The sequence below is a fragment of the Dermacentor albipictus genome, unplaced genomic scaffold (assembly GCF_038994185.2).
Source record: "Dermacentor albipictus isolate Rhodes 1998 colony unplaced genomic scaffold, USDA_Dalb.pri_finalv2 scaffold_34, whole genome shotgun sequence".
In the NCBI taxonomy this organism is placed as follows: Eukaryota; Metazoa; Arthropoda; class Arachnida; order Ixodida; family Ixodidae; genus Dermacentor; species Dermacentor albipictus.
This window is the reverse complement of record NW_027225588.1, coordinates 1,464,491-1,519,909: the sequence shown is the minus strand read 5'-3', so window position 1 is coordinate 1,519,909 and position 55,419 is coordinate 1,464,491. Positions and strand designations below refer to the sequence as shown.

Here is a 55,419-nt window from a genome sequence, read left to right as displayed (position 1 = left end):
TCTGTCTCATGATCCGGATCCGCAGTCACTACCTGCCCTAAGTAGATGTATTCCCTTACGACTTCCAGTGCCTCGCTGCCTATTGTAAACTGCTGTTCTCTTCCGAGACTGTTAAACATTGCTTTAGTTTTCTGCAGATTAATTTTTAGACCCACTCTTCTGCTTTGCCTTTCCAGGTCAGTGAGCATGCATTGCAGTTGGTCCCCTGAGTTACTAAGCAAGGCAATATCATCAGCGAATCGCAAGTTACTAAGGTATTCTCCATTAACTTTTATCCCCATTTCTTCCCAATCCAGGTCTCCAGGCCCATCCCGAAGGTAGTTAAATGCTGGGCCGACCCGCGGCGGAGGCGAACACGGCGTTGTGGGGTCATCAGGCCTCACAGGTTTACCGACCACCGCGAGTTCGAGCTTAGCGAGCCACAGGGCCGCGTCAGCAGTCAGTCTCTGGCACCGCTGCGCGCGCGTTTAGGCCGCAAGGGGCTACCGAGCGACGCACGCAAGAACACAGAATTACCCTGAGTTGACGGAAACCGTTTGTTGTGTCCGACGGCACCCGACACTGCACGAACGCCCGATCCCGGAGAGGTGGGGAACCGGAGGGGTCCCGCACCAAGTGCGAAGAATACAGTGAGTGGCGCCTGTAGCACGTCGCTGCGAGAGCACGGGCACAAGCTGGGACACGCCGCAAGGAAATGTCCCGGCGGCTATGCTACGTGCTGTCGCGATAACCAATCGGCCAACTTGCGAGAGCTCGGAAAAACTCCCTCTGCTTGGGCCTCCGATAAGCGCGGCTCGGCGTGGTACGACCTCGCGCGAGCACTAGGCACCCGTTCTTCGGCAAGGACACCGCGCGTGAGCTCAGTCCCAGTCACAAAGGTGTCGGCGGTCGAGAGGAAGCATGTACGTAGCCGGCGCAGTCCAACGAAGAAAGACACGCTATCGTCACGACAGTGCCACCAGGGGCCGTTTCGTTACGACGCGGTTTACTGTGTGCGGACGATATTGTACTGTTAGCAGATAGCCAGCAAGATTTGCAAACTCTGGTTAATTATTGTGGAAACGTAGGAGACAGTCTAGGTTTCAGTTTTAGCGCAGATATCTCTGGTGGGATGTTTTTCAACGATACAACTGATCAGGAATTGACAATACAAGGCAATGAAATACCCCAAGTGGCTAAATACAAATATCTTGGGGTATGAATAAACAAAGGGCAGATAGACACGGAAAAGCACGAACAGACTCTCAGAGCAAAAGGGCGAAGAGATGCCGGGGTAATTAAATATAGGGCATTGGGAGGGGGGGTACAAGTAGTATGAAGTACTGAGAGGTATTTAGAAAGGAATAATGGTGCCGGGGCTTACTTTCGGGAATGCAGTCCTGGGCTTAAGGGCAGTAGTTCAGTCGAGACTAGATTAAAATCGGAGAGCTGCTGGAACATTAGCACAGGGTGCCCACGGGAAAACCACAAACGAGGCAGTACAGGGGGATATGGGCTGGGCATCGAGTGAAGCATGGGAAGCTCAGAGTAAAATCCTATGGGGAAAATGCCTGAGGAAATTGAACGATAATAGGTGGGCAGCTAAGGTATATAAATACCTATACAGAAACAGCATTGACTGACAATGGCGGAAAAGAACTAGGATGACCAGTGAGTATGCAGTACTTATGCAGTAAGTAAGCAGTTGTCAGCGCCACCGCTGACAACTGCTTTGGAGAAAGGAGACAGCGAGGCGTAAGGATTGCAGAAACAGGTGAATTGCGCCCGTGCAATAGCGCGCCGAATTTCCCAAATCCCCTCACCGTTAAACATTTCCCATACGTGGGCCGATCCCAAAAATAGTGCAATGGCGGGCCGACTCGCGGTGAAAGTGAAGCAGGCGTTAAGCACTCCCTGGAAGTGGGCCCATCCCGAAGATTGTGCAATGCCGAGCCGACCAGCGGCGGAAGGGAAGCAGCACACACGCACACCCGCACAGGTTTCACTGCCCCCCCCCCCTCCCCCCCGAGGCCAAACGGTCTTCGCAGAACTAGGTCTTGCCCTAAGAAGGCGCCTCTTAATCCCCCAGCTGACTCCCGCAAAGTGGCTGCCGGGGTTCTCCATTGTCTTGCGTCTTGAAAGGCGCGTGGGACGGTGCCGCCGTCGGGAACTCCCCCGCTCCCGACCGTCCAGATCGGTGGTGGCGAGTTCGCTAACAAAGCCTGGTTCGCCGACCTCGTCTCCGCATTCCGGCGACGAAGGGTTGCTGACTCGGCGTATTGTCCTCCTCACACAGTCGGTCGGCGCAGCAGACATCGCGACGCCAAGAGGCTGCGGAACGACGCCTTGTCGTCCTCTCAAAGCAAGTCTCCACAGTAGACCTAGTGGCGCCGTTCGGCTGGAGACCGGCGGTCGGTTCCTAGAAAACGCCAACCCCGCTGCTGCATCTGGCTGAGAAAACTTTGCATGTCGGCACCTCTTTAGGCCTTTCCTAACAGCCCAAACAATTGCGCTCATCAAGCCTGCGACAATAATTTCGGAACATTTAATGCAAAATTGAAGCCATTTAGTGCGCAAATCATAGCCATTCGCTTGCAATCTCGAGCCTTGCGTCCCTTTCGAGAAATGCGCCCTGCAAATATGCGGCGTATTGGAGTGGCGTTCTATTGAACATTTATCGTGATTGCATTTTTTAAGAGTCTCGATAAGCGTTATCTTCTAATGCACCTACGACATATCTAAAGTTCTGACCGTCCAAACAATATGCTAGTTGTGTTTTAAACACCACCTGTTCCGCAGCCTGCACATCATTCCAAAATCTAATTCAAACAATAGTGTAGTTCGAGATGTACTTTTTGATTAGTGTATATGTACTGCATAGAAATATCAACCGCAATACAGTAATCAATGAAAGGCTCACGCGTAAAAAATTGCGGCAGAACCCACCTCACATGTCTGTCGACGGCAATGCTTTAGCATTGAATCTATCTCGACCAGATCTCTAGACCAGCTAAATGAATGGTGCAAAAAATGGCAAATGACGATAAACACAACTAAACTAGTTTGCATGACGGTAACAACAAAAAAACGACCTTACGATTTTCCGTACTTTATTAACGGCACAATGCTAACAAAAGTTCATCAGCATAAATACTTAGGCATCATTCTAACTTCTGACCTGAAATGGGACGCGCACATTGCCAACGTGACCTCGAAGGCATTACGCAAGCTATTTTATCTCCGAAGATGTCTCCACCTGTCAAGCGGGCAAGTTAAGTGCACTTACGGGGAGTGCACTTCGGGACCTTGAGTCACACTTTAGGCAATGCGCTTCTTAACGGGAAAACGGAGTGCACTCGTAGTAAAAAAAAATGGCGACAGACTAAGAGTGCGTTTTTAAAGATGTAAATTAACAAGAGAAAGCTGCTAAAAAGCGATTGTTTTAAGTAGAATTATATATAAAAACAAACTTCATCTATTTATCTCAACAAAAAACGAAGATGTTATTGTTATAGGTGTGTTGCAAGTCAATGCTGGCCAAGACGAATGCCTAGCCAATCCAAAACAACATGGCGGCATGCGGCGAGGCGGCAGTTGATCCTGCTCGTGATCCTGCTAGAACAGAATATGAGCGAGTATATATGAGCCAAGACGGCGAGTTCGATATTTAGCTACACTGCAAAATGCCACGCACACGGCTCAAAGCACGACCGGCGTGGTGAGCGCGCTTTCACACCAAAATAAACACGAACTGAATGAACATGGCGGCGCCGCCGTACCGCATCATTCTGGCGCCGTTAGTTGCGTACATGATGAATTCGTTTCTTTATTGTGCTGTTTCGCTTCTCGCTAAACACAAATTATATTGTTAAAAGCTGCTCAATAACTGAAATGAACTTTTGTGTCCTTTTTCTATGCATTACATTTTGCGTCGTTGAAAGCGTTGAAGGCGAGGTTAGGCACTCCTTCAAACCATTGACGGCAAGGCTACGCACTCGGCCAGCAAAGTGCGTTCCGTGAACGTACTCCGACTTGAGTGCACTCATGTGAGAGTACGCTCCGCCGCGACGTTAAGATTTGGGAAAGTGCACTTAAAAACCGAGTGCACTCGCCGTAAGTGCACTTAACTTGCCCGCCTGACAGGGGTACGCGTATACTACTTTCGTTAGACCGGTTTTGGAGTACGCTAACACAGTTTGGTTTCCCCAGTCAGTACCTCATATAATGAAACTGGAGAAAGTACAGCGAAAAGCGCTGCGGTTTATTCACAAGTACAAGCGCACAGATTAACCCACTAACATTGCGGCTATATCGGGTTTACCGACGCTATCAAGAGCGAAACAAGCGCGGCTAAATTTTTAACTTGATTCACAACTATTATAAGATAGACCTAACAAAATACATATGTTTTTCGCAGTCACGATCATCGAGACATAAACATGTACACGTTTTAATAGACTATTCATGCCATAATGATACATTCATGTACTCTTATTTTCCCCTCGTGATAAGGGAATGGAATCGCATTGATCCTTCAGTCATTTCGGCAGACTGATTATCTCAGTTCACATCACGGTTAGAATCCATATGTATCCAGCTTTTCTGGACACGATGTTTTAGTTCACGTGAGTGCCACCACGTGGCGTACTGACCTTAATCTTTTCAAACTTCCCGCGGTGACGCGTGATGACGTCAACTGAACAAAAATAAAATAATTAAAATCTATCCCTGCGCATTGAACTTTGCCACAATGCTTGTCCACCCCCCCCCCCCCCCCCCCGGCGTTATCAGTGTTCTTAATAAAGCGTAGCCGCTCGTCGCCTGGAAATGACTTATCGTCCTAAGAGCGTTTAGTCGCGACGAGCAATAAGTGGTTCTGGGCTTTTGATACGGTTCTTTTTTTGCTTTTCCTTTCTTATAATAAGGAGTAAACAAGCTAGGGTAATCGTCGGAAGCACCCCGCAGCAGAGTTTCTTCAGCCGGCGCACATTCTTAAAGGAGTACTGACACAAAAAAAATCCACGTGGTTTTTTCTGCTTTAATAAGTAGTTAATGACCCAGTAATCACGGCACGAGACCTCATTTACTTCAGAGCGCGACAGGTAATTATCTGCAGTCTTTTTTGTAGAGACCAGTCCAAGTTTCGGTTTCAGAGAGCAACGAAACGGTCCACCGGGAGTGTATGAATGAATGAATGAATGAAAACTTTATTGTTCCACCGAGCTGGGGTGCCCGCCTCTTAACCTACACGTAGGTAGGGGAGGAGGACGAAGCAGTCCCCGCGCGTTGAGGACGGTGAGTCTTCACGGCCTCAACGGCCAGGCGGATTGCTCGACGCTGGTCGTCTTCAGCCTCGCTCTGGAGCAAGGCCTCCCAGGCTTCTCTACTGACAATGTTTTCCTTGGCCCCTGGGGAGCCAGCACACTCCCATATTATATGGTCGAGCGTACCTTCTTGCTTACAAATTTTGCAGAGGGCGTCGTTATAGTCCCTCGTCTGTGTTAAGTAGATCCAATGTGGTGATGTGTAATTGTTTCCCTGGAGGCGTCGCCAAATGCGAGCGTCCTCCAGAGAGAGAGACCGATGCGGAGGCGGAAAGATTCTTCTTTCGGCTTTGTAGTGATCGACAATTTCCCTGTACATGATCAGGCCATCTTTTATCCCTGGAACTGGCTGCTCTAGAGTTGCCCGGTGGTAGAGTGCTCGGGCGAGCTCATGAGCGGCTTCGTTGCCTGGGACTTCTTCATGGGCTGGTACCCAAATAAAAGTTATGTCCCTCCTGGCAGGGTTTTTGAGTAGAATTTGGAGGGCTTCTTCCGAGATTCTCCCTTTGTTAAAATTTCGGATAGCTAATTTGTTATCGCATAATATTACTCCCGCTTTTGTTCCCGCACAAGCGAGCGCTACTGCAACCTCCTCGGCTGTACAGGCGTCCCTCGTGCACCCGTCGCCATCAACCACCGTCGATACCGCAGCCCCGTCTCTGCCGCAAGCGGCGTCCACGTACGCTACGTTGTAAACAAAGTGGTCACGTGTTCGCAAAAAGCCATGACGTATGCTCTGCCGCGCAGCCAGCGTGCGGCGCGCCGGCACGCGAGCTTCGTGTTGCTAGTCGTCTGCTACGCCTGCACGTGGTTTGCCATGTCCTCGCCATCATCGTCGTCGTCGTCCAGCGGCGACGATTTCCTGCATGTGGGAGTCGCCGCCGTATTAGACGTGGCCAATCACTTTCAATTTGACCCACTGGAGAGCAGCGACGAGCTCGGATATTGCGGCCGGCGACGGCGAGCACGTGTAAAGAGCACGTGTAAAGCCGCATGGCAGCCAACGAAAATTCGTGACGTAGCCACATGACGTAGCGTTTTCTTGGCTATTTACAGATCCGGCAGATGTCAATGTCGCTAGGTGCTCTGTTTTACGGTTGGCTGCGCGCACGTACTTTAAAATTGATTTTAAATATGTTCTAAGCGATATTCGCCGCTGGTATTTTACACACGATGTGTGTGTGACCCACTAAATCTATCTCACAAGTTATCTCGACTTCAAATTTTTGTGTCAGTAGTCCTTTAACGTCCGAACATCGCACGGCGTCTAAGAGAGACGCTGTCGTGGACGACTTTTGATTTTGACTCATCCATTTCGTTAAGGTGTCCTTAATTATTTCCATAGCGACTTTGCTATCCGCACTCATGGGCTACCGCAGCAGCTCCAAACCGAAATGTGCATAACTATTTAGATGGAATGATGGATAAGTTGTTTTTGCACCTTGAGGCAAAAGGCACGACACAAGAATTGTGCCAACTGTCTCTGTGTGGTCGTCCGTTAACATGCTATGGCCGAAGCTGCTCACAATCTTACGTCCCATTTAGTGTTTACCGGGCGAGGTGCACCTTTGGGCATGACATATGCAGCACTTCCAGTTAGTTGTGAAAGTACTGTCCCGTCACGGTTATCCACGTGCGTGAAAGAAGACCATTATTTAAGATTATTCTGCAGTTATATATGCGGGATTTGTCTGTTCTCCATATTGTCTACCATCTTTCCGTTCCACCTACATAAGATAGCCGCAATGTAGACTAGCAGATATCGAACGCCAAAATAGCTACCCACATGCTGAAAGACCTCGCACGCAATTCCTGATATTTGCTTGTATTCAAGGGTTGTGCGGCTCTCAAGGATATCCTTAAGGAATGGTAAATAATAAATCATGAGGTTTTACGTACCAAAACCACTATCTGATTATGAGGCACGCGATAGAGGGGGATTCCGTTATAATTTGAACCAGCTGGGTTTCTTTAACGTGCACCTAAATCTAAGTACACGGGTGTTTTCGCATTTCGCCCCCATCAAAATACGGCCGCCGCGGCTTTTTGATCTCGCGACCTCGTGCTTAGAAGCCCAACACTACATCCACTAACCAAATGCGGTTGGTAATGAATGTTGGCAGTTCGAGGAAGGTGACAGTCCGCACGTGAGACAGTTTGTTTGCATCGTCGTGGCGCGAGAATCGGTACGAGCCGTCGAAGAATAACTGTAGAATGTATTGTACTTATTGTGATGGAGCCCGCGTCCAAAATTTTATACCCGAATCACCCTGTAAAGATTGACGACCAGGCGTCTCGCTTACATGTGCAGTCGACTGACAGTTGTCGGGCGCTGGCGTCGGCCACAGGACCTACTCCACCTCTCTACAACACTTGCCGACATTCTCACCTTATTTCGGACCATCGGGTTTCGGCTGAACTCCTTCAACAGTAAATTTATTTGTCCAGAATTTTGGCTGCCAAATTCACGGTTTCTTATCTTTAGGTCATCTTGTATATTTAAGCTAGTACTGTCCTCAGATTTCCAGCGGGTTCACTTTTCCCAAAATGCCTGCAGTTTTGTCGGCCTCTGTTCATATTTTAGGGGATTTTCAATAGACGCTGAAACCATAGCACGGCCCCCTGACCATGCTGCTCAAACAGTCATTTTATTTTCCTTAGGTCTCGTGCAAGCTTCTATCTTCTTCCCATTCATCAACTTCCTGATTTCCCTGTCACTTATATCCCATTTTGACGACTACAATCCCACGGAAGTTGGAAATGATGTAATGGCCATGGAATCGAAGCCGTTCTACCGTGGACAAGACAGTCGCTTTTGCTCACTGCGAATGAAAATATTGTATTAATGAGCGCCATTCTTAAGTATATAAATTAACAGCTTAAAAAGTTATGCGGATCCCATGCACTGTGGAAATCGATGTAAGCGAAGCTTTTGTGTTGTTTGCTTTGATTGACGATAATTAGCAGTAACGCTGACTGCGAATGTATCATTTCTTTAGCGTTTAGTGCAATATGAGAGTAGCGAGTTGATGGCCCATGTTACCTCGCGCGCACCACTGCTTTTTGTCTGCTTAGTACACAACATACAGCGAGACGTGTTTGCTTGAGGCGTTGTTGTGCGCCATTGTTTATAACTTATGAGAGGGCTGAGCGTTGTCATTGCTTCAGATGGCACATCGCATCACGGCCGACGTGTTGGCAAAACTATGAGGCTCCTACGTGCTAAAACTATAATAAGAATATGAGGCACGCCGTATTGGCGGACTCCCGATTAATTTTCCCACCCTGGTGTTCTTTAACGTGCACCTAAATCTAAGTGCACGACTATTTTTGTATTTCGCTCACTTCGAAATATAGCTCGCACGGTAGGGATCGAAACTACGACGTCGAGCGATGCCATAGCTGCAGATCTACCTCGGCGGGTACAGAAGCTTTGATTTGACGTACAGCCGCTTCCTTAGTGTCGCATAGACCCTAGGGTGATTTATAGTGGCTTTGCATCTGCACGCCCTGCGTCAATAGCCCACTTGACGAATTTGCATGGTGTTTGTTTTTGAGAAATAGCAGAAACGTACATACCGTACCTTCCATTCGGCCCGCAACTGTTGTCGTGTCTATAGTAGTAGCGTTTCCTTATCTTCATTTCCATAACGTAACCTTTTCCCTGTCACGACCTTCCCTCCTGTATGGGAACTACCCGCCGTGGTTGCTCAGTGGCTATGGTGTTGGGCTGCTGAGCACGAGGTCGCGGGATCGAATCCCGGCCACGGCGGCCGCATTTTGATGGAGGCGAAATGCGAAAACACCCGTGTGCTTAGATTTAGGTGCACGTTAAAGAACCCCAGGTGGTCGAAATTTCCGGAGTCCTCCACTACGGCGTGCCTCATAATCAGAAAGTGGTTTTGGCGCGTAAAACCCCATAATTTAATTTTTTTTTGTATGGGAACTGCGAGCGAAGAGTGGCAAGGCTGTTATTCACTCGTTTCTCGATTCTCTGGTTTTGCCCATTGTCTGCCTCATCTCTTGCTCCCTCTCTACTATTCTATTTACCTCTCCTCAGGACTTGCACGTTAGTAGGTTGATAAGCGCTGCAGTTTCTGCAATGCTTTTGCGGGGGGTCGCAGATAATTACAGCTGTAAAGAGGCTAGTGTAACGACGCCCACAGAACTCCAGAGAGCACTGTGCACATGTGACGCGATGAAAGACGCGAATGGTCTATCCAGTTTTGTACACATCTACAAGATTTTTTTCAGTATGCTCATTATTTGCGTCATCCACAGGTATACTGCGGAGGCACTTCCTTTTTACTGCACTGTAATAATAAGTGAACATGAGTTTCGAATTATATTCTCTTATAATGTTGTATTGTAGCTATCATTATCATGCGTAATCTACACAGAGCACTCCGGTACCATCTAATGCTTGCACTTTTTGCTTGATTACGCCCGCCGTTTTAATGCAAATAAACATAGCTTGAACTCATTTTCTCAGAGATAAACGCTGAATACAACGCTGACGTCGTGCTGAACAACATCAACAAGGGCCGTAGTATTCAATTTTCGGATGTCCCTGTTCGCAAGCTCTTTTTTTTTTTCAGGATACGATCTTGTACCGTAGAAACGTCCCTCGGACGTCTCTGATCAGCTCGTTTTTATTCTCAAGCACCCAGTGCAAACTGTCATCGCCGTAACTCCATGATGTCCTGGTGGCAGGCAATCATGGCATGTCGTGCAAGTATGACCCCGCTGATTAATTTGGGTTCGTATGTATTATTTAGCTTGAAAAGGCCGTCCATCTACCCTGATTGTCTTCTTCAATCTCTTCATACACCACACGATTTCTCTCAATAATCTAATTTTCAACTTACCCGACCCTTTGCCGCTTTTCGTTTTCACAAAGTGTGTGTCTATCGCTGTGGTTGCCAAATACACCCAACGGTATACTACCACTCAAGCCTTTCTGGCGACCTGAGCAACTAAAGTTGCAGGCTTTCTCAACACAGCGCTGACGTTCAATGTGGCTATCATCAACTACTTTTCGCGTACTTCGCCTCACCACTTTCTCTTCAGTGTCATCTCTTACATTACTCACTTGTACACAACACAAACACACAACACAAATACACAACACAAACACGCAATGACCTTAATGAAGTATCAATTACACGCTAGTTGACATTCTGTTGATGTACATTCTCTCTAATTACCGGGATAGGAGCGCTACCTTGCCTTTGGTGACATTATCGGTCTACAACCTCGCTCAACAACAGTGCTCGTTATTCATCACATTTTGTTTTTGTGGATAGGAGCATACTGTATTTCCTCTGAATATACTTTCGGCTTTAGATGCGAATTTGCACGCCCGCTTATTCTGTTACGCTGACGGCGACCGTTGTCGTCAGGGCGCCGCCTCATCCTGAGCTTCGTCGTCACCTGAGGGCACAGAAAAATGTTTTCGCAAGCAAGTCACGTGATTTGAGCCCCTGTACCCGCAGCGTTCTATATTTGGGAGCTGGGCACGCTAACCCCTACGCTACCGCCTTCCCCCACCACCTTCGATTTATCGGCTTTCCCACTTCTCGTTTTCGCCACTGACGCAGGCAGAATGGATGCAGAAACTAAAAAAAGTGAAGATTGCTTGAGCCGCTAGGTAACACATGACTAACTTTGGCAAGCTACTTTCATCGGAGCACTTGTGGACTTGCGGCTGCGTGCGGATCATCGCCTTAGCTTTATTGTAAATTTTCTTTCACTGAGTCTTTCCAGTTAAAACTGAAACGCTGGACAAAAATGAAACATACCGTTGTATTAAGCCGTAATTGCCTTTAGTGGCTCATGAGTGTCCGAGCGCAGTGCGTGGTGGATGCAGGAAAGCGGTCATTACGAGCGAGGGGAGCAAGGAGAGGAGGCGTAATGCCAGTGGCACTGTGCGAGTGGGTGCATGCGAGAGCACGGACATGCGCGCGCTTGTGCGCACAATCAGCGACAAACCTTGCAGCCATATAGCTGTGATTGCATCCCATGCTCGCGGCCACGGCGGCGTCCGTTCGCAGAACAATTCAGACTGCAGCAACAGAGGCAGTCGTAGATAGGATTCGCCTATCGTAGTTTAGCTCAGCAATCTCTCCATAGATTTGTTTTTGCTTGTTTTCTAGGTTTAAATAAAAATCGCTCATTCCTAACTTTAAAGAAGCAACACCTTCATCATCAGCGACTTGAAGACTCATTTAAACAAATAGTGATTTTTTAAAGAAATGGCATAAGGATGCTATATCTCGAGGTCATGTCGCTGCCAATACGGGCCGGCACCACGTATCGACGAAAGGGCATCACGCTGCCGATGCACGCGGCAGGTTACTGAATGATGAAAACAGAAAATATTACCGTTTTTCAGTTCTCGTCACTTGTTAAACACAATGCACGCGCCACCATGACATAATTTCTTCTACAACAGCGACGCACAACGGCGTACTGATATTTATTTATTATATACTTCTTAAATACTTCTTAAAGGGGCTTAATTTTTGTTTTGATCGCGGAACCTCAAGTGTAGGGAGCGCCGCACCTACACCGCGGCCACATATATGCTGGAGCCGAACTCTTTCTTCTAGCAATATGGCCGCAGGCCCCTTCACGCACTCCCGTAGGCGGCGGCTGGGACTGGCACTCCAGAAGATTAAGGCCCAAACAATGAAACGTTCCTTTTCTTCGACCGCTACCTAACCTTACGTGAGGCTTCCTTACAGCGAAGGACCAATGGAGGAAGGAAGAATACTCTGAAAGCTCCCTTCGCCCGTCCTTACGTAAGGATCGAACGGTTGCTGCATGCCTGGGTTCGAGATGATCTCTTAAAAGCTTTACGCGAACACCGTTATTCACTAAAAAGATGTTGTATCGTCGCATAATTTTTAAATTGAAGTGCTAATATAGAGACATGTGCATGCTTTTTTTCTAGTTTTGTTTCCTAAACGTAAAAAAGTGCCCCATTACAGCGCAGAACTTGATGGGCTCCAGCAACGCTGGCACCACCGGCGTTGTGCAACGCCTAGCAACGCTCTAGCAACGCCTGGGAACGCTAGTCATGTCGAACGTGCGACTGAAACGGACATGCCTGGCAAGATGTACCGTGCTCGTGCTTCTTCGCATGCGGGCGGCAGTGCGCATGCGCAAGCAAACGTCATGTGGCTAAGCAGCGAGGTGAAGCGCTCGTTCAGGGCCAGGAGCGGTGTAAGGACGCATGAAGGTAGCTTCGGAGCTACCTTGCGCTGAGGAAGCACCAAGGAAGCCTTCGCTGAGGGTCCCTGAGTAAAGAAGCTTTCAGAGTGACAAAAGGCAGCCTCACCACAATGAAGGCTTCCTTACTGAGAAGGTTTTATTGTTTGGCCCGAAGTATATAACCTCCTTGCATAAAAACGACAGCATGGTTGCTAATAGATTGTTGGCTTGGATATGTTTGGCATGAGGCCCAAGACGACACCCTGTCTTCTAACGCGCTCTTGTGTTTGCATTCGCATCTTTGAGCCACTGCGCATGTTGTACCGCGCATGCGCACTGGCGTCTACGCTAGCCCACTGAGCACGCTGGTCTGCTGGCTCGCTGAGCTATAACTCTCTTTTGTATTTAAGGGACACGCATCGTAACATACAGCAAAGGTGCTTGCGTTGAGGGTATGTAAGGCGAAAAACGCTGTTCTAAACTGTCTGTTCTCTAACCTGTGCAGTAAACCGATGTTTATAGTATTCCCGAAAACGTAAGGGTCACGAGTATGGCAACCGTTACCGCAAGAGTCACAGTATGGTCGTAAGTTGCCACGACAGCACCGCTGTAGTTCACGAAGCCTGTCACTAAGGGAAACGCGGCGAGGTATGGCTAATGAATAAGTAATTGCCAAGATTGATATTTGGTAAACGTTAATTACCAAGGACGACGAATGCTTATACTACCGCACAGGACGCATGCTGGGCCATGACTCCAATCATTTACTCGCTACATCACACATCTACACTGAAATTAAACTGGTTTCAGGAATTCCCGCTTAAATTCTCTCGACTCTTAACTGCGACTTCGCCTGCCACCTGGACTTTATTTTTTTTTCTCTTTTTGTACCTCGCTCCTTTCGCTATGTACGGGTACGTGCTTCCACTGACGTTCGGTTCTCCTTTCTTTAATGAATTCATTCACTCATTCACTTAATCCTAAATTGCTGCAAAAGACAGCGTCTCTTCATCTCCATAATCATCCTCGCTGTCACCTGGAATCTGCAATCGCAAAACAATGATGCTATGCTGCATATTGCTGGGCGTCACATATGCAGTTTTCTAGGAATGTCCAGCAGCGCGCATTCAATGTTCGGTGGGTGACGAGACAGTATAGAGCACCTTCTCTGCCACTTCCACACTCAACATTCTGCTCCGTGAGCAACTATTACCCTGTTCGAAAGCAGACCACTACCGAAGGAAAATATCCTGGGAACTTGGTCTAAGCATTATTCGATTCACAAGGCCACAAAAGACCAACCATGCTTCTTCAAAGTGCCTGCACTGTGTGTACTGCAGGGTTCACTCTCGCTAGCTCTTCATTATTTTTCGTTATCTTTCTGTTTTCTGTTTATATTTAATACGTAGCATTAGGATTATTGATGTGGAAAAAAAGTGTAAACGTGTAAAGTTTGGCAACCTGGTCACGCGGGAGAGGTAGAGAGGATATGGGACCGCTTGATATACATGGTGGTATGCTCCAGATTCCACTGTCGGTTACACTTCGCTCCCAGCAGAGAAGACGTGTGTCGAGTGAGGTACTGAAGAACACTGTAATTTAGTAAACGTGGCCTAAATCATGGACCCGGGACCTCACAGAGGTGCGACGTAATGCTTACCCCATTTCTCTCGCATTTACTGCTAAACTACCATTCAATTTTTTTCCTCCCCATGTGCACGGTAGCCAATCAGGCAAGTCCATGGTTAAACTCCTTGGCTTACGCGCTTCCATTATGTGCGCATTTCTTTAGTATGTTACACTTTTTTTTGTCGGTGGCCTGCCTCATCTCACACAGGACGAAAGGACGAAGTATAAAATAAAAGAAACCTATGTGCGCTAGTCGAGGGCAGCTTTTATCGGATTCCCTGATGCGTCGATTTAAAAGATACATTTCCTACCCAAGCCTAAATGACAGCGATTAGGGCGAGGTGAGTTACGGTAGCTCGTGGGTTTGGACCTAACAACGCTACTCACGCAGAACTTTCATCTTTTTCGTGGTTGTGAACTGGAGTGAAAGGCAGGAGGGTAACACGCCTTCCTAAAATGAGAAATTCGGAATGATTCTTTGTTCGAAGGTTGGACGTACGTCAAGGACCCACAATACGAAACACCTTCAAGTGGGTGTCAGCCTACAAAGGGGGAACTCAGATGAAACGTTTTCAAGTGGATAGGCTTTTAATTATCCTAAGGATATAATTACTTGAAATTCTCTTCCTTGCCATGAGGCGAAAGCAGACTAATAAGCATTTAAATTTCCTTTATTCTTGAGACCTTCTGTGAGTGTCCAGGTTGCTGTCATTTACAACTTCTTTAGATTAAAAAGTCAGTTGTGAATAATAAATTATTTGTGTATATGAGTAGACACACACGCAACAAACACCCTAGTCGGTTTCTCAGTATTCACTCAATGAAGATGTAGCACGTCTATACTGTCAAGCTGTATTGATGTGAAGAACAAGGCAGCTCCAAAAGAGTGAGTCACGAATATAACTCCTTAGAAGGAGAGCTTGCGCTGAAAAAAAATATATAACGATCAACGCACACTGGTGGCTGCGCGTAAAATAGTGCTTTCTGTGAATCTGATCGAGGAATCAAGGCATCGGTTCCTCAGATTGGAATGGTCATACAACGCAGCGCAATCGCGGGCGCTGAAATGTGATCGAAAATGTATACGCCAGTATTCGCTACACGCGCGCAATCTGATTACACAACTCTTTCGCTATTGAACCCGTGACGACACTCTGGATACCTGAAATACATGATGGCGCTTCTTGAGCTAAGCGATAACTTTGGAACAGTGGTGAGAGGCTAAAGGAAGCTCACTCGTAAAAAGTAAAATAATAATGTACTGTTGCTTCGAATATTAGCTGAAATATAAGGCGCGTGGTAAGAGGGCCCCAAAGTGTACGGTGGCGCAGACATACCAAAAGTTTCAGAGCTAAACACTTTCAGATTACTAGTAGTTAATAAACCAGTATTTCGCGTGTCAATGTAGCCCTCCAGTCCCGGGGCCAGTTCCTTCATGGACACTGTGTCGGAGCTCATATTTCACATGACTTTACATATGTCAGCAAAAGCTGTCACAAAATCACGCTATAACTTTTTTTAGGTCTTAACATTAGACAGCCAAAATATATGCCGCAAACAATCATCCTAATACATTAGTACTTCTCAATCTAACGTAAATGTCCACGCTGCTCCATCTGTTGCAAGGTACTGAAGAATATATCCAATGCTTTCCCCCAGGCCGCTGTTTTCACGCGGAAGCGTCAAGGGCTTCATGTGTCAGAAAATCTCGTGTCGGCGTCGGCGGCGTTGTCAGTAAGCAAACATTTTCGTACATATTTCGCCATATGTATATGCCATGCCTTGCTAGATCGACAGAGCACACCTTTTATGTTAAATCTTCTAAAACTGAGAAAATTAGCTGTGTTCTCCGACTGAAAACCGGGATTACAGTGTACGCAGTTAGTTCTCCGACGCGGTTGCCATCAACAGCTGACATACGAAATCGTGAAACTTCATCATCACGTCCAACAAAAAGGTCACCAGGTTATCTTTCAATGGGTACCTCTCCATTGTGGAATCAGTGGCAATGATTCCGCCGATAACGCTGCTCGCACATCACATCAAGATGAGCGCAGCGTTCCAATTCCGCTTTCGAGGACAGACGCCGCATGGCAGCTTCGACACCTGGCACGCAGTCTCTCACTGACCGAGTGGAACTCGCCAAACTGAAGACTTACACGACTGCATCGATTAAACCCCTCACTGCAACTCCGCCCTCCATTCGGACTTCCTCGACGTGAAGCTACGCTTCTCTGTCGCCTTTGGTTAGGAGATGCTTTCACAAAGGCATACTGCGTACATTCATTGAAATGACCGACAGTGCAGCATGTCAGGTCTGTGGCACCGAAAAAAGCACCGAGCACTTGCTGCGCCACGGTCCACGATATGCTCCAGAAAGACACTAACTTGCTAACGCTCTCCAAAGACTGGACAATGGGCTGCTTTCCGTGCAGGTGCTGCTGGAACACCGCCCCCATCGCTCGTCGGCCCATAAAGCGGTGAAGGCATGGTTGTGCTTCTTGAGGGCGACGGGCTTGTGTAGTTTGGAGCCTGTCCTCGAGATTCTAGCCGAGTGAAGACATTTTGATTAAACATGCTTCTGTAAGAGCTATGCGAACAAATATTTTCCAGTTAAACGGTCTCGGAAAGCGTAACTGACGCAGAAAAAGAAAGTCTGTAATGTCAACCTGACCGCACGTAGCCTTTTGTGATGTCAATAATATCGCTTCGTAAGCGTCTTCCTGGTGCCAGTCCACCTTCGATTTTTATTAGGAGGAAGCTTTAGCACGGGCCCAACTCCGACGGGGCCTATTCAAATACATGTAAAACGCAAAAACATTTTTCTGAGATAGCCCCCTGAGCAATTTTAATGAAATCTGTTGCACTTGAGAGAGAAAGTTAAATTATAGTGACTGTTCGAAGCGGAATTTCGATTTAGGGCCTGAATTCTGTTAAAGAGATTTGCAAAAATTCGGAAGTTTGAAGAAAATAGAAGCAGAAATTTTATAAACTATTAGCTCTGCATCAAGAACAGATATCGCGGTTCTGTAAACTGCATCCACTAGATCACTGAAAGCGGACAAATTTCCTATGTCATCTCACACCTTACGTGAATTTCTTACGTTATGTACAAGGATTCCGCAAAAGCTGCATTTACATATTACTACATTTTTAGAGATTCATATGTAACGTATCAATTTTGTCCGCTTTAGATATACTATTACATGGTATTCGCATATTTGTTACATCTATATATTTGCTGAGTTACAGCGTTGTAAACTCGATAGTTTCGTTTTCTGAAAATTGCTGATTTTTGCCACTTCTTAATTAAACATTGACAACCTAAATAAAAAATGCGAAGCCAATAGTCACTAGAGTTTAAATCTGTCTTATAACTGCAACAAACCTCGCCAAATTTCGTGCAGTGTTTGCCCAGAAAAACGAATTCTCCTTTTTCAAAGCTTCCTCTTAACGCTGTTTATTCCAAGGCAAGCAGTTCACAGCTTTAATATCAATATACCAGCAATGTTGTGCCGCCGAAAGCTTGCTTGGTCGTAGAAGCAACGCATGACGCAATGATAATGCAGATTTAGCGCGTCGCTGGCTTGAAGACAGTGAGCTGCCGCCATGGGAAGGAAGATAACGACGGTGAAGAGCTAGGTAGCGGCTTACGGAGCCGTGCCGATGGTGCCAGTGCCATCGTGACGAAATCTGAGGCGGCGATATTGACGACTCAGGCGTCTTTTTTTTACCTTGATTGCGCTTCAGAAAGAGATAGTGCTATAAATAGAATAGCGGGGAAGTGCTCACACACACGCACACGCACACGCACACACACACACACACACACACACACACACACACACACACACACACACACACACACACACACACACACGCGCGTGCGTGTTCCAACCTGTTACCTTGGTTATTTAACAAGGGCAGCGGTTGCAGTTCCTGCCAGTTTAACCTTCTGAGCGCATTCGGCACTTTTTTTCTTGGGTATAAGAAATTATTCGCGACAGAAACCTATCCCAGCGTGCTCTCCTAGCCTGCCGTCGCGAGCGCCTTCCGTGTTATTTTGACTGGTCGAATTCAACAAGGTTTTCTGCAGTTGCATATCGGTGCAAAAGGTCCCACGCTTTGCTTTGCTATTACCGAGCTTGTCTTCAGTCATTGTTCCACCAGGGAACTCGTCTTCCACGTGAATGACCTTTCGTTTGAGGGATAAACTTTTCTGCTGCGTCAATAATAAAAGCGTTGAAATATGATACGTAATGATGTATACTAAAACTTCCTATAAGATGTCGCTATATGTAGGTGGATTGCTTAAAATATTTCTAATTAGCCTCGGCTAGTTTCCAGTAAGGGACATGTGGAGGGGAGGCATGTTGTGTTACCAGGTTTAGAATTACTGGGAAGTGCTCACTTCCAAATAGATTTTTGAATACATGTCATTTTAAATCAGGGATAAGAGAGGCAGAGCCAATCGACAGGTCTATTGATGAATATGAATTATAGTAAAGATTGCCATAGGTTGGTTCCTTTTATTGAAGAGGCACGCAGCAGAGTTCAGAAGAAATTTTTCTATAAGTCGACCTCTCGGGTCCCATCGCGCGTCTCCCCACAACGTGTTGTGCGCGTTAAAATCACCCACAATTATCTAGCGTTCCGATAGCTTGTGGGTGTATATATATATATATATATATATATATATATATTTATTTATTTTTTTGAATACCTTACAGACCCCATGGGGGCATTGTGTAAGGGGGGTTACAATATCAAGGAAAAAGAGTAAGCAGCCTTCTAAAGTGCTATACGAAAGATACACCTCTATACAGGGCTCATCAACATTACTACCAAGATTAAAGCTTGAAACAGGAACAACTGAAGTAATGAAAGGCCACAAAGGTGCACTTAAGGAAATAACATGAGTAAAACTTGACGTAAGGCACTAATACTAGAAAGTAAAATACACAAAAAATGAACATATTGGGGAGTACATTTCTTGAAGTGATATTTAGGGAAAAGGACGCAAAAAAAGCAATAATGTATACAGGGCATACAAGTGAATACGCGACGCAGCATAAAATAGCAATTCACAAGAGCGGGATAGCAAAAAAAAATATGAGAAGAAGTTCGAAGCAGATTGCCAAGTGTAAGGAGCAAGATAAAGTGATTTGTAAGTGCTATTATGAAAAATGCTCGTGTAGGAGATGACTAAATTTTTCTTGATCTGACTCGGAAGCAATGTGATCAGGCAGATTGTTCCACAAGCGAATGGCCGTAGGGAGTGCGGAAAAGTTAAAAGCATTTGTCGTACCGTACCGTACATCTTTAAAGAAAGTTAGTTTAGCTATTTTAGGTCTGTTCTTTCCTTCTTGGTATTTCACAAGCCTATGTACGCGTTCCAATTGCGAACTGGTTGTTGCAGTTTGCAGTTTTTCAGAGCAGAATATTATTACTTCCTCTTCAGGGGTAGCCCTGTCCTCTTTAGGGTCATCTTCTATCCCGAAAAACAGCAAATTACTTCGTCTGAGCCTGTTTTCTGCGTCCTCACATCTTGAAGTTATTGTTTGCAGCTTATCTGAGACATCACGTAAAGTTCTGCTTCCTTTTTCCTTCACGCTCGAGTTTGCAGCGCTTTCTGAGGAAGTGGCCAACTCAAGCGCCGCAACCTCGGCTGTTAGAATGACGAGTTCATTATCAGTGGCAGCTTGTTTGTCCTTAGCGCTTTTTGCCGCAGAGGCTGAGGCGCTTCAACTGGCTGCGCTGTTGAAGCGCGGTCGTGCTGCGTTCACTCATGTGCAGAGGCAGCCCGCACGCTCTGCAGAAACCGCTGGCGCCATCTCGGGACACGCGCAGGTCGAGCTCTTCGAGGCGGCCGCAACCGGCGGCGAGCCGGTCCACGGAACCATCGTAGTTGATGCCGCACGGTGCGATGGCCAGGGCCTGGAGCATGGGCAGGTTGGTCGCCAAGATTTCGCAGCAGTTGACGTCGGTCGAAAAATGGAAGGTGGTCAGGTTAAGTTTGGTGACAGCACGACAGGAAGCGAGCAGGCTACGCAGTGGGTCGACGAAGTTGGCGCCCAGGATGGGCAGCCGGCAATGTCGGCCCCGCGGCACGAGGGTCAATGTCAGCGAGCGCAGCACCGACCAACAAGGCTGCCGCGACGCGATGACGAGCTGCTCTGCGCTGCTGTTGTTTGTGTCTTTGAGGACGAGAACAAGCTGTCCGAAAACCCAGATGGCCGCCGGCTCCTGCACAACTTCAGACAAGAACTTGCAGTTTATCACTCGGTTGGGCTGTGTGTAAAAGGCCGTGTTGCCGAGGAGAGACTGCGCCATCTTCAAATCAACGTAAGGTTCGTTCCTGCCGAAGTATCGCATGTACGGACAATTGATCAGGCGGCTCGTGGTTTCCTCCTGCGAGTAGGTGAACGTACGAAAGTATCCGGCAAGTTCTTGAACTAAGAAAGCACATAGGTCAATGGCCCCATATTGGTCACAGCTTGTGATGTGAATATGCACGTCTTGCAGTGCTGAGCTGCAGCGGTGCACTATATAATAGAGAATCTCTCCATCCGTGTCCACGTTCGAGACTTCCACGTACATGTAGCGCACGCTCTGGGCAAATACCTCGCTCCGGTGCACGATGATATCTCGAATGTTATGAAGTACGTCAGAGTACACGTTCGGTCCGCACAGCGACCATTTGATACGCCACAGTGAGCTCTGCGGTGTGGTAAGCAGCCTCAGTATGTCTACAGGGTTCACTCGGCAGCCGACGCAGGACAGGTAGGTCAAGTTAGTGCACATGAAGGTGCACTCCATTATGTAAGGAGGTTGAATCATGAAGCAATTGTCGAGTAGCAGCTGTTCGACGAATGGCGCTCGCGTGGGAGTGAAGAAGGCCCGCATGGTTTCGATTTCCACGTTAGTGCTACAGCGCACATTGCGGTAAACAACGCTGTCGTGCACGATGTGTTTGAACCACCGGCTGCTCACTGCCATCGCCAATAGGGATCGGGCATCGAGGTGGACGAGTATCTTGAGCCAGACTTCGTCTGGAAGTCTTGAGTAGTCATGCTTCACGTGATCCCACGCCATGGCGGCTACGAAAACGAAGAGGACCCAGCAGCGTCTGACAGCTCGAGTGGAATGACGCCACGCCGTTGGACGACGATTAAGGGGGCGATGTAATCACGCAGCTGGCAGGGGGCGTGCGAACGTCAGCGATAAATGCATGCAGATTAGACGGGAGTGAAAGTTTGTGTTCTACTTGCCCAGAAACTGGAAAGCGATACCATCTTCAAAAACAGGGCATTATTAAATTATGCCTTTGCGCGTCACTTGCGCACCATCTCGCTCGCAACGCACCCATGAAACAGCACCCTCCCGAAGCATGAGGGCCCATTCGCATACTGTCCAAGGTCGATCCAAATAGGTCGCGTAGGTTTAGGCGAAAAGCGGTTCAGAACAAAGTGTCACCGTCATCATGAAGGGTGGTTATGGGACATGGGGCTCTATTCTGGGGCTCTATTCTGGACACGCATGGCGGCTGCACGGCCGCCATTATCCGCCATGTTTACTCTCTGATTGGCTGTCGAGAGGTCACGTGTTTTGAAATTTGTGCCGGGAAGCGGAAGTATTGCAAAATGCAATTTTGCGTTTTCATCAAGATGACGAAACGTGACGTGGAGCTGCAAATATTATGGACTAATACATTTTTGTGGTCCTTGGCAGATATATTGTGATGGTAGCGCTTCAAAAAGAATGTGAGCGGTAGCGTGCAAAAGCCAGTGCAATGCATCTACAATTGCGCGAATATGTGGTGGCGATCCAAGATATGCGCCATGCCAGCTCGCTGATTGGCTGAAGGAATATCTCGTGGGGAGCGTCACAGGAAGGGCTGTTTCGTAAACGTCATTTTGACGATGCGTGACGTTGCGCTGGGCCGCCATTGCTGAGATTTTCCGCCATAATTTTTGCTGCGACGAGCCGCGCGAATTATGCTAATGAGCAGCCATATGCAATGGCAGCCGAGAGGAATGCGTATCGCCACATTTTCCCCGTCGTTTGGCGCCACGAAAATCTTTTGCTCATAACGCGTGCTCATAGTATTTGCATGGCTCTCGGGTAGTGTTGGCATTTGTGTTTGGGGCCATCATTCTTTAAAAGAACGCGTTTATACAAAATAATATTGGTTGAACATAGCAAACTTTCGGCAATGTTGTCCACTTTTCACTGCTGCATTTGTATTGTAATCAAGATTAATGCCTTTTCGCACAATCAAAAGTTATGACAACGGCCTCTTTCTAATTTATAAAAAGAAATGTACGCAAGGCGGCGCCTTGAAGTTTCCTCCCGCAGTGCGAGTAACCAGCCAAATGAACAAGAGATGGCAGCGCCGGCGCTTGCGTCGCGCTAGTGGATATCTCTGGCGCGCGCAACGCTACCGGTGATATTCGGCCGTTTCTCAGGCAGCCGAGCCGGGCTGAGTCACTTGCGTTTCACGAGATAGCGATAACGTGGCCTAGAAGGTGCGCGCATCACCACTGGTAGGTCGCGTATGTTGTCTCAAGCAAGAAAACAAGCGCGTTGGCGCCAACATGCGATGACTCATTCCATTTTCCGGGGACACGCATTCTAGCTATTGCAGCAGACGACGGCTTGTACGCAGCAGACGACGGAAGCGAGAAGCGTTTTCGACGGAATAATCATACGCTTTGAGATAGCTGCTTTATTTTTACTGCGGAGGAAAACTGTTTTGCTTTACCGATAACGTTATATTCAGTGCCTTCATTTCAGTTTCTTAGGCAAAACGTCAAGTTGGCGTCATGTTACGTAAGCAAAACCGGGCCACCAGCGCCATTTTGTTTGCGTCGCGCCTACGTCACGCATCGAAGAAAATGGCGGAATGTCCAGAATAGCGCCCATGGAGGAAGGAAAAATATAGGAGGGAGCATTAAGTCACGCAACCAGCCGTGGCAAACGAACGCTCCGTGAAGCCAGTGGTGGCCCAAAACGTGACCTCTCGAGTCAAGATCGCAGAGGAAATCGAGATTTCTTAGTGTTTGGTTCCCAGTAGCGATGCCGGTAGTTTTTATTCGGTGCACGCTTGTTCAGCTGCCCTGCCGTGGCTCTGCCTGCAGAGCGGGGACACTAAAACCAACCACAAGCTTTGACGTGCGATAACACGTTGGGCCACCAGGTAGGCTTCAATCACGTTGCGGTATGCTCCCTCTTATCATTTGTCTTACTTCATGCTATGGGAGCAGCGATTGAAGCGTGACCATGCGAGAAGGGAACAGACATTTGGAAAGAAAAAAAAAGTTTTTTATTTAAAACGAGACGCAGTTTGGTTCATTTAATAAAAATAAAATGCGTAATCAATTTTATATACGCGCCGCAAGGAATTACAAGACAACTCTATTTTCCTCTATCATTAACAATAAATTCCTCTTTTCCAGCGCCCACTATAAAAATTTGGAGGACACTTAAGCTTCGGTTTCAAGAGTGGAACGCGAGAGGATTCAAAGACCCCTGACTGCTTTTCATGCTTCCCGGCAGTTGCAGCTTACGTAACCGTAACGTTTACCGGGAAACGCTGGTGGGGAACCTATATGCACGAAGGCAAGCTTTCTGGTAGAAACGCGGCTTCTTGCGTGGGTTGATCTCCTGTTATTGTTTCGCACTTTTAACAATTCTGTCTGAGAAGAGTTAGCATAAAATATTTTTTATTTATTTATTTCTTCATACTGTCAACCCTCTGCTGAGGGTTCTTACAGGGAGGGTTTAAATACAGGCAGACCATATATACAGGTGCATCAAGCGGCAGCGGAATGACAAAAATACATGTTTAACAATTTTTCAAATTCACAAGCATCACTGGCTTCTGCCACAAAGCTTGGTATTGCGTTCCAGAGTTCAATCACGGCAGGGAAAAAAGAAAAGCGGAACACATCACTATGAGCAAAGTATGGACGTAAAACATATTGATGGTTAACACGACTGCTTCGTTTTCCTGGAAGCTGCACATACTCATCTTTCTTGATTTTTAAATGTCCATGTAGTATTCTGTAAAACACTTTCATGCGATTTTTTAGCCTTCGTACTTCTTGTGTTTCCAGTTCACAAGATTGCAACATCAGTGTAACGGAATCTAAACGGCGGTACTTTGAGCATATGAAGCGCGCGGCACGACGTTGAACTTTTTCTAACTTTGTAGTCATTTCTTTCTGATGAGGGCTCCAGATGACTGAGGCGTATTCAAGTAAAGGTCTAACAAAAGTTTTATAAGCCATCAGCTTCACATCTCGCGAAGCTTGACCTAGTTTTTGCCTTAAGAAACCTAATCTCTGATTCGCCTTCGAGCACACATTTTCTATGTGCGTATGCCATGTCAGATTATGCGTAACTGTAACCCCTAGATACTTAAACTGGTTAGCACGAACTAACAAATTACCATTGATGTAATAGTTAAAAGGCAGAACGTTTACTTTCTTAGTCATATGTGTGTATGTTGATTTATTGTAGTTTATATTCATACCCCATAATTTACACCATCGGCTGAAATTTTCTATACAACGACTAATTCTGAGTTGATCCTGAACATTGGTTACGGTAGAATAAATTAGGCAATCATCTGCAAAAAGCTTCATTTTTACCGGTTCTGCAATAACAGAAGAGATATCGTTTATATATATAAGAAATAACAGTGGGCCCAAGACTGACCCATGAGGAACACCTGAAAGCACTTGGAGTGGACTCGACAGGCTGCCATCGCGACTTACAGTCTGTTTACGATCACTTAAATATTCTTTTATTCATAGCACTAATCTTTCATCGATACCTATTTCTCTCAGTTTAAAGATCAGCTTATTATGCGGAACCTTATTGAAGGCTTTTGCAAAATCTATACAAATGACGTCAATCTGATGCTTCTCATCTAAGGCGGCAGCGAGATCATGAACTACTTCAATTAATTGTGTGATGGTAGATAGTCCAGTACGGAAGCCATGCTGGTATGAGTAAAGTAAACTATTCACTTCTAGAAATTGTAAAATATGTTTTGCGACGATGTGTTCCAGAATTTTGCAACTGATACATGGGAGTGAAATAGGACGGTAATTATTTACAAGTGTGCGATCACCGCCTTTGTGCACTGGTATAACTACGGCCTTGCGCCAGTCTTTGGGTAGAGAATGCGTATGTAATGATTTCGCGAAAATTATCGTTAAGTAGTATGACATCCATTCAGCATAGCGTTTCAGAAATTCAGGACAAATTCTGTCAGGTCCACTAGATTTCTTACCATCTAAACTCAGCAGCAATTGGAACACCCCGAAGATATGCGCTGTCAGTGTTTCTTTTTTTTTTCATTACATTTGTTTGGGCGCTCCCGTTATTAAAATGCCGAGCAATAACTTTGTACAGAATGAAAGACAACGTATCAGCAACTTTGGTAGTAGAAGAGTGGCTGGGTATGCGTGATTGGGAATTTTGTTCGAAATTCTTTTTGCTGAAGCGACGTCCGACGCTGGGTACCGGGCGCGGGACGGCGGACATCGACGCAGGATTTTCTGCGACACGGAGCCGCAACGCTATAGCGTTAAAGGGAGGCGTTGACGCCGCTATTGCAATGCAGTGCAGCGCTTGAAGTGTGCAGAAAGGCGCGCTCGTAAAGTTCACCTGTTAATAAAGGCCACTTCTTAGTCCGACGCAGCGTGCGTATAAACCAGCGTCGGCGGAGGTCATAGTCCTCCGCGTGCGTCGCGCGTCGCGCGCCGCCTAGATGCACGCGCATTTTATACAAAACTAGAAATTTCGTGATTTTTTAAGATAACTGCGAGCTCGTTGCCACGTGCAGGGGAAAGCGCCGCCACCAGCGGTGAGACGCGGACTCGGTGCACTCTGAGTGATGAGGCCGGCGCGGAATGCATGTCGCATCTCGCGCCGGCTGTAGCGTGGAAACGCCGACGGACGCCAGCTACGTCGGCTGCGCCTCGCACTGGACATAGCCCCGAGAACGAACTACATACACTCTAAGAAACGTTTACACCCTTTGGGGTGTATATTTGCCACACAACGATAATCGTCATCTGTCTTGCCCGCATTTCCTTTCTTGAAAACGCTGAGGTCGTCACTTTCCTTTCAAGAATGCTCTGATAACGCGCATGCCGTTCGTGACTTGGAAGTGCCGGGCTCGCAGCGCTAAAGTAAGGGAATGCGGGCAAGACAGATGAGAATTATTGTTGTGTGGCAAATATACACCCCATAGGGTGCAACTGTTTTTAGAGTGTACAGGGGCGCTGCGAGCGCCGCTCGCGTGTCGTCAGGGCACGGAATCTTGCCTGTCGTCTGCTGCAGTTCGGGCGGTGGCCGGGTGCCTTCTGCAGTGTTTTCGTTTCTTCGCCCTCGTTCCTTATGCTTGTGTACTTATGGCGGTCGTCTCAAATATATTTTCACGATGCCTTCGTTCGCGAAAATTTATTCAAAGAGTTTATTTCTTAGACGACAATACAGTTCTCAAAGGCAACACTACAGTGCCAGCCGAAGGAGCGCAGACCAGCCCATTGCAAGTGTTTCATGCGCGGATCGACAATCGCAACAACGTAGCATATAAGAATCCAGTTAGGATACCATACCTGCAGCGGTGCAACAAGTATGTCACAAACGCTGGCTATATACGACTTCTGCAACAGTTACCTTGATTTTAATCCGCTAAAACAGGTTTGCTCCCGACCGATCATGGTATAATATCGAATTTTCGCATTTCTTCACCTAAATGCTCGGCGGTAACACGAAACTTTAACTAAAGCGGCAGTTTAGATTATACCAGCAGCACTTGCTTCTTTAAGTGCTTCTCAAAATTAGGTGCATCTGCACGTGTTTAAGTAGAGGTAATTTGAAGTAAAGCTAATTGAGGCTTTCAGCCGTTTGCCGAATACGAAAAGAAATGTACCAGTATATATTTCTTTTTTTTCGTGCTACGCGTTCAACTGACTTGAGCAATTTACTGGTGCTTGTTACTTGGGAATATGCATGAGGAATCTCTTTGGCGAACTGGCATAGGCTGCTCGGCCCAAGTGTTTTAGTGAAATATGCCTTTTGGAACGTATGGCTGCGGCCAGGAAGAAGCCGAAGCGTCAAGCATTAGTAGTATGGCACACATTGAAGATATCGTAATTACCCAGTGGAGACTAGACAACATATGTAATGCTCGGGGCGTCTTCCTTATGAAGGTTTCCGAGGTTCTCTTTCATGTAAGGACGAAGCGAATGGTCCTCCGTTTGTATAATTAGATAATGCTGGACCGAGACATGTTGAGGCAGAAGGTGCTTGAAATTTCATTTTCTAGGCACCCTAAGCTGCGCTGTAGTACCTCGAGTATACATTAGGCATTGCAACTGGCGCAGTAAGAAACTGTTTCACGGTTTCGATTCTAAGTCGAATTTAACTGATGGGCTTTGCGAACAATGCGCGCCTCGCCATATACCGACAGTCGGTTGCTACCGCTGCGTGAGTGGTGTGACATACTGCCGATAAAGGCTACTGAGTGCCACCACGAAACATTTAATCGCTTGCAACTAATTAGTTCTCGATCTTAACCACGAAACCTTTCTTTCAGGTGATTACTAATATGGTACTTGTGAATTAACTACTCTACATGAGGCGCCGTCGTGTTAGCAGCCTTGAGCAATTCTTTTTATGGAGGCCTGTTTCAGAGAGCGGTGGAAGTGGCAGCAAAGCGTTTTCGTATGAAATGCGCGCCTAATTCTTCTTTTACGCATTAATAAAGCGGCCATATTTGACTAGAACAACTCACCAGAGTAATAAGAATCATGATGACAGTTTCGCTGGGCAGTGTCTTTCTAACACGGGTAACATGTTGACACTAAATACCATCATTTTTCTTCCATGTAAAATGCAATGTCTCTCATAGCTAAGTGCCAAAGGAACACAACTTCGCGTGTTGAATTTGCAGATGTTTTTTCGCACAAAATTTATGCACAGACACGGCGCACATATGCATTGCGAAACCAGTACACCCCTTCAACGCTACATAGCTTGCGATATCCAAGCCGCAAATTTTCTCGACTCACGCGCTTTTGAAGAAGTAACTGTGGTTCAGGCACACTCTCAAGTTCCAGCGATCGCCACAGTGGGCGAAAACTCAACCGCAGCGCGTTCCAGCATAAGCGCGCAAGTGGAGCTACTGTAATTTGGTCGAATACTTTAATTTGTATTTTTTCTCCTTCGGGTGCTCAACGCGGCTAAATATTTGATCTATAAATATGCATATATATAATAACCGTCAAACATACTTAACGTGTAATTTTTTGAAAAATAAACAAACACTTGTTTTTATTAACCTTGCGTTACTAAAGGCTGTGCTTTATTACTCGAATAAAGGTTTTGATACCTTACTGACGTGTGATAAGGAGCAGCCGACTGGTATCGATTGCAGTCCGTGCCGTTTATCGATTCAAATTGTACGGCGGTTATATTTGCGAACTGGGTGGTCGTTTCCTTTGTGCAGCATCACGCAGGCTCGTTTTAATTAGACAACAATAATATCTCAGTCAGTTTATGCGTCCGACATTCGATAGCCACTACTAGGCGAACGTGTTTAAAGACGGTGAATTTTATCAGCTGCGGCTGATATGATGAGTGATGTCAGTGATCTGTGGCTTCTGGCATGACGGGTTGCTTGAAAAAAATGTGCTAGGTAGCGTAAAAACCAGTCGCTGGAACCAAGCACAGTCTGTCTGGAAACAACCCAAGAAAGCGGATTAACATCACGTGACGTTTCAGTGGCTGCCAAGTCACTGTGGCGTCATGGGAAATGAAGACGCCGATAAAGCCACTCGGGCAGCTCTTGAAGACACACAGGAAGAGGTCATACCACTTTCATGGTCCTACGCAGCCAGCAGACTTCGAGTGCTTGCACGGGAGATCGCGCTCTCTCTGTAGTGCACACCAAGCAGCCAGACCAACCGGAAGAATCGTCAACACGACCTGCCCTCCTTGACGCATCTCTGTATGCCAACTGGACTCCGGCGATGTGAGGCCCCCCAGCTTTATCGCTTATTGCTAGGGGTGGCCTTCACGAAATCTTACTCATTTCGCATTGGAATGGCCGACAAAGCTCTCTGCAATGCTTGTCGTTGCGAGGAGACGCTGGAACACATTCTGCGCGACTGTCCTGAATATAATGTTCAGAGACAGTCCCCGATGTCCGTTCTACCGCACCTTGACAATAGACCATTGTCAGTTGCAACTATTTTCACATATCGCCGACAGAAGACATCGCAGCTGAAGGCGACGAAGGGACTACTTCGATTTATGAAGGAGACGGGCTTGGACAAGCGGCTGTGACAGTGATGTCACGTACCGCGCAAGAGTGACAGACTGTAACTAAGGATGTACGTGCCGTGTTATGTGCTCTTTCTATCTCTTCTCCCCGTCTTTCATCCACCCCCTCCCGCTCCCATTTGCAGGGTAGCAACCCGGTTAAGCTAAACTGGTAAACCTCCGTGCCTTTCCTTCTACACTTTCTCCTTCCTTCCTGGGTGTGTGCACCAGTGAGTAAAAATCACTGCTTCGCATTTCCAACTTTCAATTTCTTCCGGTGCGAGGCGGATAAAACAGATTCTTGTAGTCATTTTTTCTCAAAGTGGAAAATCACAACAAAGTAATTGATCTTCAAAGGCAATTCAAACAAGCCTCTTCTTAGTTTGCCAGGTTGCTAAAATTCCTAACACAAAGTACAGTATAAAAATAAATAGTTTTGGTTGTGTCTGCATGAATGATGCACTGCGATACATTCACAGCAGATTAGTGCAAGTGTACTTCCGGTGATACAGTTGGATTAATATCATTTGATACATAATAAAATTACTCTGTTTATTACCCAGTCGCTGGCAAAAAAAAAATTATCGAGGCTTCACTAAGCACAGCGCGCACAAAGACACCATTAAAAGAAATGCACACTCAAAACAGTGTTGTGTGTGTGTGCTTTTCTGTCATGGAGCGTTTTGTGCACTGTTCTGTCATACATGAATAGCAGCATAGCAATTGCGGCTCCTTCTTCTTTTGCCTCCAGCCTCCAAGTTGCTGCTCATACTTGATCACTCCTTTGGACTATATTGTCTCTGGACGTACAAGTCAACATCGATTGTGTCACCACAGAGCCAGAATCCTCACAAGGTGTGTTTCTGAACCCTTCAACTAGAACAGCGATTTATTCATTTCTTGGACAAACTTTTGTTTCACCAGTTTTTGCTTGCAAGTTTGTCATGGCTTCACGATTTATATTTTCAGGAAGAAGGACGAAATAGAGATTATTGATTTGCAAGCTGCCCACGCCAAGCCATAAGAAGCTTAATGGTCACCATAATGAAGGTCATCTTGAACTACGTGCCTCACCATGAAATGTTTACAAGTTTACCATATAGAGGGCCCTGAGCCCTATCAGAAAAGCAGTATAGTCTACAGTTTTGTATCGTACCGAGCGGTAATGCTAAAATTTTACATACAAGCTTACTTGATTTTAAGGGCGTTTATTGACAACCGAAAAAGTAACAAGTTGAGTCTCAATTGTTTCTTTTCTCGTCATGTAGCAAGCTCCTCCTTGGTAATTCACAAACTCTGCCATCTGCTATTTGCAAATCAGATTGACGGCCATTACCACCAAGCATGACATGCCCCCTGATAGCGTTAATTTGTTACATGAAACTGCAAAGAATTTTGAAGCCTTCAAAACCGCTCAATGCAATTTTGAGGAAATGGGGCTTCATGTTCACTGAAACTGTGGCAGTCTCTCTTCACTTTATTATTCAATTTTTTATTTAAAGTACGCTCAGGGCCATATGCCATTAAAGAGGATAGCGGTTACAAAGCATCAGAGTAAAACAAACGAACAACAGTTGTGAGTTCTGGTAAAACAATTATTCTCCTGGTTATACTATGTTAGCTAATCTTTTGCAAAAAAAGTTTGCTATCGGTGATAGCTACGATACTTGAGAAAAGGTGCTTCCTTTCCTGAGATGTACGGGGGATGAGAGATTGAAAGACTTCGTGTAGCAAGAATGATCGATACAGTTTGAAATGTACTTGAGACCGCAGTATAATGTCATTAAGTGTGGTATGAAGGAAAATTTTATGAAATAGCGAAACATGGCGACTGCGGCGATTACCTAGGTGAATAAGTGCTGGTTAGTTTCATGCAGATTATACTCGCGGTACGGTTATAATTAGAGAGAATGAAACGAGAAAAGTTATTTTGTACCAGTTGAAGTGAAGTAATAAAACTAAAGTGAGTGGGATCCAAGGCTTTCCTACTTCTTCTGACGTTACTTGTGGGATTTCAAATTCCTCTAGACTATTCTCTCTTCCATTATCGTTGTGGGTGCCACTGGTACTGTATAAATCTCTATAGAGCTCCTCAGCCACTTGAACTACCTCATCCATATTCGCAATGATATTGCCGGCTTTGGTTCTTAACGCATACATCTGATTCTTGCCTATTCCTAATTTCTTCACTGTTTTAGGCTTCCTCCGTTCCTGAGAGCATGTTCAATTCTATCCATATTACACTTCCTTACGTCAGCTGTCTTACGCTTGTTTATTAAGAAAGTTCTGCCAGTTCTCTCCTAGCTGTAGCGTTAGAGGCTTTCATACATTGGCGTTTCTTGAAAAGATCTTTCGTCTCCTGCGATAGCTTAGTGGTATCCTGTCTAACGGAGTTACCGCCGACTTGTACTGCACACTCCTTCATTATGTCCATAAGATTATCGTTCACATCTTCAGCACTAAGGTCCTCTTCCTGAGTTATAGCCGAATACCTGTTCTGTAGTTGATCCGGAATTCCTCTATTTTCCCTCTTACAGCTAACTCATTGATCGGCTTCTTATGTACCAGTTTCTTCCGTTCCTTCCTCAGGTCTAGGCTAATTCGAGTTCTTACCATCCTATGGTAACTGCAGCGCACCTTGCCGAGCACGTCCACGTCTTGTATGATGCCAGGGTTAGCGCAGAGTATAAGGTCTATTTCATTTCTAGTCTCGCCATTCGGGCTCCTCCATGTCCAGTTTCGGCTATCCCGCTTGTGGAAGAAGGTATTCATTATCCTCGTATTATTTTGTTCTGCAAACTCTACTAATAACTCTGCTCTGCTATTTCTAGAGCCCATGCCATATTCCCCCACCGACTTGTCTCCAGCCTGCTTCTTGCCTACCCTGGCATTGAAGTCGCCCATCAGTACAGTGTATTTTGTTTTGACTTTACCCATCGCCGATTCCACGTCTTCAAGGAAGCTTTCGACTTCCTGGTCATCATGAGTGGATGTAGGGGCGTACCCCTGTGCGACCTTCAATTTGCACCTCTCATTAAGTTTCGCAAGAAGACCTGCCACCCTCTCGTTAATGCTATAGAATTCATGTATGTTACCAGCTATATCCTTATTTATCTGGAATCCGACTCCTAGTACTCGTCTTTCCGCTATAACCCGGTAGCACAGAACGTGCCCGCTTTTCAGCACTGTATATGCTTCTTTTGTCCTCCTAACTTGGCTGAGCACTATTATATCCCATTTACTGCCCTCTAATTCCTCCAACAGCACTTCTAGACTCGCCTCTCTAGATAATGTTCTAGCGTTAAATGTTGCCAGGTTCAGATTGCAATGGCGGCCAGTTCGGAGCCAGGCATTCTTAGCAACCTCTGATGCGTTGCAGGTCTGACCGCCGCCGTGTTCAGTTGGTTCGCAGCCACTGGGGACTGAGGGCCGGGGTTTGATTGTTGTATTCATATAGGAGGTTGTGGCCAAGTATAGCACCAGTGTGGCCAATCCTGCTCTGGTGAGGGAGTGCGTCAACGGTTCTTGTCACCGGGATCAGGCCGCACTCCAGGCCTTATTGCGCAATTTTATCAACACGCAGATTTTTTTTATTCTGGTGGAAAATTGCGCGGCACGGGGATTCGAACCATGGCCCCCTTGTACGCGAGGCGGATACTCTACCTCTATGCCACCACTGCACCAGCTATGCAAAGGGGGAAGGCAGCTTGGGAGGATCAGGTAACAGCAGATTTGTTGAAGGATGGTTGGAAGATTGTTCTATAAAAACTGGTCACCCTGTGTACGCAATGCCTCATGACCTCGAGCGTGCCCAAATCTTGGAAGAACGCTAACATAATCCTAAATTTTAAGACTTGAAGACTTAAGACTTGAAATATTATAGACTGATCAGCGCACTGTCCATTGCCTACAAAGTATTTACCAAGGTAATCACAAATAGAATCAGGAACACTTTACACTTCCGCCAACCAAAGGACCAGGCAGGATTCCGTAAAAGCTACTCAACAATAGACCATATACACACTATCAATCAGGTGATGGAGAAATGTGCGGAATATAACCAACCCTTATATATAGCCTTCATTGATCACGAGAAAGCATTTGATTCAGTCGAAACCTCAGCAGTCATGGAGGCATTACGGAAACAGGGTGTAGACAAACCGTATGTAAATATACTGAAAGATATCAATAGCGGCTCCACAGCCACCGTAGTCCTCCATAAAGCAAGCAACAAATCCCAATAAAGAAAGGCGTCAGGCAGGGAGATATGATCTCTCCAATGTTATTCACAGCGTGTTTACGATAGGTATTCAGAGACCTGGATTGGGAAGAATTTGGGATAAGAGTTAACGGAGAATACCTTAGTAACTTGCTATTCGCTGATGATCTTGCCTTGCTTAGCAACTCAGGGGACCAATTGCAATGCATGCTCACTGACCTGGAGAGGCAAAGCAGAAGAGTGGGTCTAAAAATTAATCTGCAGAAAACTAAAGTAATGTTTAACAGTCTTGGAAGAGAAGAGCAGTTTACTACAGGAAGCGAGGCACTGGAAGTGGTACGGGAATACATCAACTTAGGGCAGGTAGTGACCGCGGATGCGGATCATGAAACTGAAATAACCAGAAGAATAAGAATGGGCTGTGGTGCGTTTGGCAGGCATTCTCAGATCATGAACAGCAGGTTGCCATTATCCCTCAAGAGAAAAGTGTATAACAGCTGTGTCTTACCAGCACTCACGAATGGGGCAGAAACCTGGAGGCTTAAGAAAAGGGTTCTACTTAAATTGAGGACGACGCAACGAGCTATTTAAATAAGAAGGATGGGTGTAACGTTAAGGGATAAGAAAAGAGCAGATTGGGTGAGGGAACAAACGCGGTTAATGACATCTCAGTTGAAACCAAGAACTAGAAATGGGCATGGGCAGGACATGTAATGAAGAGGGAAGATAACCGATGGTCATTAAGGGTTACGGACTGGATTCCTAGGGAAGGGAAGCGTAGCAGGGGGCGGCAGAAAGTTAGGTGGGTGGATGAGATCAAGGAGTTTGCAGGCACAACATAGCCATAATTAGTACATGAGCGGGGTCGTTGGAAAAGTAAGGGAGAGGCCTTTGCCCTGCAGTGGGCGTAACCAGGCTGATGATGATGATGTTGTAAACTCAGTGACTGACAGCACTAAACCCCACCTGACCTGTACGAAAATTGTGGGCATGTATTGCTTCATTCACGATTGACATTTCCCAACTTTCACGCCCTATAAGTGGCGACAACGCAAATACAACATGGCTGTCCGGGAGACTAAGAACTAGAGCAGTCGGTGCAGTGCTGCGATCGTCTTGCTCAGTGACATGTTCTTTCGCGTCGTCATGTTAAAATGTCTCGTCAGTTTACACGCCCGCTGTCGTTAACCTGCGTAATGGCTCGCATTCGGCAAGCAGAACGCAGTGTTCCATGCTTGCTTACGCGCCGTGGTTGCTCAGTGGCTATGGTGTTAGGCTGTTGAGCACGAGGTCGCGGAATCGAAACCCGGCCACGGCGGCCGCATTACGATGGGGGCGAAAACACCCGTGTACATACATTTAAAGGCACGTTAAAGAACCCCAGGTGGTCCAAATTTCCGGAGTCCTCCACTACGGCGTGCCTCATAATCAGGAAGTGGTATTGGCACGTAAAACCCCTTAATTTAATTTTTAATTTTTCCATGCTTGCTTGAAGGCGAGGAAGTCCTAAACCCTGGTCATCTTGTGTGCTGCGGCATAAAAGTGTGCACATCGACGTCCGTGACTGTTGAAGACCTGTGCATACAAACTTTGCTGGTTCGAAGCAAACTACCGGAGCTGTGGTTTCAGTTTTACCGCGAAGACGTTATAAAGGAGCATGCTTTCTCTTTGCTATTCTATTAATTCGACCACTTTGAACGGGCACCATTACCTTTTAGACGGTGTGGTGCGCCCTGAAAGTAGTTACTTCGACCGCCTGAATAAGCCACCGTGTCGAGAAAAAAAAATCATCCTGGGGTTGCGCGACCCAAGTTCGTTGCATCGACGGCGTGACAAGCAGCCCTGAAGCACCGTTTTGTGAACGAAATTTTTTTTGTATAGTTATCCCTGCCTGTGTTCGCAAAGCTGGATGTTGAACACGAGAAGTAAACAAAAACCCCTATCTGACCGCTTTTGCGAGCTAATACGATAACCGTTCACACTTGTAATTTAGTTATTGCGCGTTATCCATGCTGTACAAGCTACAGCCTTGCAATGGTTTTACAGCCTGCGTCAGTCCTACTGCGTCTTGCCTACACAGATCAAGTGATACATAGCCGATATTTACCATTTCGCGGCAGTGCTCGCTTCATTCTTCCGGCTATATTTATAAAATAAACTGTCAGATACACGTAAATGAGCTGAGGGTTCGCTACGCGAACACTGCAAAATAGTTTGACATTTGTTGGTCTATTTTTTGTTACCTTACGAGTGCAGTCATGCAGGCCTGTGCACGCGTTGCAGTCGCGCATCGAAGTGAAGTGGCAGACGACGACAAGCACGAGCTCCAGGTCCCTTTACGCCTGTGTCACTTTGCTTCTATGCACAAATGAGAAACTCATCTCTCTGTTCAAAAATGGTGGAATGCCAAGCCGGTGTTGCAGAGCACGAACGCATGAGCGGTGCGTTCGAGAAAAAGAAATTTTGAAGCAGGTACAAGGCTTTACGGAGAATGTTCGCGCTCCAACGCAGCCGCGAAGGCATGAGTGACAAAAACGCAGTCATCAATCATCCTACAACACAATTGAGTTATGATTGTGTAATATTTCTTTCCCTGCACATAATATAGTGCTGTTCCGGCGTCTTTATGCAGGTTTCGCGATTTTCGCGAAATTCGCGATTGCAAATGCTCGGAATCGTCACTCACCTGTCGTATTCCAAAAAAGTCATCCGGCATGAAGTGCGCACTGCAAACCTTCATCGCTTCTGTGACAGCTTTGCGAATCCGCCGCTTAATAATTCATGTCTGTCACGCTGTCATGCACGTGGGCCTTTAGGCATTTTCAAGTGGTGTTATTACCACTTTTCGGCTAAGGGACCTCGAACTGTCGTTGGGAATAAAGATTTGATTGATTGATTGATTTCTTCATGGACGCAGTCGTTGGGAATAAGTGAAGGCTCACATCACTTACCGCATAATTTTTGCATTGCGTTACACAGCAAATATGGTTACTTCTATGTTTGCTCATTCTGAGTACGTTAAGTGTCCGTCAGGATCCCACGGCAGCTTTGAACGTGTTTAAACATTAACCAAGAGTGAAGGAAAACTGTAAACACCAATACGCTACAAGAACGGGCGGCAGTCAACGGCAAGTATAATCTTTCGCTTGTTTCCGGCTGCCGCCGCACAACTGCGCCACCGTCTGTGAAAGTTGCCAATAAACAATGTAAGCTTCCTTGTCTGACGTGTTCTTTTGCCAAGTGAGGCCTCTCGGTCACCTGGCGATATAATAAAGGTATCGGTAGTCATCTTAGAATACCGTACAAACGAACACCAAAACCAGCGAGCAAGCAGCGCATCAAACCCCACCAGCCGCGACCGTAGCGACCATATTGCTCACTACGTAATAATGATGATGATGATATTAGTTCCGATTTTGCCAGAGCCATCTCTCGGTCGCATACTTTCGTTTACAACGCCACCGCTACTTTTATTTCCGTTGCACTGTACAGTTTCCTTTCTCTAAGTTTGTAGTACAGGTGCTCTGTGCCCATACTCCAAGAAGGGAACGAGCGCGCGCGGCAGCCGAGCGAGCCGCAGCGAGCGGGGTCCTGGCCATGATGTCACTCGCTAGAGGGCGCCACTCGAAATTCTCGCCGGTAATATAGTGCGGCGGTTTTGCTGGGGTGGCGTCGCCATGCCAAGCGTGCACGCGCGTCAACGCTACGTCGGACAATTAGGTGGCCTTTACAATACGCCTCCCTCACACGTTATGGTGTTTTGCTTGTCAACGAGTGCCTCAATTCTGTTGGCGTGGGTGGTTTCAACGCTTCTTAACGTGTTCAGTTAAAAGTAGCGAGTTACGACCACCAGATTATTCTTTTATCTAGCTGTTTTCGTGCATCTCCGCTGGCCGACGGGCTTGGCGTCCGAGGATGATGCCAGAGCTCGCACCCAAAGCTTTCGTCGGCCTGCGAGGAAACGATGTCCGTGCATGTGTGTGATTTCCACACCCATCTTTCGACACCACCTTTCCACGCTGAAAGCTCGGAACGCCCATCGAGTCAAATTGCGGGGCATTTGAAAATAAATCTCTAATTAACTGCAGGCCCTAAGTTTGCGCCTTGAAAACAAAGATGACGTTACTTTTGTTTTTAGCGGATATGACGTCGTTATTTTTCCTTCCGCCAGAAGTGTTCCCTGGTCACACAGACGTCGCTAAGCACCATGAGAGAGAGGCAGAGAAATAACTTTGTTTCAGATAAATAGGGTTATGGAGGCCGGAGTGTCGGTCCTCACTCCAGGTCTCCAATGGCCACTACCACGAACCGGGCCTGGTCGAGAAGTCACAATTGAGTCCCGGTCAGTGCGGGCGGGGATGGCTCCTTAAATGAATGTTGTGCTCATTGGTGCGAATTTGAATTTTGGGTCCCTGCTTTTGACTTCCATGTCACATGGGGCCCAGATGGCCTCCCCACACACCAGGTGCATTGACTGGCATATCCTGTTGGTCAGTTGGCATGCCGCCTCAGATGTTGGTAGATGTTTGAATTTCGCCTTAAATCTCTGTTTCAAGGTCGCTTTGTGAGGTACAGATTATATCACGTGACCCAAGAAAAGCCGGAAGCGAACCAACGCATGCCCAGCAGTGTATTAGAGAGGAATAATGATTAGAAAAGTTAATTCATCATTGATCAGTGATTGGATTAAGGTGGACTAAAACGCATTATGGCGGATTAAGGGGGATTAAGCTGCGTTACAGAAGGTTTTACAAGGTTTTCGTCTTCGCGTCTGTTAAGCGATTGTTAAGGACACCTGGGAATTTCAAGGCGAAGGCCTTATATTTCAATGTTTCAAGGTCGCGTTGTGAGGTACAGAAATATCTCGTTACCCAACGAAGGCCAGAAGCGAACCAAAGCATGTCCAGCCGTGTACAAGAGATGAATAATTAGCGAAGGTAATGATTGACTGCTGATTCAATTAAGGTGGATTAGGATGTATTAGGATGATTAAGGTGAATTAGGGTGCATTAAGTGGATTAAGATGAATTAAGTTGCATTAAGGTGTATTGCAGTATAAGGTGGATGGAGCATTAGGGTGTATTAAGATGGAGTAAGGTAATTTACAATCGTCTTTACAAGACGTTCGCCTTCGTGTCTCTTGCACGATAGCTAAGGTCACCTGGGAATTTTTCTGTATAGGTGAACCTCTTCCAATGTTAATGGCGGGATTGGAGTGACGAGTTCTTGGCATGAACGACGTTGATGTTCTAGGACATCGTACGGTAGTAGAGCAGACTCCCTTTAAGACGAACTCGAAGGGACCATGAAACTTTGTTCGTCTTATCAGAGTAATTTGCAACAAGACCAGGTGCATACAAATATCATATATCAAAATGGTAAATGAAGTAGGCTTAAAACGGGGGGAAAATGACACAAAAAGCATTTATTTAGCTGAACTTATTAGAAAACGGGTTTCAAGTGCTACTCTTGCTTGGTTTTATCCTGTCCGTGATGTATGTTTGGCGCGTCTGTGCAAATCGGTGAGCAGCCACAAACGGTATGATCTGACCTAATGGCCTTAAATATCTTTCTGTGCCTTCGTGCTGCTGGAAAAAGTTCACTACCCAGTTAAAGCAGACATCTGCCGCCTCACAGGTCATCGGCGCAGGCTCCGAGCTAGAGAAATTACTAAGGAGCGCGCTGAGCGCGCGGCAAAGCAACGCGACCTAGAGGAAAGTCTAGGTGGCGTTGCGCAAAGCGGGGAAGGAGAAACGAGGCGAAGCGTCGCGGAGGAAGCAAGGTAGGCGGAGGAGCGCTGGTTTGACCTCCTCTGGCAGTTGCTACAGGTTTCCTTTTCCATACGGACGTACCGGGTTCGTCTCGTGATAACATCGTCCTCGCGCGCCGTACGCTGCGCGTGCGAGTGAAAGCGAGCCATGCTGAGCCTACGATTACGGCTTAATTTCGCGCATGCAAAGGAGGAAAGGGGGAAAGAGCGCCGTTTTCTGTCGCGCTTCCGTCATGTTGTACTTCGGCCGGGCGAGGTCGCGCGGGCTATTGGCGGCGAGGAGTTACGGAGTCGCCCTCTATCGGAAGCGCCTCGCTGGCGTAGTATGAGGGATCACGTGGCGCGCTCCTCATAGGTTTTGCTGTCAGCGCTCACTGAAAACACCACGCGCGAGCTCTCCCGGACATTTCTGTAAGTACTTTCGAAACAAGAAAAGTTTCTTACTGTCTAAATAATAATCTTGGGCAAACTGAAAGCACACAATCGTTTACAGACGCTACCTCTTTACCGAATACGTAGTACATTGAACGCCACTGCGCGCGGTCGCAGCCATGGAGTCTCCCGAACCGGCTTCTTGCGTGAAAGGTAGATAAACGCTGAGAGCAAACTATGTGAAATATGTTCTTATAGCGTTTGTATAACTAAATGGAGCGTAATAGAACGAAGACTCAATGCAGCGATCGCGCAGATTCGCAGCGACCTACTGCGCGTCTGCATGCTTGTCCGCGCACTGTTTCGCTTTCTCCGCGCGCGCGTTTTCGCACCGTGCCATGAGCTTTAGGTCGCAGAATATGAGCATTTGACAATATACAAGCAACCATTGTTGCGTGGGTGCTATCAGAGCTGTGCAAAAATAATTTCATTGCAGAGACTTCGACGCCTGTGATGTACCGTCGCGACGATTCAATCTTTCTTTTTTTCTAAATTCTTTGACGTTTCAGTACTATTTCTCGAGTTGCGTCGCACTGTATGTTTATCGGTGTCCTCAGGGTGCAATTTCCCGCTGCTCCTTTTTTTGTAATCCAGTGCATTAATTCATAACACAAACATGACCATATGCCATGCTTGTTTTATATGTGCTTCTTACCGCTGCCTTTCCACTCCACTGAACTTGCCAGTATCTACAGCATCGACAAGTTCATAGACCAAACCGTCATGACATTAGTCGGGCAGCGGACTCGGGCGAGCGTCTCAGTGCGCGCTTTCAGAACATTGCAGACCGGGCGCCGTAGCAGAAATCTTCCTCGCGTCTGTGCTTGCTGCATACCCGAGTTGTAGCCGATGACTGTTTTCCGGTTTTACGTTTCGCGATCCAAGCTTCACGCAGCTTCTTGTCCTGCGGCTACGTGTGAATAAGGCTGACACCGGCCTCCGCTACGTGCGTCCGGCCCTGCGGCACCGAACAGTAGCCTACCATGTTGCGCGCCTTCAAAGGCAGCCACTACCTATTGTAGTGCTTTCAAGCGTTGTAAAGGAGACATTCGAAGCGGGAAATTTTCGCCACTAAATGAGGACCGCAGCGTACGAGGGAATTTAAATTCGTTTTCAGCTCGCTTCGGCGCGCCCGAAGCAGCCGACGCGGCCGCTATGTCCACGTGATCCCTCCTAGCACGTCACGCCGACGGTGGCGCCAGCTTTTCCAGTGGTGGAGCTCGAGGCCAATATTAAGCCGTAATTGCCTTTAGTGGCTCATGAGTGTCCGGGCGCAGTCTGTGGTGTCCTTCAAAGGCAGCCACTACCTATTGTAGTGCTTTCAAGCGTTGTAAAGGAGACATTCGAAGCGGGAAAATTTCGCCACTAAATGAGGACCGCAGCGTACGAGGGAATTTAAATTCGTTTTCAGCTCGCTTCGGCGCGCCCGAAGCAGCCGACGCGGCCGCTATGTCCACGTGATCCCTCCTAGCACGTCACGCCGACGGTGGCGCCAGCTTTTCCAGTGGTGGAGCTCGAGGCCAATATTAGGCCGTAATTGCCTTTAGTGGCTCATGAGTGTCCGGGCGCAGTCTGTGGTGGACGCAGGAAAGCGGTGATCACCGGCGAGGGGAGAAAGGAGAGGAGGCGCCATGCCGATAGCGCTGTGCGAGTGGGCGCGTGGGAGAGCGTGGACATGCGCTTGGGGGTGCGCACACATCGGCGACAAACCTTGCATCCATATGGCTGTGATTGCATGCCATGCTCGCGGCCAGGGCGGCGTCTGTTCGCAGAACAGTTCACACAACAGCAACCGAGGCGGTCAGAGATAGGCTTTCGCCTATCGCAGTTTAGCTCAGCAAGGTGCCCATAGATTTTGTTTAACTCGATCTGGCTTTGGGGCCTGTCTAGGTGGGCCGATGGCTCGTAGCGCCGCGTGCGCTGAATTCTCGCCGCTCAGTTTGCGTTGAAGCGATAGACAGCGCGAAGGTAACTTCGCTCGCTGCTGCCGCCGCGATTCCTCCAGCCAGTGTTTTCATAGAGAGCTTCCGCAGTTATCGAGTGTGGTGTGTTCATGTTTGCCTTTGCGCTCTGACACCATGCTTGTTAATTCAGTTAGTAAGCGAATGTTTACAAGGGGGCGTTCTACTCCGGCGGCTTCTGCGTATGATGGCGCGGCCGCGCGAGCCCTGCTTTGAATACGATCTGCGATGCGGACAGTCTAGGTGCACCGACGGCCAATAGCTGTGTATGCGCTATAGCACTCATACGCATGCGCATCACCTGCTTTCACGAAGTGAAACGCCGCTGTCTCTTTGTTTCCTCCGCTGGTTTTCGCTCCTGTCCACGGGTGATGTGCGCCACAGGCCTATAGTAGGGTGTCTTGATGCGCGCGCCCCCAGGCGCGGCTTATCGAGGCACCCTAGCCTCCAGTATCGGTAGCGGTGGCGGCCACTACGAATTTTTGTCTTATCCGAAGAGCACATCTGATGAGGTTCGTCTTAAGCGGATTTTTTGCATTGAACCTAGGGAAAAGCAGACAACCATTTCCATGTTGTTCGTTATATGTGAGAATTCGGCTTAAGCGAGTTTGTCTTAACAAGAGTTCACTGTATTTGATTTTTGTTTTCGATTGGGGTGTCCTTCCTTGCCCTGACTGAAGTCTCGCGAACAAGAGCATCTGCCCCCTGCGTTGCCTGTGGCACAAACATGCCCTGGACCCTATACAATGTGATTTCTTTGTCTTAGTATATCGCCCAAGATGTCAAGGGCGATCCTGGGGATTCTTCCGTGGAGGAAGAGTCGGCAGGCCGTCTGGGAGTCCGTGAGGACGTAGGCGGGCCTGTCTTCTCCCTCCCTTGTCTTTATCGCCAGAGCTACTGCAGCCGCATCCGCTGTTCTGGTGCAGGCTGGGCTGACCGAAGCTGTTGTCACGCTTCTTGGGCTTCCGTCTCTTTATATAGTGTCGGGGTTATTGTCGAATTGCTTTTCTAATTGTTGGGTCAAGGATTTACGCCTGCTTTCATGAAATTTTTGGTTCACTTTTAGGGAGATGGGCGAGATTTTGTCTTACTCGCATCTAACTCGGTAAGCCTACCAGTTCGCTGCTGCAGTATTGTGGGTTGATTGGGTATCCCAACTCCTCTAGCAGCCTCCTGCCCGCCTGTGACATATTTAGGCGTTCTTGTTATGACAGCATTATTATTACTTTGTATTCTTCAAAGGTGTTCTACACCCCGAGAGGATCGAGTCTCTCCGTGGATGTCCCCAGTTGTTGAAGTTGAAGTTGAAATTTATTTGCATCATCACAATGCGGGAATGCTCTAGCGAAAAGTGAAAATCAATTCACTTGAGAAGTGCACGAGCCCCCAATATACAAGGCATACAAAAAGGGCCGGGGGAATTTCTGGTAGATCTAGGGCGGTCTTATACGCCATGCGTATTAGGGTGCCTGCCTGCTCTATCTCTTTACGGTTAAATTATTGATACGGGTGGCTGTGGGTAATACTGCTTATTGTAAAATCTTGAAGTAGTCTTATTGCGTGTGATTCGCTTAATCCTCTTCCGTCCTGCAAAACACTTCTCATTCTTGTGATTTATTTGACCGAAGTCTTTAGAGCTTTTAGAGTCTGGTTTGCTCTTGTATTGTGTTCTATCCACAACTCTAAAAGCATCACTTCTTGGGATTCTTTAGGTGCCGAATCTCCAAGCTGCAGTTACTCTTTTTGAGAGTTATATTATTATCTGTGCACCGTAATCGATTCTGATTTTTCAGGCGCACATTTCATTCCGTTCTCAGTTGCGAAATCATACATTATGTTCAGCTTCTTGACGTATTCGTTCTTTTTCTCCTATTGAGCCTTTTCTCGCCCAAAGAGCTATGTTATCGGCAAAAGTGCAAAATGCAGATTTGGATGTTTATCCAGCCTATGGGCTAGGTTATTCATCCCCAAGTAGGGGTGAGAGGATGGCACCCTGCGGTGTGTCCCTCTTTGGCATATTGAAGGGTTCGGATTGGGGTTCGTCTATGCCGATAGTAGCAGTTCTATGCCCCAAGAAGGATTTGATATAATTATAGGTCTTTTCACCGCATCTGCTTTTCTCAAGTTCTTTCTCAAGTTTGTGCGCGATGGTGTCGAATGCACTTTTGAGGTAGAGGGCCGCTAATAGATCTTCACTTCCCATCGGAATGTGGCTCAGTGCTTCTTCCTTCAGTCTTGGGAAGATGTCTTGTGTCGACAAGTGCGGCCTGAAGCCATATATATAGCTTGAAAGCAGATTTTGGTCTTCTATATAGTTGGTAAGTCGTGAGTAGAGGACTCGTTCAAGAGGTTTTCTCAGCCAAGATGTGAGTGAGATCGGTCTGAGGTTTTGTATGCTACGAGCTTGCGGAGTTTTCATATTAAAATGATTTTTGCTTCTTTCCATTGTACAGGAATGTTCCCGGTTGGTCATGCATCTCTCTTGAAGTATTAAGGTAGTTTCTTAATTTGTTCATAATTTAAATTCTGTAGCATTTTATTCGTTGAGCGATATTTCCCAGGCACTGTATTTAGCTACCTGGGTTGCTGCGAAAAACTATGCCTCTGTTATATGGGCGTCCATAATTACGTTCGAAGGCCCATCGTATGCTTTTGAGTATGACTGATTAATTGGTTCCGCTATTTATCTTTCTTTGAGTTTTGCGATAAGTTCAACGTCTATGCCCTTGAATTCGCCAGGTATGGTCTTAAGCGCACGTGACGATACCGATATTGTTGCTCCTGGGTCTAACATACTTCTAAGTATGTTTCAAGCTTTCTTTGTGACGAAGGTTTGCCTTAAGAAATCCCCACAGAGATGCATCCTATTTTGTGTTTCTAGTTTCTGCGCATAATTATTTGCTTGTGCAATTACCTCTATTCTTGCTTCGAATTCTTATTGAGTCTTTGACGCTTCCAGCTTTTTGTGAGGCGTCTGCGGCAGTCCCATTAGTGTAATAAATGTGGGTCTACCGCAGAGTGTTCCACCGTCAGAGTGACGGTCTTGGAGTTGGCCGAGTCTGCTGTTCGTACGTCCTTCCGACCACTGGTTGATATCTTCTATCTGTCCACCTGCAAAGAGGTGCTTTCTAAAATTTTCCCAATCTGTTATGCGGGTTGTCCCAAGATGTCTGCGGATTTTGAGTGAGGAGTTCGATAGACTGGCAATATAATGATCACTGCATGGTGTTTAGTCTAGGTTCTTCAGGACACTGCCTATGCGCATTTGGTAAACGCCAGATCGGGTACCTGTCTATACTCACGCTGTTACCCAGTCTGATAGGCGTTAGTGGTAGCGTTTATACCTCACTGATACTTGTACTTCGAATTTGTCCACGACCTGCACCAGCCTAGAGCCCTTTGCAGTGCCTCTTACCTATCCCCAGAGTAAGTGGGGTGCGTTAAATTCACCGGCAATGATTATTCATTCATTCATTCATTCATTCATTCATTTATTCATTCATTCATTCATTCATTCATTCATTCATTCATTCATTCATTCATTTATTCATTCATTCATTCATTCATTCATTCATATACCCTAAAGGTCCATTCAGGCATTACATAGGGGGAGGGAGCCAGTTACAATTACAACGTGCAAAAAAGAACATAGGTGAGATACAGTGACATAATTATACACAGAAAGAATAACATACGAAAGTAGGCACTCAACACAGAAATAATCACACATTTAGGAAAACCTTCAACTTGTTAACAAAAAAATCAGGGTTAATGGCAGATACAATGTCCCTCGGTAGTTTATTCCAATGATATATTGCCAAAAGTAATGGTTAATGACGGTACAGATTAGTGCGAGCAAAAGGAGGTTGCACTCAGTGGCGTAGCAACAGGGGGGGCCGGGGGGCCGTGGGCCCCGGGTGCAAGGGGCCAGAGGGGGGGAGGTTTCATATACGTCTGAGGACACCCCTCTTTCCGCCGGCTACACCCGGGGGGGGGGGGGGTAGGGCGTGACAGAAGACCTATGGGCCCCGGGTGCTAGACGACCTAGCTACGCCACTGCGCACACGCATTCGGCACTGCATAATTTCTTGCCTTTACGCAGCGTGCCACCCTTGAAAAAATCTTCGGTGCCCGATATACGCAGCAGGCCGTGCTACAACACAACCGAAAGTGGCGGGTCCATATTGTAAACGTGCTTTCCGAAGCAGACGACCGAGGTTGGTACGACCCATTTTAGGACAGAGGGCGCTTTTTAGCACCTTTCTCGCAGCGTCCCTGCGCAATGCAAGAGCCCCATGGTCGCGCGTTTCTCCTTCCGCTAGCCACCATACTCCCGCTTTCGCTCTGCTGTCGGCTCTGTCTTGGCTCTGTTTCTGGCCGCGCATTTGCGTTTTGCGCAGAAAAGCCGTAGCGCCGTCTGCGGACGCCGTTAAACTCACCGATGGCGCAACGTCACTATGAGACCATGATGTCAGTACTGCTCGATCGCAGGGCGGGCGATTTGAACTGCGCTAGAGGTACGCGGACGCTTTAGAACGCATTTTCTCTTAAAATAAGTCTCTCCTTGGCACGAAACAAGCGTTTCGAGGTTTCTGGGATGGTATTTCAACAGTCCACGTTGACTTAATAGTAACCTTTAGTGTCCCTTTAACACCGACTACGCGGCTTTGTGGACCCATCGTGTGTGGATTGACGTGAGCACTTTTCCCTGCTCTTGATTCTGCCATTTGGAGGTAATTATATTTTGAACCTATTTATGTTTCCAGTGCAAGTGGTTCTTTATCACAAATGTGTCAATACTGCAGCACATTGTCGTTGACTCGAGTGTTCTACTACGTGACGTTTGTACACATCAATGCTTGCGAGCTTGGTGCTTGTTTTTGAGCCCCATTATCTGCGAGTCAAACGCGTCGGGGTTTTTTTTTTCACGTAACTTGCCGAAGGTTCCGGCGTAAACGATGGTGCCCGCATTACTTCCAGAAGGTACTACAAAATTCGTGTCGCGCATACAATCTGATTACTCTAGGTTAGGTGATAACACATATACACAACAAATAGAGTCAACGATAACATTCGAGTAAGTTACAGCCATGCAGGTGCGTCTTGCGCAGAGCGATAAACTTAAGTGGCCAGTGGGTGAGTGCAGTTACCGAGAAAAGTTCACGTGTCAAAACGAACCAGTGTCGTGCAAGACTTGTGCTTTGAATAGCACATAGAAGTATTAAGCGTATACTGGCGCGCACCTGTAGCTCTGCCTAACGTGTAACAGAAGCGCATACACCACTGATAAACATGTCTGTATGATGTATAAGTAGAATTGCTTGTATGAAGTGGTTGCCTTTTTACTGAATGCATATAAATATTTCTTTCAGATGGTGATGTGCAAGAATTACGAAATGTGTAAACGTGTGAAAGGTCATCAAGGGAGCATTCCAGACGTTTCATCGCTAAACACAAGCTCAAGTGTTCCAATAAAAGTCAAATGTCAACACCAAGCTGCTTCGGCTGCATAAAGTTCACTGAACCGGCTGGTTCTTTGCGACACGCGATGGCAACCACAAAAAGCGTACAAGCTATCGCCAGCTTGAATCCCATTTGTATGTAAACGTTTACCAGTGGTTCCTGCTGGCCATGGCTCACTATCCCTATTGCACAATCGATGCCAGTTGCAATAGGAACTGGAACCTGTTCCGATGTGGACCAACTGGGACCAGTTGCAATGGGAACCAACTGGGACCAGTTGCAATGGCGACCAACTGGGACCAGTTGCACTGGCGACCAACTGGAAATTGTTCCATAAACCAGTTGAACTGGAACCAGTTGCATTCCCAGTTGGAAATTTTCCCCTGGAACTCAACTCTGTGCATAAGTTAAGCTGATGTTGCTAATCTAAGCTACGCACGGGTGTCATTTCCAGAATATGATGAAATAAAGAAGTGACCATGTGTATGGGCCTAAAATTGATGGTTTGACAATATCTTATCAGGCTTGGCAGTAAATTTGTCAAAAAAGATAAATGCAGCACACTAACAAAACAGTGTGGCTAACATATATCGTATCTACACGATGGTAAGTCGACCCCCCCCCCCCCATATCGCTTGCCAGGAAAAAAAAAGAAAGGAACGAGACCATACCCGAGGGCGCGCGCATTCGATAAAGAAAATTTATTAGTAGCTGACATATTGGTCATTGGACTACTCGTCTTCACTAGTGCATGCAGCCATCGTCATCGTTGCTACGGTCGCACAGCGCGTCGTCGTCCAGCGAAATTTCACATTTGGCAAACGACCGCACCATTGTGGAACAGCAGCCCACGCCGAATGCACCCAACCACACGCAGGCGTCAGGGAGGCGCTTTTGACAGGTCCGGTTGGCGTGATTTCGCGGTTTTCTGCCGCCAGCCACTCGTCGTTATACTCACGGCGGAGCAGGCCCTCAAAAAGCGAAGATCCTGGCTTGTTTCATGACCATGTCGCACTTCATTGGCAGGGACCGCGTCTCAGCGAAGTGCGCGCCGCAACCTACAGCTCCGGAAGGCGTCCAGACTTCGGCACGTGGGAAATTCCTCACGTGCCGTCACAGGTGACAATTTCGCTTCGCTGCAGTCACCACTCTCGCGCCCACCGTTCAGAAACATCGAACTTGCGGCCCGCTGCGCAGTGATTTGTTTCTTCGACGTAAAGGATGGCAGCCCGCTGGAACGCTGCTGTGAACGAGTGCCGAATGATTAGTGGGCCTAGACTGGAGCATTCATGACGACTGAGGAAGCATAGAAGTAGCACGTAGCCGGCATTCAAGTGGAACGTGTCAAACCAATGCCTTAACCCATTAAAGACCAGCGTGACCATATGGTCACGGTAGTCTGCACAGTGGATTTCAATTAATTACGATTAACAAAACGGCACCAAAATCGCCTTTGACGTGCAGTTTGACAGATTAGAGTCCCCTTTATGGATACCAAGTGGCAGCAGCTGTCAGTCGTTTTGTGGGAGCCCCTCGCAAAGGAGGGAATAAGTGCTGCTCTGGGAGGAGCGTTGCCATGCATTGCTCCAAGTCAGGATTTCGTCAGGATTTGGATTTTGTGGCGGATGAACGTGCTTTTCAGGGCTCCGTGGCGACGACGAAATCATAAGTTTTTGTGCATGCTTTGAGCTTGCTTCTGTTTTTATTTGCTGGTTTTTTTGCATTTAAATAGTAATTGGGCGTGCGGACGCTCCTGTGTCGAGGCTTCAGCGACTTCGTTCGTAGCTAAGTACTCTTTTTTCTTCTTATTAGCTGATGTTTTTGAAGTGTTTTATTTTGCATGGAGCAGGAGCGCAAATTTTGAATTCGTGGTAAGCGTGGTAAACGTACCGGCTTTGTCGAGGTCTGGCGGTTTCCCTCGTTAGGCCTAGGTGCTAGGCGGGACCTATTTGATAGGCCTATTTAACTATCTCAGCTAGCTCTTCGAAGTGATTTGGCGGACGTGCTCGTTGAGCCTAAGGACCTAGGCCTAGCGATGAAACCAAAGAAAGGGAAGGCCGCGGGGGACGCGGAGCAAGTGCAGTGCGACGAGTGCCTGCGCTGGTGCTCCCTCGACGAGACCAGTTTCCAGAGCTTAGCAGACGCGGAGGAGTCTAGCTTTACGTGCAGGCTGTGCGAAGGGGTCAGGGAAGCAGTCCAAAAACTGGAAGGAAAATGGACAGCCAAGTTCGAGGAGCTGAAAGCAGACCTGAGGGAGGAGCGGGAGAGGCGGTTAGCTTTGCAGGCGAAAGTCGCCGAGTTGGTCAAGGTAGAAGTGGTGCAGGCCGCGCAATTAGTAAGAACCGTGGCCGAGCTTGGAGAAGAGAAGGAAAGGAGAGCAGAACTGCATAGGCGTCTCGATGCGCTTGAGACGCGCGCAGCGGAGAATGATGGGTCGGGACACCAAGCCGGGGGCAAAAGCACAGAAAGTAGGGTAGACCCTACATGCGAAGTCGGGGGCAGGGTGGCAGAGCAAGCGGTAGTCAGCTCGCCGCCGGTGAATCGGCGTAGTTATGCGAAGCGCGGGAGGGGGCGCTGCAGCCACAGGGGCGCCAGCGAGCGCGAGGAGAGGAGGGGAACAAGCTAACCCCAAGAAATGAGCTCATAGTCAATGATAAGCACAACCTGGAAGTTAGGAGGGAGGGAAAGAATGCCCTAGTACTTATCGGTGGTGATTCAAATATGAGGAGCTCGGTGCAAAAGAGCTATAATGGAGCGTGCAAAGGGTGATAAGCGGGTAGCAGTCGGGACGTTCCCAGGCAGGACAATGGACGCAGTACTGAGAGAAACAAAAAGCGAGCTTTCTGAGAATGTTGCAGAGCGCAATTTGGTAGTGGTAGCGGCGGGGCTAAATGATGTGTTGAATGGTGAAGCTGCAAAAGTAGTGGAAAGATTAGCGGAGGGAGTTGACGATTTAAGGGCGATAGTACAGCAAGTCCAGATCGTGGTATGCACAGTGCCGGAGGTGCAAGGAAGGAACGGAGCAATTGCCAAGGACGGAGAATTGCCAATTGCCAATTGCCAAGGCTCTAAATTGTGAAATAAGAAAGCTAAGCCAGGAGAAAGGATATGAAGTGGCAGACATAAACAGAGAAGTGCATAGAGCAGGCTTTGGCGGAGGCTTTACACGAGATGGCATCCACTTTAATGGAAGGCTAGGAGCCGAGATCGGCTGGCGCCTGGCAGGTCGGGCAGTAGCTTTTTTAGGGGGTCCACTGCGCCTCAGGCCGTAGGGGTAGGTAGGAACAGTGTAGAAAGTGCAACAATAGAGGCTGACGCCAATAAAATGGCCACTAGGAGGTCCAGGAAGAAAACTACAGATAAATTTAACACCAGGATCAGGTACATAAACTTGCAAGGCGGTAGAAAGAGAGCGAGGTGGTTAGAAATAGAACAGCAGTTAAAGGACGAAGAAGTAGGTGTATACGCGCTATGCGAAACAAACCTCAGGGATCTAGAAGACCCACCGCTTATTGAAGGCTACGTCTGGGAAGGGAGCAATAGAACAACAACGGAGAGGAAGGGAGGAGGAGTAGGTATGCTCATACACCAAGGAACAAATTGGCAAAGAATAAAGTTAACTTGCAAAGAGCATGTCTGGGTATCAGGTACAATTGCCGGTAAAAAGGCATGGCTAGGAGTAGTTTATTTAGGGACAGGGTACAAATACAGGCAAGGGAACAAAGATCTAGTGAAGTGTCTCGGTGACGATATAAAGCAGTTTGGAGAAGGTGCTGATATTTGTCTGCTGGGTGACATGAATGGCCACATCGAGGATCTGGATGGATACACAGATTGTAATGGGAAGTTGATGCTAGACTTCTGTGAACGACACAACCTAGTTATAGTAAATAGAGAAACTAAGTGTGAGGGACAAATCACGTGGGAGTCCCGTAACAGACAAACGACCATTGACTACTGCTTAATGTCGCAGGGATCGTATAGCAAGCTAGCAATAATGGAAATAGACGAAGAGGGGAAGTACAGCCCCGGAAGTGATCATAAGCGTATTAGTCTACAGTTGGGAGCCCTACTCAAAAGAGAAATGCAGGGAAGCCAAAAAGAGTGCGCAAAATTAAATGACGCGCAAATAGCGCAAATAGCGGCTGGCATAAAGGAAGCAATACAGAAACGTCCCATGGAAAGGTGGGATTATAATCAGTTAGAACTACTCATTAGTACAAAAATAAAAGAGGTAAAAGGAGTAAACCGCTGGAGAGGAAAGGGGAAGCCACGAAGTTGGTGGAATAAGGAAATTAGAGAGGCCATCGAACAACGACGGTGGGCATCTCGGGAACACAGAGAAGCAAAGAGGGCGCAGTTATCTGAAGAGGAAATAGGCCAAAAATGGGAATATTATCGACAAAAGAAACAAGTGCAGGTCCTCGTCCAGGCTAAAATAAAGCAGTCCTCTGATCGCTGGCTGGCTGAGGTTCGCGATGCAACTAAAGGGGGGTCAAGAAAATTCTGGAACCATATAAGCTGGCTGGGTAAAGCTAATCACAGAAAAGAGGAACAGATTCACGATGCCGAAGGAAATTGTTTAGAGGGAGATGACGCTGTGAACTACATTGGTTCAGTTAGAGCAGAGTCATTTAGGAAAGACGATAGGGTAATCGCCCCAAGTGAGGGAGCAACACAGCATAGCATAATAGAAAACAGCTTAGAATTGACCAATCTTAACTGGAAAAAGGCGAAAGCAAATGTTCCAAAATGCACGTCCGCGGGGATAGACGAAATTCCAATCAAGATAATTTGTGAACTCGGCCCAAGAAGCAAGGAAACGCTGATAAAAGCATTGGAGGCAGTCATAACAAATAAGCAAATTCCGCACAGCTGGAAACAGAGTAAAATGAATTTGATTTATAAAGGGAAAGGTGATAAGAAGAACATAAAATCTTTCCGACCAATTACGATAACATCAGTTATATATAGGCTGGCAATGCAGGCGGTGAAATTAAAAATGCAGTCATGGGTAGAAAGTAATAGAATACTTGGAGAACTTCAGAACGGGTTCAGAAGTGGTAGGCGCTTAGATGATAGCCTGTTCGTGCTTACCCAGTGCATACAAATAGCTAAGGCGGAAAATAGACCTCTGTATTTAGCCTTCCTGGACATAAGTGGTGCATACGACAATGTGAACACGGAACTCCTGTGGAACATATTAAAAGCTGAAGGTATCGGTAATGAGGTAATTGATTTTCTACAGGAATTATATCGAGAAAATAATGTTGAAATAACATGGGAAGGAATCAAGAGTACGACAACTGTCGAGGTTCACAAAGGATTAAGGCAAGGTTGTCCTCTATCACCGCTGCTGTTCGTGCTTTACATGATAAGCATGAAAAGCAGGTTACAACGAAGCAGTCTAGGGTATAATGTGTCGTACAGATTAGGCGAAAAGGTTGTTGAGCAACGACTACCAGGTTTAATGTATGCGGAAGATATTGCACTGTTAGCAGATAGCCAGGAAGATTTGCAAACTCTGGTTAATTACTGTGGGTACGAAGGAGACAGTTTAATTAGGTTTCAGTTTTAGTGCAGCTAAGTCCGGTGGGATGTTTTTCAACGATACAACTGATCAGGAGCTTACAATACAAGGCCACGAAATACCCCGAGTGGCCGAATACAAGTATCTCGGGGTATGGATAAACAAAGGGCAGATGTACACGGAAAAGCACGAACAAACAGTCTCTAATAGCAAAAGGGCGAATTCAAGATGCCGGGATAATGAAACATAAGGCATTGTGGGGTAACAACAGGTATGAGGTACTGAGAGGCATTTGGAAGGGAGTTATGGTGCCGGGGCTTACTTTCGGGAATGCGGTCCTGTGCTTAAGGGCAGAGGTTCAGTAGAGACTAGAAGTAAATCAGAGAGCTGTGGGAAGGTTAGCACTAGGTGCCCACGGGAAAACCACAAACGAAGCAGTGCAGGGAGATATGGGCTGGGCATCATTCGAAGCACGGGAAGCTCAAAGTAAAATCCTATACGAAAAACGCCTGAGGAAATTGGATGATAACAGGTGGGCAGCTAAGCTAGGTGCTTAAATACCTATACAGAAAGAGCGTTGACTCACAATGGCGGAAAAGAACTAGGAAGCTAACCAGTAAGTATGCCAGACACGAGGACGAAAAAGGACAGAGCATTAAACGACAGGTTAAAAATGCGGAAGGTAAAAATTGGATAAATTCAATGGAAAAGAAGCATAGTGTAGAACTATATCGATACTGGAAACAGCAGATCAGGAAGGAAGCGTTTTATGATAACTCAAGAGGCAGTGCCCTACTCTTTGAAGCTAGATCAGGATGTCTTAAAACGCGGAGCTATAAAAAGAAATTTAACGAAGAAGAAGACACATGTACTGTGTGTGGTAAATATGTAGAAACAATGGAACACCTCATACTAAAATGTGATGGTACCAATCCCGATGTCGATGCGGCCACAGTCACCCTTCCTGAGGCCCTAGAGTACAGAGATAATGATAGTCATGTAAATAAATGTGCGGTGGAAATTAGCAAAAGGCTATTGGAGGATTGGTGGCTCAAAAGCAGAGAGGTGACATAAGGTTAAAAGGGTAGGAAGACGTATTTAAAGAAAATCGAGAAATTCAATAACACACAACACAGATAAAAATAAAAGGCAAAATAAAAATCTGAGCATGGTGACAACTGCCATCGCCCCGTTTCAAAGGGGACGCTCCTACCTTCCATCCATCCATCCATCCAAGGGGTAAGCGTGTTTTTTTTTCACTACTTCTTTAAGCAATAGTCAGATATCCTTAACTCCGTATTGTTCTTTGAATATGTGACCTTCGATGAGCAGTTGTGAAGGATAAATGTTTGATTTATCCATGAACGAGCGTGTTATATCTTGCGCGTTGCCATATGGTCACGCTGGGCCTTTAGGCTACCTAACTTTTTATTTATTTTTAACTGCATTCTCATCTCTTGCACGGCTGTTGGCGCGTTCTCGCAGTGGTTATTTCTTATTTTATTGTCTGAATAGGTTGATGTTAGAAGAAATAGCGAAGCAGTCGTAGAGGAACATGACGACGTGTCAGTGATTTATATCAAGCCGCCAGAGGCTAGCACCTATTCGGGTGAAAACTCGGCCGATGAAGACTCAGATGGGCTCATTGACATTCTAAGCAGGGCTCATTGACATTCTATTAGCCGGCGCTGAAACTGTTTTCTCTGACGGACGCCGCATTGGTGGATGCAACTCGGACGATGACGACCCTGGTGAGCAAGGTGACAGAATATCAGAGGTTTCTTCTTCTGTAGTTGATCTGGCCATTCCGGCAAAATTATCCACTGCTTCTAAGTGGACGAAGGGTTATCTCCAGACAAGCCTTGGCATATTTCCCGACCCAAACTTTGCTGCTTACAGGGACTTTTCACCTGTTGAGTTGTTCGATCTTTTTGACAACGCCGTACTCGATAGGGCAAGTACTCGTATGTTGAGAAGAAGCGAATCAAGGTGGCCCATCCAAACACTGTTGCTAAGTACAAGATTTATAGGAGGTACGACCCAGATGGATGCAAATGCAGGCGCCTATAGGATTGTAATCCGCGGCAAAAAGTGGTGGTGGCCGATTTTCACTTCACTTTGTGATGTATCTATCAGCAACGCTTGGGCGCTAATTCGTAGCACAGGGTTCAACGTCACGCAGGTGGAATTCCGCAGGCAAATTGCACAAAGCTGCCTGATACGACGGGACAATAAGCCTACAGGACCTGGTCAACGCAGAATACCAAAGACTGGTGATGCCCTGACTGGTACGCGGTGTGACCAAGTGGCCCACTTTGTTGCACCGATACCTAATGGCAAGAGGGGGAGGTGTGCATGACATAATTGCAACAGCGCGGTGCACACACAATGCACAAAGTATGACGTCGGCATGTATATTCCAAGATTTAAACCATATCACACTAAAGAAGTGCTCGACTATTCGCTAGAAATGTTTTTTGTGATGTTTAATGGCTTGAAATGAATGTTTTTAACTTCGCGTATTTTGCTGTAGCGCAAGGGCCCAGTGTGAC

The 55,419-nt window shown here is 46.9% G+C and overlaps 1 protein-coding gene across 1 annotated transcript; it reads right to left on the bottom strand.

The window, feature by feature from the left end:
* Nucleotides 1-19,716: 19,716 nt before the first annotated feature.
* Nucleotides 19,717-21,461, bottom strand: LOC139052786 (uncharacterized). Its single transcript, XM_070529862.1, has one exon. The coding sequence runs from the start codon at nt 21,240-21,242 to the stop codon at nt 19,860-19,862; it is 1,383 nt and encodes a 460-aa protein (XP_070385963.1). The 5' UTR covers nt 21,243-21,461; the 3' UTR covers nt 19,717-19,859.
* Nucleotides 21,462-55,419: the final 33,958 nt, after the last annotated feature.

Bases quoted from the DNA above. Each gene is read 5' to 3' on its own strand.
- LOC139052786 (XM_070529862.1), bottom strand. From the start codon at position 21,242: ATGGCGTGGGATCACGTGAAGCATGACTACTCAAGACTTCCAGACGAA.